This window comes from Schistosoma mansoni, chromosome 2, assembly GCF_000237925.1.
Source record: "Schistosoma mansoni strain Puerto Rico chromosome 2, complete genome".
NCBI classification, from domain to species: domain Eukaryota; kingdom Metazoa; phylum Platyhelminthes; class Trematoda; order Strigeidida; family Schistosomatidae; genus Schistosoma; species Schistosoma mansoni.
In genome coordinates this window covers 29,548,126-29,618,154 of record NC_031496.1, presented here as the reverse complement: position 1 = coordinate 29,618,154, position 70,029 = coordinate 29,548,126, and the positions used below count along the sequence as shown (strand labels likewise).

The 70,029-nt window shown below is 34.7% G+C and overlaps 2 protein-coding genes and 1 non-coding gene across 3 annotated transcripts; all 3 read right to left on the bottom strand.

Annotated features, from left to right (window-relative positions):
* Positions 1 to 9,476: 9,476 nt before the first annotated feature.
* Positions 9,477 to 15,572, bottom strand: Smp_021190 (putative histidine kinase; the record flags this gene model as incomplete). Its single annotated transcript, XM_018796325.1, has 2 exons — positions 9,477 to 9,641; positions 14,433 to 15,572. The coding sequence occupies 2 exons, from the start codon at positions 15,570 to 15,572 to the stop codon at positions 9,477 to 9,479; spliced, it is 1,305 nt and encodes a 434-aa protein (XP_018650549.1).
* A 735-nt stretch (positions 15,573 to 16,307) lies between these two features.
* Positions 16,308 to 24,599, bottom strand: Smp_133680 (hypothetical protein; the record flags this gene model as incomplete). The annotated part of the gene is made up of 5 exons (XM_018796324.1): positions 16,308 to 16,331; positions 16,663 to 16,962; positions 20,680 to 21,087; positions 23,680 to 23,945; positions 24,593 to 24,599. The coding sequence occupies 5 exons, from the start codon at positions 24,597 to 24,599 to the stop codon at positions 16,308 to 16,310; spliced, it is 1,005 nt and encodes a 334-aa protein (XP_018650548.1).
* A 17,427-nt stretch (positions 24,600 to 42,026) lies between these two features.
* Smp_tRNA_02250_Gln_TTG.1.1 lies at positions 42,027 to 42,093 on the bottom strand. Its single transcript has one exon. It is a non-coding gene (tRNA).
* Between the last annotated feature and the right edge of the window lie 27,936 nt (positions 42,094 to 70,029).

The following is a 70,029-nucleotide window of genomic DNA, read 5'->3' as shown; positions in this document are numbered from 1 at the left end:
ATCGCAAACACGAGAAAATCGGGCAGGCTTCATACCTGGTCGTGGCTGCATCGACAACATATTTACCATTTGTCCGGCTTTAGAAACAGGCATGTTTATCGGCGTCAGACAATGATAATTTTCCTTGACTTAAAAACAGCATTTGACTTTGTAGGCCGAGAGGTTCTGTGGTAGTGTCTGTCATTGAAATGTGTACGTCAGAAGCACATTAACCTTGCGAAGGCTCTTTACTCGAACACTACCAGTCGAGTCAGAGCTTACGGTGAACTGTCATCTGATTTCGCAACCTGAAGTGGTGTCCAGCAAGGCTGTCCATTATCTCCATTACTGTTTAAGTTCATTAAAGACCTATTGCCGGAAATAACGTTCTCGTCGGCTGAATTTTCGGATTTGATAATTCTCTTATTTTTATTTTCTATCAATTCTCCTTTGATTGGTATAGGATGATGGTATTCAAAGAAGGAGAATACTAGAATGGAACAATGAAGAAGAATGTGATTTTGGTTGTGTACAAATTTGATTTTACATTGTATAATATAATCTTAAAATAATGCACATTTGTGTTTTCGTTGTGTTAATCGGTAGATAGTGAATGTGGGCAGCTTAGAGCGTACTAGTTAAAGTCTGACCACTGTGTAAGTTCAGTGAAGTGTACGAGTTGCTCGGTTGTGTAGCTGTGGTAATTGTACTAATTGATGATTCCTTCGTACGTGATTGCGCTCTGATCACGAATTGCGAATATAATACGTTCATTTGTGCTCACCTAGTTCTGACTTCATGGTCGGTTGATTGCTAATGTGAATATTCTCAACTTACAAGCAAAATTAATTCACAAACATATACGTTCATTCCGAGAAATTAAAATAGTATGTAGTAACTATGGTGCAGTGAATGAGCTTGATTTCCAGTCAAGTCTATTTCCGGAAACGAGATGAGTTATCCACTACTCCCGATGGTATTTTGTGGTCAAGTGATGGCGTTGTTATTCTTCATCCATTATGTAAATCTGTCCTTCAAGATCTTCATAGTGGACATTTGTTGGTTGAGAATATGAAATTGCTAACAAGGCTCACGTGTTCGTGGTCGGAAATAAATCCAGATATATATGGTAGAGAAAACAATTGTGGAAGATGTCATAAGTCGGAGAGTCGTACTTCGAAGTGTACTCCATGACAAGTATCGTCTGAGTACTGGAGAAGAATTCATGCAGACTATTGTGGTTTATTTATTATTGTGGTTTAATTTGTAGGTGGATTACATGTATAATATAGTAGTGGTGTTCCAGTGTCTGCTAGGGATCCCACAAATTTCCAACATCAAGTGAGTTCAAATGTGATTTAATTGTATATGAGAAAACCAATGCTTTTCTGTGTGTTAATAACAGTAGTAATAACAATAACAATAATGATAGCATTCTCAAGTTAGGAAGCTCTGTTGAATACCTTGTCAAGACCACCGAAGTTGAGCATCAGGAGTGGGTAACAGACACAAACTGTCATGGCTTCTCCTTAGATATATTGTTCTGCAAAAAACAATCGTTCACCTGAATAAAACTCACATTCATGGTGTTCAACACAGCACGAACTGCAAAGTGTCAGTTCAGACAAATGGAAAACTGACCAATCCATATGGTTGAACCAGTAGGGAACACATTAAGCAATCAATAACGATGTTGTGTGTGAGTGGGACTAGGCAAGTGACTGTGACTGGTCGGTCACTTCTAGTTACTCGTAAGTAGTGTGTGTAGATGTCATACACAAATCTCTCAAATTGTAGTCCTTCATACAAATCGTTCACATTCACAAATAAATCATGCACAAACTAACTATACATTCGTACATCTGTCTTTCATTATTTTGACTCAGTTTACTATAGATACTCTCCATTGATTCTTCAATTTCATTCGAATTATTATTATTATTATTATTATTAGTAGTAGTAGTAGTATTATCATTTTTATAGCACTGGACATTTGGGGAAGTTAGTTTCGAGATCCTCAGGTTACCTTCCACTGATCGAATCATCCCGTGTCGATTGTAATGCGGTAGTATTTCGTTTGCAAAGTATTTATTTCACTGTGATATGTAGACATAGTTATTTATGCAAACGACTCAGTTGATAAATCGATCACGCGAATTCGATCAGTGTTATGGACTAGGACAAAGATAACAGTGGGCACTGCTATGTGACCAATCAATTGTTTGAATTTTCGTATGGCTAAGCCTTCAATAAACCTCAGTATACGCCCCTCTTTTACACTTTTAAACAACACAACAAAAGCCGAGTTAAGATCAATCTTATGACCTGTTTCGATTATATGTTTGGCAATAGAGGATGATGGATGTTTATCCTCTACTCTTTTTGGGTCATTCGACTCTATTTGTTTTTTCAACCATTATGGTACATGTTCACCCACACTAATTTTCAGATCACCATTGCTCCTCCCTATGTATGTGTGACCACACACACATTTAAATTGGTAAACGCAGTGGGATGTGACACAATCAATAGGCAGTTTATATTTTCCTTTCTTTCACCGATCACTAAGATATCATCCACATATCTCTTGTAAAGTGACATGTTTCCAATTAAGTCTTCAGACAAATTTTCCACATGTGCCATAAACACATCTGCTAGTAATGGTCCTAACGGACTAACCATAGCAACCCCATCAATCTGACCAAAGTATTCGCCTTCAAAACTCAACTCAATTGAACTTTATCAGTACATAAAAGTAATAAATCTTTAAGAATTTTTAAGGTGATAGGTAATTTAAGGTTGTTTGAAAATATATAGTCACATAAAATGTCAATGGTCTTTTTTAAAGGTACATTTGTGAATAAGGAATTCACGTCAAATGAGTACATAGGTTTTTCTTTGATATTAATGTCACCTAAATGATCGACCAATTCAAAAGAATCCTTTAGAGAGTACTTACATATACGTCTTCGAATAGGATCCAATAATTTTGTTAGCCATTTGGCTAGGTTATGCGTGGGTGATCGGCACATTGATAAAATTGGACGTAAAGGAATATTTGATTTGTGAATTTTAGGTTGTCCATATAAATGAGGATACTCTGAACCCATAGGTTTTAAGAGATTAAATTCCTCTTTATCAATAATATTCATGTGAAGCAATTTTTCCAGGTTTGAATTTACTCTTCCCTCTAGTTTGTTAATAACTCCAAATTCAACATCAGGCATGAATTTACTTTCATCACTGAGGATGGATAACATCTTACCCTTATATTCACATTTGTTCATAATAACCACGCCTGATCCTTTATCAGGCTTCAACAAGACAATATCCGTGTTTGTTCGTAGTTCTTTTAGTGATTTAAAATGTTGAGAAGTTAATATGCTTCTCTGCTTAGGTCCAACATTATGAAATTGGTGTGCTATATCCACCAGTTTAGCTTTACACCAGCTTTGATTACTTAAGGACGTAGGGGTTAGAGTACTCAGTTGGTCATATAGAACTTCAAATTGGGCATTTATTTCTAATTCAGACATTTGCGTTATAGGTACCGAGAAATTAAAACCGAGAGAAAGTGCTTCTCTTTCATTAGCAGATAACACAATGGAAGATAAATTAGTGACATACTTATCAGTATTAATTGGGAATAAATTGACATGATTAGTATTAATGCAAGATTTTTCGAGCTTTTTTCCGATCCTTTCCTTTGTCTTCAAAATGACCGTACTGCAAAAGTTGATGAATTGAATATGGCAGATTATAGATATTTCTGTTAATATAGGCAACGCTTGAGTGTGCAATTTGATTAAATTGATCAATTTATCTTGGCAATTATCTATACGTTTATTGGTCATCAGAACACAAATACGACGAAACTGATAGCAACGGATGTGCCCAAGAAACCAGTATACCTACAGTTACCTTTCAAGGGTGATCATTGCATGAAAATTACAACCAAACAGACTGCAGCTGCAATAAAAAAGACCTTCAATGCAGCTAATCTGAGGCTTATCACAACAACTCAATCGATCTCAGTTAACCCTATCAAGTCTCCAAGACCGATTCAGTCCAAATCCCACTGTATTTACCAATTCACATGTAACTGCGGAGAAAGTTACTTAGGTAGGACAGATCGCCGATTGGAGGACAGGATAGGGGAACATATTCCAAGATGGTTAATCAAATCCATGATTCATCCACCTAGCCCGTCATCTCAAGATCGATCAAGAAACCCAGCCTCGTCCACTGCAAAACATCTAATGATGAGTGGTCATCAAATGGACCCAAAATCAGCCTTTAGAGTTGTGACATGTCATCAAAACCCACACACACTCAAACTACTCGAAGCTATCTTGATTGGTCGGAAAAGTCCAACTTTGTGTGTTCAAAAACAACTGTACGTTGACCTTTGTTTACCATGGTTCTAGTGAATGTCATGCTAAATAAGAAATTTTGACCTTATCTTCAAAACTGTATTTACACGAATAACATGTTGCTTGTATGTAACTGACGAGAAAGCACGAAATGGTACTATCTCACAAAATTTGTCTTCTCATTTCTCTGTTCAAATATATCTATATATGATTTCGACAGTCAAACGAGATACATACATAGGGAGGAGCAATCGTGATCTGAAAATTAGGGTGGGTGAACATGTACCAAAATGGTTGCAAAAACAAATACAGTCGAATGACCCAATAAGAGTAGAGGATAAACATCCATCATCCTCTATTGCTAAACATTTGGTTGAAACTGGTCATAAGGTTGACAGCAAGTCAGCGTTTGTAGTGTTGTATAAAAGCCTTCAAGGACGTATACTAAGGTTTATTGAAGCCTAGGCTATGCGGAAATTGAAACCCCCTTTATGTGTTCAAAAACAATTTGTTCTTACCCTTAACCTACCCTGGTAATGCTGATTTATTATCCAGAGTAGTCATTACATTGTTTTTGTGTACTTTATTTACTTTCTTTCTTTGTTACGGCTTACCTTAACCTGTCTAGTTGACCTTTTAATTTTCATATAAAAATGTCTTAACAAGTATATGTGTGATCAGATTGTTCGAAATGTAATGCGCTTATATATCACATAATTCTGATAAACTTTGTCTTCTCATTGCATATGAAGTGTATTAGCGAGAACTGGGATCTGTATAGATTTTAGTTTGGAGGCGCTGAGTTTTCCGAAACTTCATGTGAAGAATGGTCATTGACGTTCGATGTATCATTTTGCTTATCCAATAATGCCCTGATTATCAAGATGCTTGAAAAACATGTCTGAATATGAAAATTGCCATTTGAAATTATACTACTCAAAAGATGAATAAGTAGTCTAGCATATCTCACTAAATTATTAGATGATCCGATGGTGATTTTCGGGTGGATTTAAACTAAACTTTTCCACGTTAACCTGTTGTATCACCCAGTGTAATAACAGTCACGTTTACGTTCATGTAGTCATTGATTTTTTTTTATATTACAATGTATTTTATTAAAAAACTATATTATGCTGTAAATTTTGCTCTGGTTGTAATTTTTATTTGCCACGTCTGACTACGTTACTCCGGCAGTTCACTGCATCCTGGAATTATTCCCAAGTCATAGTAAGTTTAATCACATCGTCGATTTTTTTCCAAGTAGACCACCAATGAATAACGTTACTGGAGAAAGGTTTGTTGTGCAGTAAACTATGTTTTTACAAGTAAGCGACTGTTATCTTCTGTTAGGTAAGTCTTACTGGCTTATAGTTTGTATTTTGGGTTTATATGCTTAATTATCTACACTTAACTACTTTGAGTAACATTTCTGTGCAAATGAAACAATAATTATGACACCTGCTTAGTTTAGTATTCTTGATTATCATATAATTAAGTTTAGTGGATATTATTATACTATACTTAAATATAGTTCTTGAAGCATGTAATGTAGCAGATCAGTTTAGTAAGTAGAGTTGCTCAGTCATTTCCGTTAGCATGCTTAATCGTCACAACTAGAAAACGATTAGTGTGGGATTTTTTATGAGTTACAGAGTAACACGCTGTATATATATGCCATATATATACTGCTCCAGGAAGCTGAAGTTGAGAGCTTAGAATTTATGCAGAACAGGAAGAATCAAGGATCAAGGAATCAAGGATATTATTTCGATGTGTCATATCTATCATACTCCTAGTAGACATAACATATAGCTAAATCATTTCGTCAATAAGTTACACGTAATATAGTAGTCACATGGACCCACTGTAATAACTTAGCTTTTGATAAAAGCCACAGAGAAACTGCAGTGACTCCGATATCAGCCTACTTTTTAATGAGTATACTGATTCAAATAAGTATGTTTGCAAATAGGAAAAAATGCCTTGGATGCTGTTGTCATCATTGTCTTATAAGATAGTGTTCATCTTGAAAAAAAGCGGTGTGTTTGGTGTTTATTTGTAGACTGTACATCTAGTTCTGACCATATTTCAAGATCACTGTCATTAAACAATTTCCCCAGCATAAACATTGATAGCAAGATAGCTAAGTGTCTGTGTTTTTACTTTTCTGCAAAATAGCATTATACAGTCAGTCTTGGATGAGGAGTTTTCTGAGTCTTAATTAAATGCAGCTGGCTGTGGACAAACCTTGAAATTTTTTTTGACAACTGGGAATTTTAGTTCATCAGACACTAACTCTAATCGTAAAATCAGACGCAGATGCATTGAAATACTTAAATGGAAGCAAAATAATGAAATCTGTACAATGCAGTACCAAGCACATACTACGCTTCGCACAACTTGTAGCAGCTGACCTGATCTTAAACTAATATTCATGAACTTGGGGTCAATCAAAGCTGCGTAAATGTTTTGCTTAAAAACATATAATTTGTTTATTTACCTATTCCATATTTTTGACTAAAGCCATTACTATTCTTTTTTCATTTAGAATGCAACAGGAGTGAGCCTTCACAGATCTTGCAAACTATTTCATCGTTAGAGCTGTGGCCCTCTGAAAATATTTACGGAAGACTCAACTAACAACAGCTTCTCCAAAGCTTATTAAAAGCAAGGTGGACGTCCACTTTAGTCTAACAACCACTTCCAATATGTATGAGTTACTTCTTTCACCCTTTAGTTTAAAGAAAAATAACAAGTACTACAGCTTAACATTACCAATGCGAGTTTTAAATGGAAACCTGGTGTAAATATTTGTTTGATATTTAGTTGTAAATCTAATACTATTTTATTTTATCAAGTTAACAGTCGTAAGTAATTTGTGAAACACAAGCATCTCAGCACCTAGTTAATATGTAATAAACTTAAGTGATATAGTACACATCTTCGTTATTTTCTTGGAAAACCTACAGACTCGGGCCTTCTTATCTATTCCAGCAACCATAACTTGTCACGGCAGTTGATAAATGCACGCGTGCTAAGCACATCCTAACCGTCCATGCGTCTAATCTCATAGTTGCTTACTCAAATACCCTATGATATGCAAGCAACGCTTTTACCCATACTAATGGAACGTATGGTACAATACGTCGGTCTACGAGCTCGCTTAGCTTTTTAGTGAAAATACTGTTAAACATGTCATGATCCCCTTACCTCCATCAAAGCAAATATGTTTCTGTTTACTGAATAAAACGATTTTGTTTTTCAAAGGTAAGACATAACAGCTGAAAATGGGAGTAAAATGGCAACATACAGAAGATGTACATAGCGCAACTTGTTTTCATCGATTACTTAAATATAGAATACGGATATTAGCTTAACAGGTGCATTTAGGAAGACTTTAATATCTATTTTGAAGGAACAATTGAACTTATTGTGTGAGAAAGCTACACTGGTACTATGAATCTTATCGAAATCGAGTTCCTTAGGGTGTTCGAAACACTCAAACTGGGAGATAATTGTCCAAAAATAATCCGAATAGGAGGGCGGAAATCTGCAGGTACTTCTCAGTGTAAAGGTGGTTGTAGAACATTTTAGATGAGGCTATTATGTACCGGTTGACATCATACCGCAAAAGAAACATGACTTTGCAACCGTTAAGCTTTGATCTATAAAAAAGTAAGCATAATAACAGTTAATTACCCTTTACTCCCGGACTATGGCCGTCTGGCTTCTTTCTATAATCAAAACAGCAAACATTCACTACATAATCCTAGCGGATTGCCGGGCTTTCAATGATAAGCTTGCTTTCACGCACGACATGGTAAGTCCAACTCAACTGTTACTGTTATATGACATATTTTTAATAACAAAGATAGCATCTCTGACTAGGTCCAGGGTTGTCAGGTGCCTGGGTCTCATAATCTTTTCGAAAACATTACTGGTATTCACTACTACCGGGCACTCAGTATTAGTTTGACTCGTTGATAGATTGGGTTGTCCATAGTAGTGAAAAAAATAACAAACCAGAGATCGTATTTTTTTATTGTTCCCGATAACATCATAAATGACAGTTATAACTGTTCCTATAGGAACGACCATGCGGACAGTTAGAGTCCCAGGCGACAGAAACACTTATTTTAGCCAAAAAACGAACTTTGGTTTTCAATATCTACAAAATAATACCCAAAACAAAACGGATTGCCTGAAGAAATACATTGACTTGAGTTGCAGCAGCAAAAACCCAAGAAAACAAAGTTGAATTAAAGAAAATTTGCGTCAACATTAAGAGTATTACATTAACTGCACCACTTAAGCACGTTGAAACATTAAATGATGCAGCTACACAAAAGAAATAGCGGGAAAAAACACTGAACGAAGAAAGCCGACCGCCATTAGTTACAAAGATGGAGGATACACAATAATTCCCACTTCATTCTGATTGATCGTTAAGTAGACTGCCACAATTACGAAATCGTGGCAACCTGATTCTCTCGTTACCATTCAAAAATAAATGTTCTGATTACCAAACAATAGTTAATCATTCTACAATTAATTAACACCTTTGTCATACTTTCATAGTCAACAAGCTTGTTAAAGAAATAATACATCAGAAACTCCACTTTCGCACACAGTCCTCAATTCGAACTGAGTGCTGGTGAGCGGCCTATGCTCCTCGACGAGGGGTAACAGGCGTAAGTAAGTATGTAAGTAAGTAAACTCCACTTGTTTTAAAACTAAATGTTTAATAAATCAAAAGTGAATTACATTTCTCAAAATAACTAACTATTGAGCAATCAATATACATATATATACTAAAAAAAGAAAATAGATGTCATTGTCTATAGTTTCCAGGTCAATACACTGAAGACAAATAACATGAACAAGAACAACAACAACAATAACAAACAAAATGAAGTAACCACAAGTCCATTCTTCAGGATTTAGTTGCTATCTAATGTAGAACACAAGATGAATTTAAGATGATTCTTTGTCCGATTCTTTGTCAATCTCATTATATTTTGTACACATCAAACAATGGTCATAATGATCAATTTATAGTAATCATCTTTACATATTATAAATAAGCCGAATGGTATATATATATATATAGAAGGAAGTTAGTGTTCAAGATAGATTCAATGGCATTGTTTTTGAATGGATCATTGAAGAAGATTTTAATTGATTTTCTACAATTTCAATTTTCTTCAAAATTAAATTGGATCTACAACGTGCTTGTTGAATTGCAACTTTAGTAATTTCAAAATTTTTTATAAAAAATTCTACATCATCCTAAGAGATAATATGGAAAAGAAAGAAGTTTATAAAGTAATTAGTTCCCATTTTTTTGGGATAAATTTCGATAATGTAATAGGAAGATGAAGATGATCAGAACTATGTGATTAATACACTTAGTATTGTTTGTTTGAATCTTCCTATTGATGTTTAGAACTGCAACTGGTTAGTCTCTAATTGGCCCCCAAATGCCCTGGTACGGCCGAGAGTGAGGAGAGTACGCTCTCCCTCTCCAAATGCTCTCACATGGCCATGTGTACATAGCCTCTACCGGGGAAGTCCCACTTACTGCCTTCTCGTGACCGGGGTGTTGTTTACGAAATTGAGAGGACGAAAAGCAAATGTCCAGAGCTTTAACCGGGTTAGTGGACACGGCGCATCCACCTAGGGAAGTTGGAAAACCCTAATTCCAAACTAATGGTGGACATAGGCTCCAGTATCCTGATGGAAAGAATGGCGTATGAATCAATCGTTGGTCACCGGCTACCATGTGACTGCATCTCCTTACGATGCTCCACTGCCTTATGAATCAGATCTTTAGGTCAAAGACTCGGGGTGTGGCCCCCTAAGAAAACCACCTGCTTCAGTTTAGGCACTTGGGCAGTATCATATCCCTCACACAAATCGAATGAGATTTGTGCGGCGCATATATATCTGGTGCCCGTTTGTACCAATATTTCTGTGTTTTAATAAATAAATACATTATAGACTAGACAATATTCTATTCAAAATTATTGCAGACAGTTTACATTAAATAAGTCTAGAACTCAAAAATAAGGAGAAAATCACATGTTATATCATCATTAAGCACAATGTCTGTCTGTCCAAATTCAGTGTCTAGTCAAATCTTACTTTCACTAGCTACATATTAGTCAATGAAAATGAAGGCTCAAAGCTAAACTTCAAAATTACTTTATCAATGCAAACTTGTTTCTTAACTAGTAATTTTTAGGTTCGAATTCCGCACTACTTAATTCAGTTAGGACATTCAGGTAATATCATCAGAAATCACTCAAGCAGTCGTATTGTGGCTAACGGTGGAACCAAGAACGCACGTCTTTTCCCTTTTAAAAACCTTCACTAATTTCTCAGTTTTCCTCTATTCATCTGAATCTAGTTTTTTGTGATGCTCTGTTTCATATTCCAGAAAGAGAGAGTAAGTCAAATGAAACCACTGAATTCAGAAAGCAAAAATCATCAATAAAAAAAAGTCCCAATATGTTATGAGACACTAGACATTTAAACTACTTAAAAAGTTTATCATATGCCAAAAAGTAAGTAAAAGGAAACCAAAACAAAAAAAAATTTATTACGCCTTTTCTATATAAAACGATTTAACTGGAAGTCCTTTATGAAAACCGCTTTCAAACATTAAATAATCTAGATCCGTTTTTGTATGCTTATAACTGTTGTATCCCGAAGAGAATTACGAATGGTAACTTTTGAGGACTATTTATTGGTCAATATAAGATGTATATTTCCTATTGTAATTAACCTAATCATATTCGTTTCCTCTTATCATTAACTTTATTTTGACCTTTGAACTATTATTATACGATCCTTGAGTTATCATCAGTTTATTGATTACTTTTCCCCCTATTCACAGCCACAATTGGCTAAATATTGTAGAAATGTTATTTTCCATTTGTTTGGTACGATGTGGTCAGTCTGTTTTGTATATAAACTCAGTATGTTTGAAATACAATGATTCATACCACTGAGGCTGTTATTGGTGTTTTGGGTTTAACTGGCTGGGCTAGGCAGATTGCAGGACCGGTTAGCACTCTAGTCTGCTCGTACGGATTTCATGTCACTGTTCCAATCGACAATTCGCTGCTTTCTAATTGACGGTCTCATCAAGTCACACATTAGCAAGGCATCCACTCGGCCACAAGATATAACAATAACTTTAAAATATGTAAGATTAATAACTTTGCTCGCTATCATTTGATGCTTAAAATCTATGCTGTAAACTTACTGCAAGCTATTCTCACTTACTATAGTCATAGTGTTTAAAAATATGCAAGTGTTTTGAACATGGATATCAATTTTGATACTTCTTAACAAGATAGGGTTTTACAGTGACTAATCACTAGATGGTAGATCATGTGTAGCAACTAAGTCTCATGGAATCCTATTGATCATACTAAAATTTGATTAATTATCTAAGTTGTTTGGAGAAGTTTATATTATATTTGACATCAGGATCCTAGAGGCAAGACTAGGAAGTTCAGATTGATCAAGATTTTGTGTTATTTGAAAATCCAACAGCAATGAATACCTGCAAACCTGAGGTGCCACTCGGCTGTTCAAACTGCTTGTGCAATTTTCATAACTACATATAATGAAATACTTTAAACTTAATCCAGAGTATGAGATTAGATTCAATCAAATAATGTTATCAGTTGCATTGGGCTTTCAAGCTCATTATTTGTTTGCTAAAATCAAACTACTAATAAGTAGTTTTTACTTGGTAAATGAAATACAAATTCATTCAGATTTTTATAAAATATTAAAATTAATAAATTGGACATCAATCTATTAGTTCTTGCTCATTTAACTAGAATCGGTAAATAGCTATGAAATGTTGGACGTATAGATTGTTAAATCTAATCAAACTAACTCCCCTAAAGAAAGTTTTATTTATTTGGATCTCGTCTGTAAGTGTTGGTATTTTTCGATTGTTGATACTAAAAACTGGTTGGATCACTTCTATTTCACAATTTAGTTACGATTTTTTAGTAAACCTGGATTTTAACCACTGAACAATTAATTAGCAAGCTGGAATCAGTAGTTCACTAGTAGTTCACTACTAAGGACCAAAGGTACTGGGTTTGAAACTCAATGTGAACAACCACACTGGTACATTCACTTGACGTGTTCTAAATATAATTAAATAACCATCATAATTACCGCTATAAGATGCAATCTAACTTTACTAAACTTTGTTAGATATGTTAGAGTTCTTACGTAATACAGTTAAAATAATCTGATCACCAGTATAATTTGTATAGAAGATAAAACGCTGTGAATAGCATCAAACATTTTGGTGAAAAGTTACAACCAACGAATTCCATCCATGTTGATTATGACTAACTGACTAACTATTGGAACTGTGACTGGTAAAATCAAGATTATTATGTGGTTTTCACGTTATATAATGAGTTGATTGCGGTTAAAAATGTAGTCATTGAATTAGAATTCGATAGCTAAATAGTATCTATCCTGTTTATCATGAAGCCTGAAGATCTCAGTTCAGATCAGTTATAGAGTAGTGAGTATACAAGTCCGAAGAATTTCTGTCAGATATCAATGATTCTCTAGCTCACATTTTTGATGACATCAATCTTCTAGAAACTGGTATGATTGTGTATGAAATGGTGTTAATTTTGTAAAGTCCAGATAAAATAGTATGTTTATGATCGTATGATATTTGATATATTATTGAATTAACATTTATCTATGGTTTCACAATTCAGTCAGTCAGTGAGCTACAAAGTAGGACCAGGCACATTTGTGCATCGGTCCAAGTTGCCATACCTCGTTAGCACAACAAGATGAACACCGAATTCATAGAAGTAGTTAATTTAATGGTGGTAGTATATAAAAGATAGGTTGTATATAAGGATATAGTATAGGAAGGAAGAAAGTTATGAATCAGTTTTAATCTCAAAGTTTAAGGGAAGATAAAGAGTGTATACACCTACGTCATTGTGATCGATTCTGAGCCATGTCACCTAGAGTCTCGAACCATTGGTTACAATAGTCTTGCGGACCCCAACCAAGTAATCTGAATTTGCCAACATGGCTCAGACTAGAAGTTTCACAAGTGGAAACAACTAGTTGCTTTGTGAGAATAAATGCATCTGAAAATATACACAAAATGTGACTTAGACTAAAACAATTACTTCCTGTAGTCTAATCATATGTATGCTATAAATGCATTCCTTGCTTACTAAAGTCCCTATAAACGAGACTACTGACAAATTTTATCAATCACTATCACAGCGTAAAATAGAAGGAGGCCTTGTATTCAGAAAAGTACGAAAGTTATTCATGGAATGCACTTAAATATTCAACATCAGTCTATAAGTGAAAGTCACCACCAGAGAGAAATAGTAATGGATTCCCAAATGAAATCCTTTCTGGTCGTAATATGTATGCTTAAAATGAAAGAGTTCACTGCATAATAAAATCAATAGACTGTTTGAATATTGTACACATATAGGCAACATATATGTTCTGTATATCAAAAATGAACCTTTCACTTCATAATCTTTTACTGTCAGCAGTAGCACTAACATTACACCAAAGAGTACTGACTAACTACTTTTGTTTCCTCTCTACCAGTATGAACCTGTAAGGATGGCTCATTGGCAAACTCAAAGAAGCCTCAAGAAACCCAGAAAGAGCCGAAGACATTCACCGTTAGAGGAACATTCTAGGATGTCAAGGTGTAGCTCTCCTATTGGTTGGATAAGAAGGACACCCTATATGCCTATTGGCTATCCGAAACGATGATTTACTTTAAGCCTAAAACTATAAATACATGAGATTTTTGTACTAAATTTGACACACTGTTTTGGGAATAACACTCCTACTTACTAGTATTCTGCCTTCTTCTCATTTTGCGACTTGGGAAGGTTCTAGCGTTCCAGTACTCAAGTATTACGTGACATACTAAGTATCTAAGTTCAACATATAACAGAACCTACGATTTGACCAGAAAATATAAATGAACTTATCCAGGATAACAATTAATTCTAAAAAATAAAACAATCAACTTACATGAGTTAACAATGATGAATCCGTTAATCTGTCTAATATTTGATTAATTATCGGACTATATTGAATTGAACTAATATGTGCAGGCGGTGGTGAACAGTAAGTTAAATCATTATTATAATGATTATTGTTATGACTTGGATCATTTGAGAAATATAAACGATACAAGTTCATTAAATTAGATTGTCTACTTATTTCGGATTCTATATTGAAATCTTTATCGGATAATGTAAATTTAGACTCATTCAATTTAGGACTTAAGGAGTTACCATGGATACCATTGTTAGTACTGGTCTGAAGCAGATGATCATCATCAAACCATGTCGTATTTGATAATAATTTATTTCGTTTAGAATATTTTCCCTGTATAGTTAGCTGATCATGTTTCACATCACAATCCATATTACTATTATTATTATTATTAGTAGTATTAGTAGTAGTAAGAATGATATTTTCACTATTATTCACATTATCATTATTCAATAATCTAGGCGAATTTGAAAATACTGATGATGATGACGATGATGTGAAAGGTGAAGTAGTTAAAGAATAGGAAGTAGTACTAGTAGTAGTAGTAGTACCAGTCGTAGTCGTAATAATATTAGTAGATGGATATGTGTTATTGTTTAATTGTATTGAAGCTGGTAATAATTTCAATAGATTAGCTGGATTAACAGCAGCCATCGCTGTAGCAGCAGCTGCTGCCGCTGCTGCAGTAGCTAAATAATTCCCATCTAAATTAGTATTTTGAATGAATGAATTCGACCAAAATAATGGATCAGTAAATGGAAATGATGTATTATTGATAATATCATTTAATAGATTATTGGATATATTCCAAAGATTTTTATTACCATGGTTATTATTATTATCATTATTATTAAATTTTAACTTATTACCACCGCCATAAGTTTCAAATGGATCATGTCTCTGTTTAGAAATCTCTGTGTAATCTAAACTGTTCCCTGTTGCTGCTGCTGCTGATGTTGTTGTTGTTGTTATGGTGGATAAATTCATTTTTGATGTATAACTTGCAGGAGATCGTTTACTAGTGGTGGATGTGGTTGAGTATGATTTCTCACTTGAATTGTCTAATTTTGAGGAGGAAAATAATGATTCATTTTTAACTTTCTCTGCTTGCATTGTCTAAATAAAAAAAAAGTAAATTCAATAGTTTACTTTCATGAAAGGTACAGGTGTTTATAAGGATTGTTAATTTCTTTTCATAGTTTACATAATGAACTAACCTTAGACTAACATTTGAAACCTGAAAGCACTGGACGGCCGTTTTGTCCTAGCAAAGGACTCCTCAGCAGTGTTCGCGCGCGAGGCCGAAGGTACTGGGTTCGAATCCCGCTTGTGGGATCATGGACGCGCATTGCTGAGGAGTCCCGTACTAGGACGAAACGATAATTCAGTGCTTCTAGGTTTTCAATGGTGGTCTAACATTGATCGATTCATGATCTCAATCAAAACTCAATAATCGCTACAACCCCATGTTGATAAACGCTGGAAAGTTGTGACCAGTGGAGTTCATTGATGTCTGGTATTAGAAAGTTCCCTGATGATAACGCAGAAACATAGTTTTTAAATATGATTGGAGTTATACACTTAAATCATTGGATCGTTGGTCAATGATCTAGTCTTCAAACTTCTACCGCGATACCTGAACTCTGACGGTGTGGTCCCCAGTGAGCTTGTGGATGCATACTGTTGAGGAGTTGAACGAAACTATTATATAGTGTTATCTAACTAGGGTTGATTACTGACTTAAACCACAAGACTTTGCTTGACTTAACTTTTTATCATGATTAAATAGAACATACCTTATTAGTCTTGTCACTATATAAATGAAATCGATAGACCCTACAAACCACCTTAATCGATTTCATAGTGATTGCACTGCAGAATTTTTCAAATCAATATCTAAAAATTTAAGTACCATATAAAAACTTTTTACAAGGGCCTTTGTCACGTTTATAAAGCTTACATATGGAACTATGAACAGTCCCTCAGCACTGATTTGTTGACCCTCTAGCAGGGTAAATTTTCGTCTGTTAATCTGACAGTCCTGTATAACTTAATTTTTGCACTGATAAACAAGTTGTCAGTGACTTTTAATTTTAAACTGAGCAATACACAATATCATAGTAAGGGGTGTGACCATAGAGTTTAATTCTAATCCATAAAATCACACCAGTATTAATTAACTTCCAATAAATCAACTACTTACTTGTCTTAAGTAGTCTAAATCCCCAGCTACCAAAGTTAACGCTTTTGATACAAGCTGTCGAGCTTCAATTGACAAGCCATTTGCAGGTGGTTCTTTCATATTGATTTGACCTTTATTCTTTTTTGAATTACGTCTACATGCCTTAAGATAAGCACGTATTCGAGTACGATGACGTTTCACTTCTAATTGGGGCCACGCTCTTGTACAGATATTTTCTAAAGCTGTTATAGCGTGTCGTGGTTGTTCACAAAATGTCACTGTACGATCCAATGTATCATCAACTACACGACGTACAAAATTCTGTTGTGGAAAAAGAGGTTATAAAGATTATTAAAGAGGAATTTTCACATTTGAAATGTACGTTTAGCGTCAAAAATTGGGTTGGTAGAATATTATTAATATCGAAAGTCTCAAAAATATGAACTGCAAGTTATGTATACTTACTTATTTACTTACGCCTGTTATCCCTCGTGGAGGAGCATAGGCTGCACACCAGCATTCTCCACCCAACTCTGTTTTGGGCAATCCTTTCCAGTTGCCATTTATCCTTTTCATATCTGCTTCTATTTCCTAGCGTAATGTGTTCTTTGGCCTTCCTTTTTTCCGCTTCCCTTCAGGATTCCAAGTTAGCGATTGCCTCGTGATGCAATTTGGTGATTTCCGTTATGTATATCCTATTCACTTCCAATATCTTTTCATAATTTCCTCTTCAGCTGGAATCTGGTTTGTCCTCTCCTACAGAAGGCTGTTGCTGATGGTATCCAGCTAACGGATATTGAGTATCTCGCGTAGACAACTGTTTATAAACACTTGTACCTTCTTCACGATGGATGTAGTAGTTCTCCACGTTTCAGCTCCGTACAGTGGGACTGTATTGACGTTCGTATTGAAGATTCTCACTTTGCGATTAGTTGAGAGTTGTGTTGAGTTCCATATGTTCTTCAATTGTAGGAATGTTGCCCTTGCTTTGCCAATCCTCGCCTTTACATCTGCATACAGTCCTCCTTGTTTATCAATGATGCTTCCCAGGTATGTGAATGTTTCCACATCTTCCAGAGTTTCTCCATCAAGTGTGACTGGCTTGGTGTTCACCGTGATGTATTTGAGAATCTTGCTTTTCCCTTTGTGTATATTGAGGCCCATTGATGCACAGGCTGCTGCTACATTAGTTGTCTTCGTCTGCATTTGTTCATGTGTATGGAATAGAAGGGCTAGGTTATCTGCGAAGTCCAAATCGTCTAATTGATTCTGAGCCGTTCATTGTATTCCGTGCTTCCCCTCAAATATCGAGGGCTACATAATCCAGTCAATCACCAGAAGAAAGAGGGAGGGGATAGTAGACAGCCTTGTCTGAATCCGGTCCTTACTTGGAATGCATCTGTCAGCTGTCCTTAATGCAAAACATTACACTGCAGTCCGTCGTATAAGTTCTGGATAATGTTGACAGTCTTCTCAGGAACTTCATAGTGTCGAGGAAGGTTTTATAATTATGCATACTTAGTAATTAAATAAAGCTCACTTTGTACAAAAAGTCAATAAAAATGAAATGTACATGATTAAACAAATACGATATTCAGTAAACTCTTTAAAAATACTACAGACTGTAAAACTTACTTGCATTTCTAAACATCCCTCCTATTTCAAATGAACCTCAACATCATACAGTACTTCAGTAGCGACAGTTTATAAGTTGATTGATGAACTCCGATAATTACTGAAACATGGAGCATTATATTAGGGACTGTCTGTTTGTCAGTTGTTACACAAAGTTACATTGAAACCGGGTATTTCAACAAGCGTCCAGCGAATCATCTTTTTTGTTACTATTTTAACTATTAATTACTATGACATAGAATATAAAACACTGAGGGTAAAGATGGAGATCACTTTGTACAAAATGTCCTCACGGTGCAGAGATATTGTAGTGTGGCATATGATCTTCTACATACACTTAGATGCTTGTCCAAAACTAATTAGCTCACTAGATCTGAGATTTAGCCTCATTGTCCGACGGACGTTTTCGATTATGAAAGCATCTTAGTCCTCTTTCCCAATGGGTTTGTGTCTGACGAAATCTCAGAACAGATCCAAAAAGCTCGTTTGGTCTTTGCCAAATTACGTCACCTATGGCGACTGTGAGATATCCGTCTATCAATAAAAGGAAGAGTAGACTGTGTGGCAGTTCGTTCTGTTCTACTTTATGGCTGCGAACCGGGTAAGTAATAGTGAGGTCAAATGCAAGTTATTAGTGAATGATGGTTAGTTAGTTGATAAGGTTTTGAATCTAGATCGACTGAAATTATTAGGCTACGTGTTAGGTATGCCTGTACACCGATTATCACGACGCGTAATGCTACGTTGTAGCTAACTGATTGTCTGATTTTAGTCCTCCGTAATATGTCATACAATTTCTTACATGAAGTACATAAAAGCATAATCAAAAGTAAAAGCTCATCATATAAATGAAGAATAATATGCAAACAAGTTAATGCTGAGCTACATACGTAAACAGCTCGTTAATCAAGAATGTTTTCGTGTGATTGAATTAAAGCTTTATTTTAACGTGAAACCTTATGATACTGTTCGGAAGCCAATACCGAATTAGGTGAATAGTGATTCAAAACTGATTTATTCAGATAAAGATAAGTAATCATGTCTATTTATTAGTCTAGGATGGAGTGTTCGAATTAGTCATTCATAACCAGTTAAGAACCGCGAAGTATTGTTCAAATTTTTAGCATCAGAAGGATGATTAAATCGATCACATGAAGTTGGTTTCCATCACATAATGAAGTTAGCTACAAATAACCCTTAACACAAAAGATGTACTGGGTATAATTACTCGATAGCATGAATCAAATGAAATCGATATGTAAATCTTTAAACTCCAGCTTGAAAGTTGAAACGCATCAAATTTTATATAAAATATGAGTTTCTTCCGTTCTATATCACTGACGCTCAATGGTTATTATTATTAGTTTTATTCAATAGCATATAAAATCCTCAGCACAAAGTATTTCAACAAGTTTCTATTTCTTATTTCTTGGTCAATCCTGACAACAAATATTGAGTGATTGCCAGTTAGAAGTTAGCAGTTCAGTCAGTCGACATCTAAATAATGTACATTCTTTTCGCTGCATACTGTCAGCAACCACGATATCTCTGACTAGGCTTCCTGTAACCTTTACAGAGAAAGGTTGTACACTTTTCAAAAAAGCACCTGAATAGGTTGTGCGATTATTAGCCATAATGATGTATTATAACAAACAAAATTAGATAACTTGTTGAAATATCTAAATGACAGGAACAAGTAGCCCAGATGTTTAAGCAGGCCACCAACTGATCTTCATACCAGTTCAATCAAAGAGAATCTAAGAACAGTGTTAGTCGTCTAAGTGTTCCAATATTTCCGAACCGACTGATCAAATTTCACTTGACTTGATTAGCAATAATTACACTAGAATTTTTGAAAATAACAGTTGAGTTGTGTGAGATAACAAGATCACTTAACTTCCATAACTATATACATGTGTTATCAGAATGGATTTCGGTGGAGATTGTAGTTATTTTAATAGTTGAATTAATGGGTAAATCTAAATTAGAACACCATTAAAAACTTGGAAGCCCTAGACTGCCGTTTCTTCCTAGTATGCCAATCCTCAGAAGTGCATATCCACGATCCTGTATGAAGAGGTCGTCCAGTGCTTTCAGGATTTCACTGGTGGTCTATTTTAGATCGACTTATGAATTCCACTATTATAATAAGTGTGTTAACTGAAAAAGCCGATAATTTCCGTTCTTTAAGGATCGACATATTTTTTGAAATCATTATGACCAGTCCAAACTTGAATATATCCATTTTATCCATGTTTAAGATCTATTACCCTACGAGACACTTGCTTACTTTAAACATAACATCAACCCTCAAGATTTTCAAGGCTACACAGTAAACCTAGTACTATGTCCCTTTCAAATAATATAATAGAATAATCTTCATTAATCAATTCACTAACTAACATTATACGCAGCAGTTGTAAGCTCCGACGCAGATGATAATTCATTATCCATTTCATCTTGATGATGATTAACATTCATTGTATCATTGAAAGTATTCCAATTACCATGATTATTATTATCATAATTAGTCAATGTTTTTGTTATACTATCACGTGTAGAGCCCTTTTTCATTGATTGTTTTAATGGTATACGATTAGTAGTTAGTTCATTTGTCAATTCTTCTTTATTACTGTCAAGTTGTTCATATGAATTCATCCAATGTGATGAATAGGTTCTACTCATATTTAATTGTTGATTAAAAGATTTAAATTTTGGATAATCATGAATTGATTCTTCATATTCATATGCTTTATTAGTAGTATAATTATAAACTGATGATTCAGGAATCATTGTATCAACTTGAAGCATCTAAGGAATGAATGAAAAGAAAGGAGGATCAGAATACTTATCAACGATGATTCAAAGTTGTATTAATGATGAATTCAATTTCTAAATCTCAGTCGATATGGTTACTAAGTAATAACAAATATCATATTCTTTAGTCCTGGTCAAATCCTATTTATTAAGTTGTAATATGGCTACTAGACTAAGCGATCGGCATTGCTAAGTTGATCAGTAGAATTCAATGAACATCAAGAAGTAGGCAATATTGTAGTGAACAAGAACACTTGTGGGGACAATCGAATGTATTTAAGCACAAATTACAGACTATCTCACTAAATTCTTATAACCATACAGTAAAACAGTTAATTTGCAAAATAACAATTAATTGTCTCAATCTTCATTGTTCCTTTTGTAAATATCAGTCCGTCTTCTCTAATTTCATTGTTCATGCATTTTCCTAACAATCGCGCTTCATTTCAGTTCTCTCCTTATCGATCTTCTGCCAAAATACATTCTATGTCTGACCATCTCCATATACTACTTATATGAGTATAAGTAGACCACACTACAATATGACACTGTTTTACTATGATGAAATTATACTTCACTGACGACCTTGACTAGCTTTTGAAATAACTTTGAGAAAATGAAGTTAAACTTTAGTCAATTAGAGTGCAAGTGACATGGACCAATAATTTATTATATAAAAACCCCCCAAAAAAAGAATAGTTAGGGTTAGATTTTGGAGTTAGAATTCGGAATTTTGATTCAGATTTAGGTTTACAGTTAGAAATGTCGGCTAGAAAATATACTTTTACTCTGTACTATCAAATGATCAATTAGTTAGAATACACCTCAGTGCTATAAGGGGTTAGTTACCGCATGAAGTGTCAGAGATATTTGGTGACAAGAGTTTGAAACCTATGTGAAACATCTATTTCCTCAAGATTGTAGATATAACTTTCTGTTGAATACCAACTAGTGTGAAACCTATACCAAACATGGCTTCCTGACAAGAATCTTTAATCAAACTGTACTATCAATATTTAGGGTAAAAATTAATGTGAATTAACAGCATCCTCCATTTATAAAAAAGACTAAAAGACGTATCTATCTGGTTCTTGTGATTAATTCTCCAAATCTATTAAAATGATCATCTTTTTCTTCACATAAGTGATGTCCGTAAAAAAGGAATACTCAGAGTTAAGTTAATAATATATTTTAACAGTTGAGATCATGAATCAGTTGAAGCTAGACCACCATGAAAAACCTGGAAGCACTGGACGGTCGTTTCGTCCTATTGTAGGACTCCTTAGCAGTGCGCATCCACGATCCAGCCTCGCGAGATTCGATTCATGATCTCAACTATTAAAATTACTATAATATCCACAAAACCCTTTCTGATATTAATAATATATATATAATTAGTTAATCTGAAAAAGCGATACCAAATTTAACTAATCTACTTTGTAGAATACTTCTTGACTGAATTTTCGCAAGATAACTGAAGTAATTATCTACATGGTTTTGTTGAAAATCAAAGTTACAAGTATATTCCAATTGAAGTAACAAGACAACGTATTGTCGGTCACCAACGTAGATGATCTCTGTTAAGTGATTTGGGGCCTACTCGAGTCGGGAATGGTTCGACCAACAGCTAACGTTGAAGTTATACTTCGTGATCAGCACCCAACGTGGATTACCCCTTTGTTGTATCAATGTACTATGAATGCTTTGAAGACCGTACAATACAGAGGAAGTTATTACAGAAATATATCAGTTAAAGTAGATGCAAGCAAAAGCGTGACCACCAACATATGGGCCAGTCCATGATGTACGATTAACTGATGAGCGTTGGTTGAACTTTACCTAGACGAGGATTGATAAGCTATTCGATATTCAGTGACCCAAATGCATGATGATTCGGTTAGGGCTCAGTGACTTTTTACTGGCCTTACAGTATCTACTCATTTTTGAAAACTTATGAATCACTCAAATTTCAATTTTATTTTGACCAAAAACTATCATCCAAATGAAAACTATTTAACTAACTCTACTAGGTGACATTAGTCTTTCAACAAGATCCAGTTAAATTATATCAAAGAATTAAGATAAAACTAGGTACAATTTGTAAATTGATTTCTTTCACTGTAAATCCTATGGAAATGGAGTTTTCCATTAGATTGTAAACACCATTTGTGTATATACACATGATCCTTTTGATCAAAGTCAGATCAAATAGCTTACTTATTATAAACTAATATATGTCGATTAAGCTTTTCAGGTAGAGTCTGATAAAAACAAATCTATAATTGTACCACCATTGAAATGTTCCGATTTCCTTACATCTTTTCTAAATTAAAGAACTAACTTATCTGATCTGCGTTATATTATTGATCATAATCAACTCTGTTCACCATAATAATATCACAAAGGGGTTTTCGTGGAGATTTTAGTAATTAATATCACGAGTCAATTGAAGCTAGACCACGGCCGTCCAGTGCTTCCAGATTTTCTACGGTGGTCTAGCTTCAACAATTGACTCATGATCTTAGCCATATAAAATAATCACAATAATAATAGTAAGATCATATTAATCAGATCATAACTACTTACATTATCATCCATAGTTTTACGTTTCTTTACATCGATCATACATTCTTCTTGATGTTTTTGTTCATCATTCAATGGTAAACATAAATTAGTTTTTGTATGATGATATTTTAAATTTAATAAAGTATTCATTGAATTAGAACGATTCCATTGATTATCAACCGTACTTCGATGACGTTTCTTTGATATAGAAGATTTTTCAGTTGATTTTATTTCTAATGATTTACATCGTATAGGTAAATTAGCGTTTTCATGAATTATACTACTTTCTAAATCATTTGTAGTAGTACTAGTAGTAGTAATAGTAGTAGTAATAGGATCTATAATATTAGATGATGATGTAATTGTATTCGTAGAAGTAGTAGTAGGAGGAGTAGTATTTAAGTCAATTGGAGTCAATTCAGAATATGGAATATCTGAATTGAATGATTTACAAATTACAGAAGATGAAGTCTGTAATGAATAAAACCAAACAAAATTGGTTAGTAATATGAAATGATCAAATACTATTTAATTATTTTATAGATGAGATCATGAGTCAATTGAAGCTAGACCAACATGGAAAACCTGGAAGCACTGGACGGCCGTTTCGTCCTATTGTGGGACTCCTCAGTAGTGCGCACCCACAATCCCGCATCGTAAGATTAGAACCTAGGATCTACCAGCCTCTCGCCAGAGCACTTAACCGATAGACCACTGAGCCGGCCGGCATCCAATGGTGTTAATGTCTAACTTCAACCAATCCACGAAATTGTTCAACCATCTCCCATTGTACTGAGGTAGATATCTGTCTCTACCTGACATGGATTAGCTCCATTGGTCACGACTTCTCACTAGAACTCCAGCAATTACCTCATGGAGTCAGTCACTAGTGAGCATATAATCAACATTATTATTATATATAAACATTACAAACTTACCATTGATGATAACCGATATAATAATAAATCATTACAATTATTATAATAATTCATTATATATGAAATAATCTCAGCAATTGAAATTTAAATAATAATTCCAATGTTTCGTCCCGCAAACTTGTTTGATCTTCTTCAGGATAATCATGAAACAGTTTAATCTTTAAATAAACTACTATTAATCTTGTAAGTAGATATAATCTACTAATGACTTATTCAATATTCAATCCATTCATGATTATTTAAAATAGAATACTCATCAAATTGTTTGGACAAACAAAATCTTATGACCTAGGAATAATAGTACTAATCGATATATCAATTATAGTTTCCTATCTATTTATCTATCTATATATAGTGGAGTTTCACTCAGTAACATAATTTATCACATGTATTATGATCGGTATTAACTCATCTATCATGTACATTGGTCAATCTATCTTATATTGGTACTACTACTACCACTAATACTAATCCTACTCCTACTACCACTTCTACTACTACTACTACTACTACTAATAATAATAATAATATGACTTATTCAAGTATTGTTAAGAAAAATGAAAAAAAAAAAGATTGATCGATTAATTTTTTTTTTGGTGGAATCCATTACATTGTACCCCCATTTGAGAACTACTTAATAAACTGATTCATAGAGAACCTTTTTTGTACATGTATGATTTTTAACCTCAGAAAGTATAAAAATTCAATTAAATGAAGGCATAGTACTAAGAAAATCAAGAAAAAAACAAAAAAACGAAATGGTTATATTGAATTGGTAACATCAATGTTGTAACCTACTTAATTGACAAAATAATAATAATATTTCTTAGATAATGAATGTATGTATGTATATATCTCTTTTATAGGTGTAAAGGTTGTTAACAGATTGTTATTTATAATAGAGTAGTTGCGTAACATTATATATATATATAAGCATTAATTTCAGAGGTATTTTAGTGTGTACTACTGATGTTGACAAATATAAGTAGTATGTATTATTAATTGAGTGAAATGTCTAGCGGCAGATGGTTAAGAAGATCGAAGGAAAGAGAACGAGAACAAAGAATGATTGGTGTGGAAATGAAGGAACAATGAAGTTTGAGATGATTGATTGATATTGTGTAAATGAAGTAGTTACTGTATAGTTCTCACATTTTACTAAGAGATTCTGTAAATATGTATTCAAATACATTCGGTTGTTATTATTATTATCAGAAGGGGTTTTGTGGAGATTTAGCATTTTTTATATTTGAAAGCGTGAGTCAATTGAAGCAAGAACACCAAGGAAAACCTGGATGCATACTGCTGAGAAGTCGCACAATAGGACGAAACGGCCGTCCAGTGCTTGCAGGTTTTCCATGGTAGTCTAGCTTCAATTGACTCACGCTTTCAACATTCGGTTGTCCCCATTTGTGCGATCTCGTTCACCATAGTACTACATAAATCTACCTGAATCAAATAAATAATATATTTGTAATATCTCAGTGACATGACATTGGTTTATTCAGACCTGTTTTTTGATTGATCGCACCTAATATTCGTATTGTACCGTTGTACTATTTAAACTTGGATTAATGTTAATTTGGTTATTTATCCCCTGAAGATGTGGCTTACACTGAGTCACGTAACATTAAAAAATCCAATTTTTCTACTTATCGGGATATTACAAATATTATCAGAAAGGGGTTTTGTGGAGATTTTAGTAATTTTATATAGTTGAGATCATGAGTCAATTGTAGCTAGACCATTATGGAAAACCTGGAAGCACTGGGCGACCGTTTCGTTCCATTATGAGACTCCTCAGTAGTGCGCATCCACGATCCCACCTTTATTTATAACAATCTACCCAATGCTCAATTTATTCGAAATTATCAAATGAAAACTTGGTAATGATACCTACCTGAATCAAGTTGATGATATTACTTAAGTTAATTGTCAATTTATCGATATCCAGATCTATTTCTATAGTAGTAACTTATTTTGATCAATTCACTTTAAGGATACTACCGGCAAGCAACAAACAACAATTTCAATTGCTTATATCAGAAGAGGTTTTTCTGGATATCATAGTAATTTTAATGGTTGAAATCATGAATCAATTAAAGCTAGACGACCATGGAAATTCTGGAAGCACTGGACGGCTGTTCGAATCTCGCGAGGCGGGATTGTGAATGCTCACTGCCGAGAAGTCCCACAATAGGACAAAAGGGCCGTCCAGTGCTTTCAGGTTTTTCATGGTAGTCTAGCTTCAATTGATTCATGATCTCAACTATTAAAATCTCAATTGTGTTTAAAATTCTTCAACTATGTGGATTTGTAATCCTATATTCAATTGAATTCCTTGGTATCATACTTGTTATGAAGTCTGAAGATGATAGGTTTGACCCTACTTTTAATTATGTTTAAGTTGATATAATTTCAAAATCGTTCGATGTTCAGTAAACCATTTTAACTACTATAGTCTTTACTGAAAAACACTTAGTAATCAAATAAAAATGATCTTAGATTACGACAATAGAATATGACTATTATCACTGAATACTTCCTTAAGTCTCGCTGACTAATTAGCATATATATGTAGTGTTCATTCTTGGCGCTGTCCATCAGTTCATTGAAAAATTATTAGCTTACAGTAAATTAACAGAAGGGGTTGATTTGGTATGTTCCATAGTTGAAAGCATGAGTCAATTGAAGCTAGACCACCATGGAAAACCTGGAATCACTGGACGGCCGTTTCGTCCTATCATGAGACTCCTCAGCAGTGCGCATCCACGAACCCGCATTCGCGAGAATCGAGCCCAGGACCTACCAGTCTCGAGCCAAAGCCCACAAAACCCCTTCTGATAATTAATATAATCATATGCTCACTGATGACTTCGGGAAGTACATCCAGGAGCTCTAATGAGAAGCAGTGACCAGTGGAATTCAAAACCACGTCTGTTGTGAGATACGAACTCACTGAAGACAATTGGTGAATGGTTGCTCAACTTCGTGGATCAGTTGAAGTTAGACATTAACACCGTTGGATGCCGGCTCAGTGGTCTGTCGGTTAAGGGCTTCGGCTCGAGACTGTTAGGTCCTGGGTTCGGATCTCGCGAGTGTGGGTTCGTGGACGCGCACTGCTGAGGAGTCCCGTAATGGGACGAGACATCCGTCCAGTGATTCCAGGTTTTCGATAGTGGTCTAGCTTCAATTGACTCATGCATTCAACTAGTAAATTAACAGTTGTTATATCTGGCATGAAACGTTTAAATTGAAACTACTTAAATCTTAGAAAATAAAACTTTCATTTATTTACCATAAGTTGAATATATTCATATAAACTGGACTATTTCCATTGGAGATATATTGATGATGATTAGTGATTGATCTTCATATAACCTAATAAAGTGAAACATGAAACAATTAGGTTACTGAGTAAATTATACTACTTATTAAGAAAAAAAGTAGTAAATGCTGAAAACATGAATAAATACAAATGTGAAAGTTGTAACTAGCTATCCTGAGTAGTTATGAAAAATTGATAATGAAATATCCAATTCCATTTTTACCAACTGAAGTTTTTAATTCATTTAGTATTGTTTGTTTGAATCTTCCCATTGATGTTTAGGACTGCAGCTGATTTGTCTCTTATTGACATATGTGCATACTGTGAGTATTGCCTCGATATTGCCTTAAGTCATAAGCATTGTAAGCAAAGATGGATGGTGGCTAGTAATAGAACCCAAGATACATGTTTCGTCCCATTTGCGACTCGTCAACCGAATGCATCTGCACTCTAGAGTTGATGTCCATTCCAGGACTCGAACCCATTATCATTTGCTTTAAACGCCATCACGTTATCTACTTAGCTATTGAGTCCTGATAGCCACTAGCTTGTGCAATAGAGCGAAGCTTTAATCCATTTTGTATCGTTTGTTTGAATCTCCCCATCGATGTTTAGGACTGAATTTGATTAGCCTCTAGCGATTATCAGGACTCAGTAACTAATGATAACTAATGATGATAGCGTTTGAAGCGAACGGTACTGGGTTCGAGTCCTGGAGTCAACATCAACTCTGGGATGCGTTTACACACCGTGTTGAGTCACAAATAGGACGAAACATGAGTTCTGGATTCCACTGCAAGCGGTCATCCATCTTTGTTTATAATAAGTGAAATTTGTTTAATGAGTAAATACCCTTCGCCACAGCCACAATTATAAAATTCCTCATTAACAAAACGGCAAGCATTAAAAATGATATTTGGTGTTAAGAACTGGGTTATAGTGATAGGTGTGAACTTCTTGATACAGAACATCGAGTTATTCAAAATAATCTATGGTCAGAAACTGGATAACATAGCTCATAAGAAGTGATAGTAGCACAGATGTATTAATTCTATATGTTCCCATAAATAATGAATTTAAATGTTAGTCTATGCATTTGATTCCTTGATTACATCTGTTTCCATCAAACTGTAAGTTAAACTTAATTGATAAATACAAACACAAATGATTGTTAAGATAACACAGGGAAAGTCTAGCCTCATTACTACTCAGTTAAAAACAGATCAAAAGACTGAACAAGTTGTAACTGGTAACGAATAAAATTAAGCATCATATACACTTTTTACAAGATAAATAGGGCTTTCGTGGTTCATTGTGGATTCTTGCATTTTAAAACGTAATTGTTTCCTGGATGGGAACTTATTTATGCTAATTCAAATCATATAGAGTTGAGATCATGAGTCAATTGAAGATAGACCAACATAGAAATCCTGGAAGCACTGGATGGCCTTTTCGTCCTATTGTGGGGCTCCTCAGCAGTGCGCATCCACGATGCCGCCTCATGAGATTCGAACTCAGGACCTATCAGTTTCGCGCGCGTGAGCTCAACCACCAGAACACTGAGCCGGCATCCAACGGTGTTAATGTCTAACTTCAACCAATTCACAAAGTTGTGCAACCATTCACCAATGTCTTCAGTCAGTTGATATCTCCCAACAGACCCGGTTGAACTTCACTGGTTACTGCTTCTCACTAGAACTCCAGGAAATACCTCATGGAGCCAGTCACTAGTGATCACATGATCATTATCATTATTTCAAATCATTCTCTCCTGGAAGCCATTACGTGAGTGTAGTTGAATCTAGTTACTATGCAATGAAATCTGCAAGCAACCATTTCATGAACATATTTAATAATTAATTTTGATATCAACAATGAAACTGATAAGATTCTGACAAGTAATAACCATGTTTTGTTTTGTTTTTACTGGTGCGTCACATTCTCCAGTCCGACTAGTTCAACCTTATAGCATCGGTTCAGTAATTCTATATATGTTTAGTTTTCACCTACTGATATTCTTTTTTGATTTTTATCCTGTTAATCTTCTTCCCTACTGTGTTGATGTAAATCTTGATAACATGAACAGATGTATAGTTATTCACATTTTACTGAATTACTGATTGATCGATTAGAAAAAGTGAATTCATATACTGAACAAACATAGTAAATATGGTCTATTTCAACACTATTTGGTTACAGCATAATCTATATACATATGTTCATATGTATTTGTATTGTTCATAGGTTTAGATAACGGCTTTTATGTACTACTAATTATCGATAATGAAATGTATATACTATCAAGTGATTTGTAACAATTTAGTTGATTGGAAAAGATTATTAACTACAAACTAAGATTAATCTTAGAACTACTACAAATTAAGCAAAAATAAACAGAAGGGGTTTTGTGGAGGTTTCAGTATTTTCATAGTTGAAATCATGAGTCAATTGAAGCTAAACCACCATGGAAAATCTGGAATCACTGGACGGCCGTTTCGTCTCCTTCTGATTATAATCATATGCTCATTAGTGACTGACTTCAATATATATGTCCTGGAGTTCTAGCGGGAAGCAGTGACCAGTGGAGTTCAACCATGTCTATTGTGAGATAACAACTCACTGAAGACATTGGTGAATGGCTGCTCGATTTCGTGGATTGGTTGAAGTTAGACGATAACACCGTTGGATGCCGGCTCAGTGGTCTGGTGGTTAAGCGTTCTGAGGAGAGACTGGTAGGTCTTGGGTTCGAATCTGGCGAGGCGGGATTGTGGATGCGCACTGCTGAGGAGTCCCAAAATAAGACCAAATGGCCGTCCAGTGCTTCCAGGTCTTCCATGGTGGTCTATCTTCAACTGACTCATGATTTCAACTACAAAAATAAACAATAGTTTCATCACAAAACGGAAGTTCCTGTGTTGCATGTATGATTGAAAAAAGGACATTCAATTTTTTGCGCTTAGGATTTAGTTATTTAACCGTTCAATAAACATCTACTAATGTAACTCTTAGATTGAAATTTGTTATAACTTGTGGCCGAGTGGATGCCCTGTTAGCGTATGACGTGATAAGACCGCCAATTAGAGAGTAGCGAATTATCGATCGGACCAGTGATACACGAAAACCGGACGAGCAGCCTAGAACATTTGTCGGTCCTGCTTCTGCCTAACCCAGCCAGTTAAGTCCAGAACAGCCTCTGTGGTATGAATCATTATATTTCAAACATACTGAGTTTATATACCAATCAAACTGACCACATCGTACTATAAAATAGAAAATAACATATGTACAAGATTTGGCCAAATATGGCTGTGAATAGGGGAAACAGTAATTAGTAGACTGGATGTAATTCATGTACGACTGAATATTTGCATTGTGAATAGTTCATTAAACTTTAAAACATCATTCAGTGAGTGTAAAAATTCAATACGGAATATTTCCTTTACGTAAGAACTTTCGTCTAAATTCGAGCGAATAGTTTCACAGTATTTGGGTGCCTATTTAATGTAAGGCATTAAATAGGAATAATATATTTGTAAAATCTCAGTGAATCAATTTGAAGTAAATCCAAGGAAATATTTCCTTGAAAAAGGTTGGATCAGATTGTCGGGCGAAACGTTGGATTTACTTCAAATTGATTCGCTGAGATTTTACAAATATATTATTCCTATTTAATATTTCCTTTACAGCTTAGTGACTTTTCTACAAGCATCGATTTTGTGTTAGATTTATTTATATTATAATAGTTAACACAACTCCGCCTTTAGCTCCTCCGGAGGCTACTGCCGGTCCCAAGCCCGGGTAAAGGAGGAGGGTTGGACATGGGGTTGTGACCCCATCCCGTAGAAAACCAACTCGCTAAAAAAACGCTAATCAGAAAAAAATTATTCAAACCAGTGAACACACCAATAGCTAAGAATAAGAGAATAAGTACATTTTTTAACATAGTCTTGAGGATACTTCTAATTGCTTCAAACAAACTTCAGTGGGAAAAACGAGTAAAACTCAGATATAAAGAGAGGAAGAAAAATATCTAACACTTCAGAGCCCTTTGTAGTTCTACTTAAAATCTTAGCTCACTTAATCCTTTTCTATTTTCAGAATGTTCAAATTAGGAAATTCAAGTCATCAATGATCTGATAACATTAAACGTTAGAAGTGACTTTGACTTCAGAATCTTGTTAACATTATCACTCTAATATGAAACAGTTAAATAAACTTTTTTTAAATGGACATTTTAATCAAGTGTAATGACTTAATTCCATTATATCAGAATATAAACAAATAGAGGTTAAGTGCTCGCGCGCGAGAATGATAGGTCCTGGGTTGGAATCTCGCGAGGCGGGATCGTGGATGCGCACTGCTGAGGAGTCCCACAATAGGACGAAATTGATGTCCAGTGCTTCCAGGTTTTCCATGTTGGTCTAGCTTCAATTGATTCATGATCTCAACTATTGAAATTATTATGGTATCCACAAAACCCCCTTTGAAAATAAATATACATACAGTGATGAATGCAAACGTACAAGATAGGTTTGACAACTTTTCATGTAAATATATACATACTGAATGGAATATCTCTGATAGGACCTATCTAAAAGTTGTAAGTTCTACATGTTGTCCAACACTAATCACTGGGACTGATTGCACATTATTTAAAAAATAAATAAATAACTAGATACAAAAATCATTTGACTAGAATTGACTACTAAAAATTTAAACTATTGAATACTTAAACGCTTAAACGCTCACTGTGAGACCTGTAGGTCCTCGATGAATCTCTGGTCTAAACAAGATTGTACATTTCTGACAAGTCCTATACAAGAATAAAACAGTTTTTTCATTCTTTATTGATAATCACTTGTTGTTGAACTAAGGTAGCTTTGAGACGTGAACTATGAAATACGACAATCATCATAAACCGCTTATATATTTTCCTAGAATTATTAGAAATTTCCTCTAAAACTATAAAGCTGAAAAGGAATAAAATGTAACAAGTGAATACCTCACAACTTGAATTTGTGCATCAAAAACATTCTTACACTTAACTACATATTGGTACATTAGTATCTTGTTGAAAAATAGCATTTTCATGAACTAGAACATCGAGTATTGTTGTCTTGCTTGGAGATTAATGAAATAAGTTATCTATAGTTTAGTGATTTATTTAGTGTTCCAAGTTAACACTTTCGAAGAATCCCACATCAGGAGGAACCTATTGTTGATTGCTTCGTGGTTTCAAATGATATCATAACTAAGCCACGATATTTTAATTTTAAACATCATATAACACGAATAGATAATTTAATCAAGGAATCAAATATCACTTAAAGTCCTTCCTAGTGCAGATCGAATACTATCGATCAAATTGCAATGCGGCCCGGATAGTTCAGTGGTAACGTCTCTGACTGTGAAGCTGAGTGGCACGGGATCTAATCCGTCGGGGAGCACCAGTTCCCTCAAGATTACAAGTACACCTTGCTGATGAATGCCAAGTAGCACGAAACCCAGGTTCAGGGTTTCCTGTTGACCACCTTCTTATCTCAACATAGTGCACGCAGTGTCGAGCCACCTAGACTACTGACCACATTGCAACTTGATCAATAGCATTCGATCTGCATTAAGAAAGACTTAACACACATGACATTAATTACCATCCAATGATCAATCAATTGTGAGAACATCATAATAACATTAAAAGATAATAAATCCTCATTGATTGCATATACTTATCAATAATGTGATTACGTAACATCTTAATTCGAATGGTCTAATGAAAAATCACATTTTAAATCACCTTTCTTTTCCATTATTCTATACAGTTAGTTGGGGGAAAAAAAGAAAGGGAAACAATAACATTTACCAATGAATTCTTATTTTAATCCTATGGATGTAGATCCTTAAAGTAGATGGTAACCAAAAAAAACGAAAGAGACATATATTATAGAATATGTTTGTATTCTTTTATATATTAGTATGGTAAACATGTTTACATTATGGAATGTCTACATGTCAATCACTCTTAGATCCCTCTTAGCTAGTAAGTTATACAAATTACATATACATATAAGCGTTTTGGGCATCAAAGTTGTTCAGAGTATACTAGAACAATCAGAGTAATGCATAACTATATCTAAAAGGAAACATATTTGAATACATATATAAAGAAATTTCATGCATATTTGTACAGAACTACATAGTCATTCACTAGCTGTGCTATTTTTTGTTCAGTTTTTGATTAATTCTCTTCTTGTACTACTATTTCTATGTCTAGTTTTGACGTAATCACAGCATGTGTTTGTCGGACACATTTATCATTACATAAATGAATCTGAATTAACTTATATATATGCATATATAATGTATTTTCATAGTAGAAATCATGAGTCAATTGAAGATAGATTACCTTAGAAAACCTGGAAGCACTGCTTGATGGCCGTTTCGTCCTATTATGGGACTCTTCAGCAGTGTGCATCCACGATCCCGCCCTGCAAGATTCGAACGCAGGACCTACCAGTAAACGGTTGTTCAGACTTCGTGCATTGCTTGAAGTTAGACAATAACATCGTTGGATACCGGCTGGCTCAGTGGTCTATCGTTTAAGTGCTCTGGCACGAGACTGTTAGGTCTTGGGTTCGAATCTCGCGAGTGCGGGATCGTGGATGAACACTGCTGCGGAGTCCCATAATAGGACCCAATGACCGTCCAGTGCTTACAGGTTTTCCATGGTGGTCTAGCTTCAATTGACTCATGATTTTTAATATGAAAATACTGAAATCTCTACAAAACCCCTTCTTATCCATATATAATGTATCAGAAAATCAGTGAAAATATTGTTACTATTCTATGAAATAAAATTTAACATGAGTAGCAACAAAATGAGGAATGTGTGTTTCGTCCTTTTTGAGACTCATCAACTGAATAAACTTGAATTCTAGAATTGATATTCACTCTGAGATTTTAACTTCGTGTCTTCCATTATAAAAGCTCAAACAGGATAATCCAATCTATTAAATCTATTCTATTATTTCTTTTTTCAGTAATGAAAAAATTACATACTCTTACGTTCATATCCATATTTATCATAATAGTACTACTACTATTAATGATAATAAGATTTGACAAAATCTGACGAAACCAATGAGTTGAATGAATGAATAAATAGTTAAAGAAGAGACTAATGAATGGAATCTTTCAATAAAGTACTAATGTTGAATAATTTTACGTCATATAATCATAATAACAATCTATTAATCAATAAATATTATTGTATCTGGGTTATAGAGAAACTAAAACACTTTTATGTCATAAATTTAGGTTGAAATATGTTACCCTTTTCTTTTTTTTCTAAATATGAACGGAATGTGTATAGGTTTTTCACTTAGTTACAAAGTATATATGATGTATACAAAGTCTATGACAACTTAATACTTAAAAACTTTTTGTGTTACTATGATTGTATGTTTTCAGTTGATAAAATTATAAAAATGGATTATATATATATATATATCGTATACATCACTGGGTGAACAGCTTGACGACATATTAACTACATTTACTCAAGTAATGAACTCTTATAGGTATCATTATCAAGTTTTGATATGATAATTTTGAATAAATTGAGCATTGGGTTGATTGTTATAAATAAATACTATATTTGTAATATTATAAAATTGAGATCATCAGCCAATTCAAGTTAGATCATCATGAAAAACCTAGAAGCACTGCTTGACGGCCGTTTCGTCCCGTTGTGATACTCCTCAGCAGTGTGCATCCACGATCCTACCTCTCGAGATTCGGACCAAAGACCTATTAGTCTCGCGCGCGAACTCCTAGCCACTAGACCACTGAGCCGACCGGTATCCAACGGTGCTAATGGCTAACTTCAACCAATCCACGAAATCGAGCAGCCATTCACCAATGTCTTTAGCGAGTTATTACCTCCCAACAGATCTGGTTGAACTCCACTGGTTACTGCTTCTCACTAAAACTTCATGAAATACCTCATGGAGCCAGTCACTGGTGAGCAGTGGTCTAGTGGTTAAGCGTTTGCATGTGAGACTGATAGGTCCTAGATTCGAATCTCATGAGGCGGGATCGTGGATGCGCACTGCTGAGGAGTATCACAATAGAACGAAACGGCCGTCAAGCAGTGCTTCTAGGTTTTTCATGGTGATCTAGCTTCAATTGACTCATGATCTCAACTACATAAAATTACTGAAATCTCCACATAACCCCTTTCTGATAATATTTGTAATATCCCAATAAGTAGAAAAATTAGATTTTCTGACGTTTCGTGACTTGGTGCAAACCACTACTTTGTTATCTGAACCTGTTTATTCTAGTTAGAATTTTGTTAGCGAGGTTGTTTTCTACGGTAGAACTACTACAACCACCACCAAAAAAGTACAGGTATTTATAATCAGTAGTCTATGCAAGATACTCAATGTCCGTCAATCGTATACCATCAGCAACAGACTACTGTGGAAAAGAACAAACTAGCATCGAACTGAAGAGAAAATTATGACAGGCTGGAGGTGCATAGGACATTCATTACGAAAATCATCAGACTGTATAACGAGGCAAATACTCACTTTGAATAATGAAGGCGAAAGGAAAAGAGGAAGACTAAGAAACATATTGCGTCAGGAATTGGAAGCAAACGTCGAAAGAATGAAAAGCAAGTTGAAAGGATTGCCCAGTACAGAGTTGGATGGAGAATGCTGGTGAGTGATCTATGCTCTTCGGCGAGACGTAACAGCTGCAAGTATGCAAGTAATCTCAACCTGTAAACCAAACGAACGTATGGTATACATTGGATTAATAAACATAGTACAATTAACCTAAGGGTTAACTATAAACAAAATTACTTACTAGACAATTGATAGTTGACATTATTAGAAGGCACTATTTGAAAATGACTATTCCCTTAGTTCTATTAACTGAAGCATCAGATGACATTTGAAACGTTTTGAATGATACCTCACATTGATTATTGCCATAAGTTATGATTATGGAAAAGTTTCCAGCAAAAACTAATGGATTTTTTTTTTACATTCTATGAAACGGCCATAAAATTCATTAACGAATTTAGCTAATATTCCTCATTTGTCAACCTAAACTATTGATGTGTTGGGGATGTCAAATCCCCAGCACATACTTGGTAAATAGCTTAATTTTTATAATTTATTTTGAAAATTTGAATTTCCTTGTTTTCGTGCCAAAGGTGCTTTTTTCCCCTTCAAGTCGTATTTCCCACTTGTAAAATATCTTAAATGCTATTGGTCCGTTGTAGCTTTGAGTGTGTTATTTTTGCAATGCTGCCCAAGGACTAATTATCGCTGTATATATACGTTTGAGTTTTTCCCCTTATGACTTGCTTGTACTCGGCTGCTTACGGAATATATATTCCCCTACTTTGTCTTGGACTTCTTCATCTAGTTCGCGGGGCCTGCGACAACAGATTAGATTAGCTTATCGTGTCAGTGTGTCATTGACCTTCATTCGTTACCTCGAAATCGACTTAGTTCAAGCATATCATGATGACTGAATGATAATTCCTTGGATAAATTATTTTCCTAAATAATAAGCAGTGGGATCTAGTGATTAGATTTTCATTCCCTATACAACCTATCAGTTGAGTATACTAAATTCTTGTGTTGACTTTCAGTTTGAAGCCAAAATACCATTGCTCATCATCTAAAATCATAGACTTATATCTGAGACACATGATGGACTGATAGTTACAGACAATCATGAGATATCCACCTAAGGATTCCATTTATTGACATATACCGATCTAATGCAATCAACAGCCATCTCAGATAATTTAATCAATGATTGATCAATTTAATTTTTAAATAAAACCAGAAACTCTAATTGGAAATCTAATAGAATACATTCCAAACTATTGTGTGTATTGTAAGCAAAGATGGATAATGGCTAGCAGTGGAATCCAGGACGCGCGCCACTTCGTCCTATTTGGGACTCGTCATCTGGATGTACCTGAATCTCAGAATTGATGTTCACTCTGAGACTCGAACCCAGTACCTTTCGCTTCAAACGCCGTCAATTCAAACGTCGATTCAAACAAACAATACTAAATGAATTTATTGTATGTATATTTCTGATTCACACGATAACTAAATATATCCATAAATACTACCAAAAAAAGCGACATTATTTTTCCATCACCTTGAATCATTAATCCTAATCATTAGCTAAGATTATCAGTCATAGTTATCTAAGATGACAGTCAGTCTGTTACCCTAATTATATTATGTTAACCTAATTTTTTTGTTCTTAATGATAAATGTGGAAACAGAATTTCTTCTTCAACTAATTCATTCATTCCTTCTTCTCCTTCTTCTTCTCTTTCCCTTTAATTTGTTATCATATCTATAAATTACTACGAATCTTTTTTCAATATATGAATTCACATCTGTTTTCCAAATAATAAAGTCGTTTTTGACTACTACTACTTATTATTATTATTAGTAATAGTAGTAGTAGTAGTAGCAGTGGTAGTAGTATTAGTATCGTTGGTATAATCAGTGATAAATAGATTATATCACGTTATGTTGTTCATTTGATTCACTAAGCAAACTTAATCGCCATATATATATATATATATATATATATACGTGTATAAGCTATTTCCCATTATATGTAATACGTTTATACACGATAGTGTTACCCTTAGAATCTTGAGCAAAACCCAAATTTATTCTTTCATCCAAGTTAATATAATCTCAAGTCATTTTATATGTTATTATTGTCTATGGTATTAATAACACTACAGATGTGACCTAACTGTAAGATAATAAAATAGGCTTCATTTATCATATTGAAAATAAAACAGTAGCCTTTATAATTTCATACTGTGAGATAAGATGTATAAAATCATTTTTCATAGTTGAAATCATGAGTCAATTGAAGATAGACCGCCATGAAAAACCTGGAAGCACTGCTTGACGGCCGTTTCGTCCTATTGTGGGACTCCTCGGCAGTGCGTACCCACGATCCCGCATCGTGAGATTCGAATCCAGGACTTATCAGTCTCGCGCCAGAGCGCCTATCCTCTAGACCATTGAGCCAGCATCCAGTCCTGTTAATGTCTAATTTCAACTAATCCACGAAGTTGAGCAACACATCCACCATTGTTTTCAGTCTCACAACAGACATAGTTGAACTCCAGTGGTCGCTGCTTCTCACTAGAACTCCAGGAAATATCTCTAGAAGTCAGTCACAATAGGACGAAACGGCCCTCCAGTGCTTCCAGGTTTTCCATGGTGGTCTAGCTTCAATTGACTCATGATCTCAACTATTAAAATTACTATAATATCCATAAAAACCCCTTCTGATAAATAATAACAATTTCTAACCACAATTCCCATAAGTCTAGACTAGATAATCCGTTATTCTATCCATAAAAACTGAATTACTCTTTATCGATTTCTATTACAAATAAATAAATAAATAAAGAGAAAAGAATTAATTCAAGATGACATTTTTATTTCTCGTTTTTTTTACCTATTTGTCGGCTTATCTGAAACCATAAGATGGTAACCAACGAAGAATATAGATCCTTGCTTAATATCGTAGTTAATATCGCACTAGTGACTGACTTCGAGAGGTAAATCCTGGAGTTCTAGTGGGAAACAGTGACCAGTGGAGTTCAAACCACGTCTGTTGTGAGATAAGAACTCACTGAAGACAATTGGTGAACGGTTGCTCAACTTCGTGGATTGGTTGGAGTTAGACATAAACACCATCGGATGCCGGCTCAGTGGTCTATCGGTTAAGTGCTCTGGCGCGAGAATGGTAGGTCCTGGGTTCGAATCTCGCGAGTGCGGGATCGTGTACGCGCACCGCTGAGGAGTACCACAATAGGGCATAACGACCATCCAGTACTTCCAGGTTTCCTTGGTGGTCTAGCTTCAATTGACTCATGCTTTCAACTATGATAATATCGTATATATTCATTGAATAACTTTCATTAGTGCTAACGGAACAAGTTGAATATGTAAATGTTTTGGGAACACAGGTTTCATACATACGTTAAAGTAGACAGACGATAGGAAATAAATGCTGATAGGAAAGGTTTTTCCAAGCACTTGACTAAAAGAAATTTATGTTCCAACTTCTATATAACTAACATAGGGCAATGAGTAATATCTATAAACGAATAGAGACAACTACACACATATATATGTATGAAATGTATATAGAAGAAAGGTCATGTTTAGTTATATATGAATCTATGATAAGTAATCAATAACGTTATCGTTACATATCCAAAGGTCGCATAAGTTCACATAACCGTTTGTATCAACTTATAACATCCATTTACCATGCAACTGTAAACTTGTTTATTATATGTATGACGCACCGTTACATCCTGTGCTATTTGTTTACATGGCAATTTAATCGTCTAAAAAAGCTTTTAAAAATTAACATAACATTTCGCTTCTAATTACATCATCATATTAAGGTTTAACTTTAGGGTAAATATGAGATAGATGGAATATGGTTGGTAGTGGGATCTATGATGTGCATTTAGTCGTATTTTGAACTCATCAGCTGGATGTACCTGCATCTGAGTTGATATTCACCCAGAGATTTGAACCAGTACCTTTCTTTTCAAACATCCAATGAATAAACCAACATCAAAAAACGGGGTAATTCAAATCGTTACAAATTAAGTTGAAATTCACACCTACTGTACAATTGAGTAGCTAATATCTCGTTGGGTATCTAAAGAGAAAGTTACTGAATTCGAATCCCAAGAGTGAATATTAACTATGAGATACAGGTATCTAATGAGTCTCGAATAGGATGAAGCATGAATTATGAACTCTAATACAAACCACGTCTCACCTATTCTATAAAAAGCTTATTATGATTTTATCGAGATAACCCACCATGGATGCACCTATCCCAACTAAGACTGATCTAAATTCTGTCAAAATATCAACAACGGAATAATCCAAACCATTATAAATTTAGGTAAATACTTAGCATCGTCATAGATTAAAATAATTGAATGACTTTACCAGGGGAACAACTGAACGAATACTGTGGATATGATGCAACCTAGTTTGTAACATCTCAGAATTCATGAATTAAAAGGAACATAAAACATAATTTCCTTCCTTGTTACACTTTTCAGTACGTTCACTGCCTACGACGTATGAATAACTGTAAATGAACTTTATGTAATTACATGGTGCGAAGAAATAGGGCTCGAGTTTGCCGTCTACACCACTTTGAATCGGTTCTTCGCCTCTGAACTCAACGATCTGTAATTTAAACGTTTCAAGACTATTCACGAGACAAAATTCTTGATAAAAGTTAAACAAGCCTAGAGGTTTGATTACTTAAACACCTGGTGATACATAGTGAACACTCTGTACGCTTTTCTTTCAGAAAGTAACACATGTGAAGTTAGTTATAATAACAGACACAGCTCCATAATGGGTGCTTCTTATTTATCCTTTCGTCAAACGACAGAACCATGGGCTACTCTCATTAATTATTTAAAATCTGTACATACATTTTCAGCCTCCTGATCTGAAATAGACTGGGTTAATGTGAAAAGTGACCATTTCATGATCCGAAACTAGACTTTCAATTGAACATATGAAACTACGTTCCTGTTTTGTGTAGATGTAAGGGACTAAATGATAAAGTGAAATACGATCTCGTACCCTTGAAAATATAATTTCCGGAAAACGCACATCATTCTGGATCTTTCAACCAATAACTTGAACCTACTTTAAGTAGCTAAGTCAAAACCTCATAAGATTAACATTTGTAACTAATTAATTTATTAAATAACGTGATCTAATCATTCAAAAGTCAACCATACGATCCCTTACTATTACTGTAAGTAATTTTTAAAATATTCCTTCGAATAAATCATTTACTTTTGAATACATTACATGGTTATCTCCCCTTTATTTCTATTCTTATCATTCCTAGCAAACTATATTAAGTTACGTGGTAAGCAAAGATGGATGGTGGCTAACAGTGGGATCCAGGACGCGCGTTTCGTCTTATTTGGGACTTGTCAGCTGGATGTAACTCCATCTCAGAGTTGATGTTCACTCTGGGACTCGAACCCAATACCTTTTACTTCAAACGCCATCGCGTTATCCACTCGGCCACTGAGTCCTGATAGCCACATAAAAATAATGGTTTGAGTTTCGCCCTATTGGGATTAACCACTAAATCTGATGTAAATACCTTCATCTGACGAGTCATAAACAGGATAAAATGTGCTTTTTGGATCTCGTTGCCAAACACAATTCATCTTTACCATCTCGACAAGTATTAACATTAACTGACACGTAACCTTAAATCAATCGAAATATGCTAAATCTTTTTAATTCCTTTCATAATTAAATGTAACATTGTTAATCAGTTGATAAAAACCCAACGAAATTAAATCAGTTTCATACTACACTACTCAAATAGTTATTCTTCTTGTGTGTTCGGGAGTTAATATTTGGAGTTCTAGTGAGAATCCGTGACCAGTGAAGCTAATCCGTGTCGGGTGTGAAGTAGTTACCCACCGAAGAAAGTGGAAGATGGTCGCGCAATATCGTGGATTGTTTGAAGTTAGACATTAACACAATCGAATCCCGAATCAGTGGTCTAGAGGTAAAATTTTCGCGCTCGAGACCAAAGGTCTTGGGTTCGATTCTTACATGCGGAGTAGTGGATGAATACTGCTAAGGAATCCCATACTTGGATGAAACAGCCATTAACTGCTTCGAGGTTTCCAACGGTGGTCTTACACTGATCGATTCATAATCTCAATCAAAACTTCTTGTATGTATTACATTTTTCGAAATGAAAAGTTGATAAAAGGAACCATGTGTACAAAGAAAAAAACTATTTTCTTCTTCTCCGCTAAAAGTTATTTCATCTGATATAATTAACGTTCAGTGTGTTAGAAACTAATCAAGTACCTTATCAACCAAACTTAATAGAAAAAAATAAAACCAATATCGTTTTTCGTGGATCGGTTGAGGTTAGACTTTAACACAGTTGGATACTGGCCGGCTCGGTGGTCTAGTGGTTAAGCGCTCGTGCGCAAGACTGATAAGTCCTAGGTTCGAAACTCGTGGAGCGGGATTATGGATGCTTACTACTGAGGAGTCCCATAATAGGACGAAATGGCCGTCCAATACTACCAGGTTTACCATGGTGGTCTAGCTTCAATTAACTCATGATCTCACCTATATAAAATATCATTTAGTTCTTTAGTTTACAAGAAGAATTTCTCTACTCAAATGAATTGATTACTTGTAAGTATTATCATTTCCAATTTCTTATCAACTATCTATCTAACTTCTGTATTATATTATTTATTATTATTATTATTTAAACCAGGTATGACATACTACTAAGGAATATAAATAGTGATATTTAAATAATACGCCAAGAAGTTAGCTAAGTTACACAAGATTGGCTTAGTTTGTTCGCCAAAAAAACCCCAGATTAACTAAATTCAAAATAGAGTATTAACTATTCAGCTTTTATTTATCAACTAGATTTCATCTGAACTATCTTAGATTCTTTCTTTAATCCTTAATTTATTTGAGTAGATTGTTTAAAAAATTTATACATTCATTGTCAACAGTATTAAATTTTATAGAGTTGAGATCATGAGTTAATTGAAGCTAGATCAACATAGAAAACCTGGAAGTACTGGACGGCCGTTTCGTCCTAGTATGGGACTCCTCAGCAGTGCGAAATTCGAACTCAGGACCTACCAGTCTCGCGCCAGAGCACTTAACCGATAGACCACTGAGCCAGCTGGCATCCAACGGTGTTAATGCCTAACTTTAATCAATCCACTAAATTGAGACATGGTGGTCTAGCTTCAATTGACTCATGATCTCAACTCTATAAAATCTTCACAAAACCCCTTCTAATAAGTAGTAAATTTTGTTAAATATGAGTTCCTGTAAAGATGGTCTTCTGTAGTGTAGTATGGGTTACTTATATCTACATAAGTAATATATCGTGATGGTCAGGCATAGAATGTATTTTGGCAGGAGATCGATAAGGAAAGAACAAGAACAAAGCATAATCGATACGAAAATGCATAAACAATGAAATCACAGAAGATGGACTGATATTTACAGAAAGAACGGTCAAGATTAAGTCAATTGGTTGTTATTTTGCAAATTAACTGCTTACTGTATGGTTAACAGATTTTAGTGAGATTGCCCCCACTAGTGTCCTGTTCATTGCAATAGAACGACAAAAATTTCAGTCTCATCAGATATTTCTTGTTTAAGTCATTATTCAGATATAAATTATCGAGTACATATATATAAATAATGGTCAGTTATTAAGGTATTATTTTGCCAAAATGTTTATTGAGTCAAACTTCTGCATCATATTAATTTACCAAGATAAAGAATGAATGAATCTATTCCAATCCGAGAAATTTTGAGTCATTTCATCTATGAATTCCAACTGCCTCAGCTCCTCAGAACAAGACAAGATAAGTTCCCGAGCACCTATTAGTGCTGTAGACGCCACTGAAACCCACTGATTTTTCCTAATCTTTTAGTTTAAGTTACTAGTAGATATTACTGCTGTTTTCACAGCTAACTTCTTTCATTCAAATAATATTTCACAAAAAGCATTAAACATATAAGGTTTATCATCGAAACAACCCAGTAAATCTTATTTTCTCCCAGTACATTTTATAGTTGCAGTTTAATTTTGAATAATTCTTGTTAAATTTTCAGACATCGACAAATTATGGAACTGAGGACATGAGTTTTATCTAGTTTATTGTTATAGCTTGTGGTCTTGTGCCCTATTAATATATAACGTGATGATACCGCCAATTAAAGAACAATAACTTATCAACCGGACTGACGACGCATAAACCCGTACGAGCACTCTAAAGTCCTTATCGGTCATTCTCCCTGCCTAGCCCTGACTGTTAGAGTCTAGAACACCAACCTCAGCTTCTGTGATATGAATCATGTATTTCAAACATACTGGGTTTATATACAAACCAAAAAGACCATATCGAACCACAAGATAGAAAACAACATTTGTACAAGGCCTAGCCAAAGTCGATGTGAATATAGGAGACTGGGCACAACTCAAGAACGGTTTTTCCTATAATAACAGTCCATCGGTCAAAATTAAGCTTTCGTTTAAAGGAAAATGAATATGCATAGTTTAGTTACTTAACAATTATACAGCAGAAATATATGTATAGTGTTAGTCCATAAATGGATCCCAACAGTTACCATTCATATGACATTTATGATTTTTCAGAATTGGGTATTTACAGTTCAAACTCGAACCAAATAAAATATTGATTTACACACCAGTTCAATATCTACTAAGGTAGCGAGTCGCGATAACCACTAACAAGTATGATGTATTATTACTATTATTATTTGAAATGGTATACATTTCACAATCGTTGATATTTACTGTTCTTAATACATTGATACTACATTATTTATTTTGTTAGATAGAACATACATTGAGGAAATCGCCAAACTGCATCATGAGGCAATCCCTAACTTGGAATACGGAAGGGAAGCAGAAAAGGGGAAGACCAAAGAACACATTACGTCGGGAAATAGAAGCAGATATGAAAACGATGAATAACAATTAGAAAGAAATTGAATTGATTGCCCAGGACAGGGTTGGATGAAGAATGCTGATGGGCAGCCTATGCTCCTCGACGAGGGGTAACAGGCGTAAGCAAGTAACTAAGTGAGTCTAATATCATGTATGATTATATGATAAACAAAGTATAAGATGGATTATCTTTATTACTGAAAAACAATCATTTATAATATGTGTTCACAATGGGTATAATAAAATGTACTTAAAGATGAATGCACTTAGTATTGTTTGTGTTGAATCTTCCCATTGATGTTTAAGACTGCAACTGGTCAGTCTCTAATTGGCATATGTGCATACTGTGCGTATTGCCTCGATATAGCCTAAATTCACAAACATGGTAAGCAAAGATGTATAACAGCTAGCAGTGGAATCCAGGACGTGAATTTAAACTTCACTCCATTGCACAAGCAAGTGGCTATCAGGACTCAGTGGCCGAGTGGATAACGCAATGGCGTTTGAAGCGAAAGCTATTGAGTTCGAGTCCCAGAGTGAAAACCAACTCTGAGATGAAGTTACATCCAGCTGACGAGTCCCAAATAGGACGAAGTGGCGCGTCCTGGATTTCACTGCTAGCCACTATCCATCTTTACTTACCATGCTTAAAGATGAATGATTTTATACTTGAAATCATGAGTCAATTAAAGCTAGACCACCATGGAGAACCTGGAAGCACTGGACGGCCATTTCGTCCTATTATGGGACTCATCTGATTTTTGTAATTTGTTTCTACCTTATTAAATATTCAAAATAAGATATTTCGTATAGCAACATTAATAATAATAATAATAATTGTAGACAGTAAAAATAAGAAAAAAGAAACGTTTCATTACTAGAGAAGAACAAAATGATTTATGTCTATATCCTAACGTATTGATTAATGCTTTTTGAATATTTCAATAAATTATGGTTCATATCAAATAGATGATCAGTTAACCAGTCTATACTGAACCATATCGATCTTTATCCAGTATGATAATATGAAAATCTGATTTTGAAATAGTCTGTTGGTAAAACAACGACGAAAATTCTACTATCATTGTTGAAATCATGAACCAATTGAAGCTAGATCACCATGGAAAACCTGGAAGCAGTGGACGGCCGTTTCGTCCCGATATGAAACTCATCAGACCATCATGGTCTAGCTTCAATTGACTCATAATTTCAACTATGAAAATACTGAAATCTTCACAAAACTCCCTTTTACTTTCATTTTTTTAAACTTATGAAATGGTTAAATTTGACAAATTTTCATCAGCAAGTTCGTTGATAATAACTTTTAGGATAAGTGAGATAATACTGAACCCTAGACCAAATTATATATCATGTTGATGATGACTGATGTTGATTAATTCGGTAGATTATGTGAAGCCGACAAGTGTGATAACCTAGTTGCACATTGTTTATTTTACCATATCCTTCTTTTTACATCCACATATAAGTCTATCTTGTCAAGTGTTACCTAATCTCTAAATTTACTATGGAAACAAAATATGCTGACTACCAGGTGGAGTGAGCCGGGTTAAGCAGTCATTTGATGATGACTTAGCTTCAGTTTAAGGCTACGTAAGTTATGAAGTTGTACATTTCCCGTTAACTTTAGTGGATTGAGACTATTAGATGTAAAATATAAGTGGGCTCATTATATTGATGATAGTCCAAAATCTACATTATTACTTACGCTTATAACTACTTGTGGAAGAGCATAGGCCGTCCACCAGCATTCTCTATTCAACTCTGTCCTTAACAATCTTTTCCAGTTGTTTCCAATTGCTATTCATTATTCCCATGTCTGCTTCCGATTCCCGACACAGTATATTCCTTGGTCTCCCTCGTTTCTGTTTCCCTTCAGGATTCCAAGTTATTGCTTGCTACGTGATATGGTCTGATGACTTCTGCAGTGTACTTCCTATCCTTATTCAACATCTAATTTCCTCTTCAGCTGGTAGTTGGTTTGTCCTCTCCTACAGTAGGCTGTTGCTGATGCTATCCAATCAACGGACATTGACTATCTCGCGTAGACAATTGTTGATCAATAGTTGTACTTTTTTGATAATGTTTGTAGTAGTTCTCCACCTGTAGCTTTTCTAGATTTACTTCCGGTCCCCAGAAAGAGTAAAAGAGAAAGATTAGGCATGGGGTCAGCAACCCCATCTTGTAAAAGACAACCTTGCCAAAAAACTGCTACCGAGAATAATCTTACGTTCTTATAGAACATAAAACAGGTAACCTTATTTTCAGTAACGCTAGAAATACTAATAATATATATGGTCTAATATAGACAGTTAGTCATCAATATTGTACAACTTAGTACATATAGAATCGGCTAAATTGACACATCACATCGGAAGGAAGATAGAATTTCTCTAATCTACTATTATACTCCCTCGCCAAGTACCTAATCCATAGATGATATCATAACTTTAGAACATCAATCTTATTTATGCAAGTATTAAAACAAACATGTAAGTTCATTTTTTGAAATTATCCCCTACCTTTTCATATTCAAATGATGCGCAAAAATAACCTTCATTCAGTAAGCAACAAAATACACTAATCTCAGTCAGTCACAACGTAGAACTTCGTACGTACGTACATCAGTTTGAGTTGCCATACCACATTAGCACAGAGATACAAATGTCGATTCAAATCCCATAGTGGTAGAAGTAGTAAGAGTATAAGCATTATGTGAAAGATTAGGGTTTGAAGATGTTATTCAAGGAGTATAATACAGTGAAATAAATTTGAAAAGAGAAGAAAGATAGAGATATGAAGAATTCAGAAGATTAGAATTTGGGAGAACACAAAGAGTGGATGCACCTTCGCCATTGCAAACGATTTTGAGCCATGTCATTCAAGGTCTCTAACCATCGATTGCTATCATCTCACGAATCCCAACCAGGTAGTGTGCACCTACCAACATGGTTCAGTCCAATTGTCAGTGAATTCATCGATTTGTGCCACGTTTTGGTCTGGCCACCCCTAGCTTTCTTTCAACCTACTCCTACTCAGAATAATACATTACACCTAACTTGAATAATATACACATTATAATTTTAATTTAGAATCATTTAAACAAATTTAGTGTTCATGTATTTTTTTCTTAAAAACCCCTTCTGATATTAATCGACATATACTCACTAGTGACTGGCTTCAAGAGGTATTTCCTGGTTATCTAGTGAGAAGTAGTAAGTAGTAGAGTTCAACCGGATCTGTTGTGAGATAGTAACTTATTGAAGACAATGGTGGACGGTGGGGAGATATCGTGAATTATTTGAAGTTAGACATTAACACCATTGGATACAGACCGGCTAAGTAGTCTAGAGTTTAAGCGTTCGCGCGTAAAACCGACTGGTCTTGATTTCGAGTCCCACCAGGCAGGATCGTGGATACGAACTCCTGAGAAGTCCCATACTAGGAAGAAATGGCCGTCCAATGCTTCCAGGTTTCCCATGGTGGTCTATCTTCAATTGACTCATAATCTCAACTATTAAAATAATTTATTAACTAAAATAAGAACGAACAAATATTCAACTAACCATTTCAATAGCACTAGTAGTAGTTGTTGTAAAAGACTGTCAATTACTTTCAAAGAAGAAAAAAGAAATCGACTGCTGATATGAAATATTCCTCCCTCCCCCCCCTCCGTTACCCTCCATGAAATCTGTCATTCTGACAAATGTTAAGTGTAACAAAGTATCTTACATGTCATATTGAAATATATCAACAATCTACAATAACAATTTCAACTAGACAAAATAAAAATATATATCTAATATACAAATGTAAAGTTCATCGGGTAAACGACTGTCATCTAATTGATGTACATTTATACATCATTAGAAAAAAATAGTTTTCATCAGTTTACTAATTAATATTTTCACCTATATAAGAAAAATCTGTATTTATCATTCGTTCCTTATTCTCCCTTTCTCCCTCCCTCTCCCTCCCTCTCTCCCTCCCTCTCTCTCCCTTCAAATGAACACTCAGAGAGAAAGAAAAAAGAAACAATCTTTCATTTTATTCATATTACCGTACTACATATATATCTTACATCATTACTTAAGGCATAAATATATTCACTTCAATATATACAAAGAAAATCTATCATTAGAAAACAAGAAGTTATAGAATATCTCTTAGATTGGTTTATTCATTGAATTCATTCACGAAACAGTTGATCAAACGATTGAACATTGAAGAAGAAGAAGAAGACAAAGAAAAGACAGTTTTGAAAACACCCCATGGGGTTTTTTATTTTTATTTCTATTTCGACTTACTTCTTTCTGCAAGTATTGTAACATGTTCTCGTTCGTTTCTAATTCGTTTCTATTTCATTTCTTTGTATAAACTATCTCATGGATTCAAAGCATTCCTCCCAATGCACATTATGTATATATATATATATATATATATATATATATATATATATATATACATAAGTGGATAAGGGTGTAAGTATGTAGGTGTTCTGAAGATCTGTCATGCATAGATTAATGTATAAAAGAACTTAATAACAACACTAATCATAATAAGTATAATCTCATTATGTATTTCGAATTCTATTACCCCTTATTCATTTATTTTATTTCTTGTCTAGTTTCATTTTACCCAGTAGGTCATTACGATTAAATCAGCAAACAAAACAAAACAAAAACAAAATTTCCGTGTAGCATCATCCAACACCCCCATCACCACCACCACCATCACCACCTACAACACTTATATCATCACTTTATTCTTTTCTTTTATCATTCTTTCTTTTTTACGTGATTTCTTTCAATATTCATTACTGTCTCTTTCATTTTAGCATGAAATAGAAAAATCTAAAAAAAAATGGATCATTTTGAAATAGAAAAGAACTTTGACATATACATGTCTTCAAAAGGGTTATTCATTTATTCACTCAGTTAGTCAGTCAGTCAGTTAATACGGCATCAAGTCTAAAATTTCATCAGAATCAGTAAACGTTAGAATATATACAAATTGTATATTGGAGAGAGAGAGAAAGAGAGATGTACCAATGTGGGGTATGATAGTTTTCTTAAAAGATGCCAAAAAGAATTTCCCCCCCCAAAAAAAGAAAGGAAAAAAGAAAAATAGACAGCTGACATTCTATAAGTAATTTAACATATTTTGACATGTTTTTACCATTCACTATGTAAAATGTTATTTACCATGACAGTTACCTATCTACCTAATGTGACTAAAAATATGTCAATTTTCTTTCGTAAATTTTTCTTCATCTCATTTATAATGTATATACCTTTTTTCTTTTTATTGTTGTTTAGGTATACACCATACACCATAAGTTCTATGTTATTTTGGGTGCGGGGGAGGGGGCGGGACAAATACAGAACTCATTAATGAATACATGTATATACCATTTTATTCCTTTTTCTTTTTATTGTTGTTAAGGTATACACCATAAGTTCTATATTATTTGGGGGGGGCGGCGGGACAAATACAGAACTCATTAATGAATACATGTCTATACTTAAAATAAATAGGAATAGATTAAATGAATGAATGAATGAATAAATGAATGAATAGATGAATAAAAACGATAAATAGAAATATACTACTAATAAGGATTCAAACTGAGACCAATTGAATATCAGTCAATCAAATAGAGTTTCAGTAAATTATTCAATTCAAATAAAACTAACTACTAAGTTGAATAGACTAATTTTTTGTTTGTTTTTTTTGCTTGAAAAATGGACTTGGATGATTTTCTCAAAGAAAAAAAGAGAAAAGAAAAACGAAAAAAAAAAGAAAAAAACGGATGCTAATCATAATGACATTTAATTAGATGATAAAGAAGAGAAAAAAAAAGGAAAATCCAGGATAGTAACTTCAATTGAATGTTTCTTTTAGGGTTTAATATTTTAAACGATTATTCAATTCGTGTTTTGGGCAGTGATATGCTGTTGTTGAATGTTTAGTATTGGAAGTTTATGGGATTCCCCCTCACAATAGGATGAATGGGCCATCCAATGCTTCTAGGTTTTCCATGATGGTCTAGCTTCAATTGATTCATGATTTCAATTATATAAAATTATTAAAATCTCCACAAAACCCCCTTCTGATAATTTAAAGTTTATATTGATGGTTTTATCCACTGATATATTTGAAAGTACTTTACTAATAAGGTTAAATACTAAACACTTTTTAATGTTGTTATTTATGATTAGATGTTTAGAGCAGAACTACAAAGATGACCTTGAATACAGATTGAAATGATGGTAAATGATAGGTAGTTATTATTTTTATAATCATTATTACTGATATTATTATTACTATTAGTAGTAGTAGTATTAGTAAAAGTAGACAATTTTCTTGAATAAAAGCTGATTTTATAGTTGATATCATGAGTTAATTGAAGCTAGACCAACATGGAAAACCTGGAAGCACTGGACTGCCAGTTCGTCCTAGTATAGGACTCCTCAGCAGTGTGCACCCACAGTCCCGCCTAGCGGGACTCGAAACCAGAACCTATCGGTCTCATGTGCGAACGCTTAACCTTTAGACTACTGAGCTGACCGGTATCCAACGGTGTTAATGTCTAACTTCAACCAATCCACTAAATTGAGCAACACATCCACCAATGTCTTCAGTGAGTTGATATCGCTCAGCAGACCTAGTTGAACTCCACTGGCCACTATTTCTCACTAGAATTCCAGGAAATACCTCTTGAAACCAGTCACTGGTGAGCATATGATCATTATCAGAAAGAGGATTAAATAAAACTAAATGACTACTCGAATTATCGGAACAAAAAAACATTACTGTACAACTGTTTAAGATTACATCTTATCATAAAATTGAGTTCATAAGACAATTCTAGATAGTGCGTACTAACTAATGTCAGTTGGAAATTAGAAAATATCAAATAGCCAGTTGCCTCGTTCTAGTTTTGTTGCCAATTTTTGAAAGAATGACCAATGACCTTGAATTTTGATTTTGGCAAACATTTATAATTCACCGTATCATGATTCAATTTTTATTAAAGTAAATAATGAAAATGTGACTTTATAATAAATTCATCCGTTCTTAAGAAATCATCATCCATTAGATGCAAAGATAGATGGTGGTTAGCAGTGGAATCCGGGACCCGCATTTCGTCCTATTTTTTGGCTCGTCATTTGGATGTACCTGCATCCTAGAGTTGATGTTCACTCGGAGACTCGAATCCAATACAGTTCGCTTCAAATAACATTACGTTTTACACTTAGCTACTGAAACCTGATAGCCACTAGCTTGTGCAATGGGGTAAAGTGTAAATTCATTTCGTATCGTTTGTTTGAATCTTCCCATTGATATTTGGGACTTCACATCAGGATTCAATAGCTAAGTGGATAATGTAGTGATGTTTGAAGCGAACGGTATTTGCGCCCGAGTCTCTGAGTGGACATCAATTCTGAGATGCAGGCACAACCGACTGACGAGTTCCAGATAGGACGAAACGCGTGTTCTGGATTCCACTACTAGCCACCATCCATATTTGCTTATAATACTTGTGAATTAAGGCAATATCGAGGCAACTCTCACAGGATGGACATATGCCAATAATAGACTGATCAATTTTCGTTCTAAATATCAATCGGAAGATGTAAACAAAAACACAAAATGGATTGAAATCCATTAGATCATCCGTTTTGGTCATTCTTTTGTCATTCATCAATTCTGAGAGTTTAACTAAAGTTTTCTTAATAACATTTTACACTATACTACAAAGTGACTATAACCAGAGTGGTATTAGATTTTGAAACTTTAATTAAAGAATAAATATCTAATTCTTTTAAGAGATTAACCTTTTTGTGATTTTTTACTGAAGCTGACTAGCTAAACTACTGAAATGTGACAACTGTTCTCCATTAAAAAACAAGATATTCTTTGATGTCAGTTAGTTGGACAGGATCGGTAGAAAGCCCAGCTTAACCTAGAATTCTTGTTACTTTGTATGTCTTAAGAAGACATTCGAGTGTTTCTTAATTGATTGGAATAACCCGTAGTTTTCGAACCAGTACAACCATGTTTCACAGTTAGGGACTGTTATATCTAGAGCTTTGATTCTTACTATGCCGCGTACTACTAAACTACTTGAACGATCGAACCCGCAACGTCGCAAGAGATAAGACAGAAGACTATTAAGTAGGAATTTTATTCCCCAAATCAGTGTCAAAATATAGTACAGAAATCTCATGTATTTATAGTTTTTTTGGCTGAAAGTAAATCATCATTGCGGACAGCCAATGGGCGCATAGGGGTCATTCTTATCCATCCAATAGGGAAGCTACACGTCGACATTCTAGAATATTCCCATAGCAGTGATTGGATGGAATGTCTTCGGCTCTTTCTGGGCTTCTTGAGGCTTCCTAGAGTTTACCAGCGAGCCATCCTTATAGGGACTTGATCACAGAATTATCTAGGCTGTGATTAACCGACCATGCAACTGAGTTGTTTACAAGTAAATTGATCGTTTCACAATAACCAGTTATATAGTTTAGTTATAACAATTTAAATACCAAGTTTTCGTTTACTTCTCAACCTTGAAAAAAACATTGTTTTCCATCCGTCAAATACTAATCCAAATGACAATTCAGTTGTTTTCAGAATAGTTTATATCATTAATTATTTAGAAATTTAGAAAAAAAAGATTCAGTAGGAGAGATTAGCTTATGATCTTCAATTTTCACTATAAGCATATTGTCTTTAGACCAGTGAACTAGAATTTAAGGATTCACGACCTTAATATCAGTCAGCTGGTGATGCACAAATACGATTATCAAAAAAATTCTCATATTTTATACAGTTGAATTCATGAGTTGATTGAAGCTAGACCACCGTGGAAAGCCTGTAAGCACCGGATGGCCATTTCATCCAATGTTGGGACTCCTCAACAGTGTGTATCCAAGATCCCGCACCGCGAGATTCGAACCCAGGAGCTATCAGTCTCAATTTTGTGGATTGGTTGAAGTTAGACATTAACACCGTTGGATGCCGGCTGGCTCAGTGGTCTAGTGGTTAAGCGCTCGCGCGCGAGACTGATAGGTCCTGGGTTGGAATCTCGCGAGGCGGGATTGTGGATGCGCATTGCTGGGGAGTCCCACAATAGGACGAAACAACAGTTCAATGCTTCCAGGTTTTCGATGGTGGTCTAGCTTTAATTGATTCATGATTTCAACTATATAAAATTACTAAAATCTCCACAAAACCCCCTTCTAAAAATTCTCATATATCAAATGTTTCCTTCTTTTTCAATAAATTATACACAACGCGTGAAACAATAATTTTTTTATTTCAGTTTTCTCTATTCATGATAAACTCTTCAAGAGATTATTTTGTCAGTAGCTCTATGAATAATAGGGAAGTTGCCGGAGTAGGAATATTAAAATAGAAAATAACTTCCACGTATCATTTCCCTGTATCGTTGTTTTATGACTTCATTTCACTAACTCATTCGGATTTTATTATCAGGATTTTGTAGATGATAAATTTTGTGAACAACGTTTTAGGACGAATTAACCGGTGTATCAGATGCAGATGTGAGGGCGTGGATCGGCAAAGCAAGAGCAGCATATTTAAAACTGAAGAACATCTGGAACTGAAAACAATTCTCAACCAACGCCAAGATCGGAATTTTCAATACAAATGTCAATACAGTTCTACTGTATGGGGCGGGGACGTGGAAAACTACGAAAGCCATCATCCAGAAGATACAGGTGTTTATTAACAGTTGTCTACGCAAGATACTTCGGATCTGTTGACCAGACACTATCAGCGATAACCTATTATGGGAGAGAACAAACCAGATTCCAGTGGAGGAAGAAATGAGGAAGAAGCGCTGGGAGTGGATAGGGCACACATTGAGGAAATCACCCAACTGCGTCACAAGACAAGCCCTCACATGGAATCCTGAAGGCCAAAGGAGAAGAGGAAGACCAAAGAACACAATACGTCGAGAAATGGAGACAGACATGAGAAGAATGAACAAAAACTGGATAGTACTAGCAAGGAAGGCCCAGGACAGAGTGGGTGGGTTGGAGAATGCTGGTCGGCGGCTTATGCTCGATTGGGAGTAACAGGCGTAAGTAAGTAAGTAAGTAAGTAACCCTTTAGTGTGAATATATTTAAACTCAGATATATGAGGTTACATGGGAATATGACTATAATATTAAAACGGGAAACCTGATGATAGGCTTTGGAAAGCTAATCAAGTTTCCAAAATTACTAAGCTCTGAAAGGTTGGGTAAAATTGGCATCAAAATCATAAGGTTATTTGAATATTTCCATTGTTTTATCCCCTTACTATAGTTACAACGTAATAAATCAATGTTAAGATCTTCAGATCTTGTTGAATAAACATTAACTATCGACTAATGAACTCGAAAATCCATTCATTCTCATTTCTGATTTCATTAAGTTTGTGAAGTAACTTAATAATCATCCAATGCTATCGATGGATATTTACTTGACTCTTTACATGATTAAGAATTTAATTAGGTTTATAATGATATAAGAAATTAATGATGAATGATTGGAGAAGTGATTTGAAGGTTTAGTCAATTAGAGTAAATATAATTAGTTATTCTTAATTATAAAATCGATTGCTTATTGGTAACTTTCTTCTAGATGGTGAGTAAAGATGGATAGTGGCTAGCAGTGGAATCCAGGAAGCGCGTTTCGTCCTATTTGTGACTCGTCAGCCGGATGTACCTGCATCTCACAGTTGATGTTCACTCTGGGACTCACTCGAATCCAGTACCTTTCGCTTCAAACGCCATCGTGTTATCCACTCAGCTACTGAGTCCTGATAGTCACTTGTTTGTGCAATGGGGTGAATTTTAAATTTACTTAGTATTGTTTTTTTGAATCTACCCATTGAAGTTTTAGGACTGCAACTGGTCACTCTCTAATTGGCATGTGTGCATACTGTGCGTATTGCCTCGATATAGCCTAGATAGTCAAAAATGTTTACTGGAACTTGTTTTGTTTTTTTTTTGGTATAGAATAGGGTTTGTGGAAATTTTTAAATGTTTTAGCTCCATATCACTGACTGAATTTGATTAGACAACCATCGAAAATCAAAAAAGGAACTGAACAACTGTTTAATCCTAACAGTTATGTAAATGTTAAGTGTTCAGCAAGTGACCTAAACATTGTTGGTTCACGTTCCTGATGGGTTGGTGAATGTACTCTGCTAAGGAGTTTCTTACTAGGTTTAAATAACTATCTAATATTTTCTACTCTCCAACAGTTGTCTAACTAAGGTCAATATAATGTTTCTAAACCAATATCAGGTATGCAATGCAGTGCAAAACGAAACCAAAATTTCTTTAAACCATTTTTTAGTGTATCTGTTTGAAACCAGTTTAGTATTGGCTTTCAATTTTAATTTTACAACTGTAAAGAATACAAAAGCTCTCATTTTATAAAATTTTCTAAACTAGAAAGATAGCCATCTCAATTTCTCTTCTGATTGACTTGAAACTGATTCGTGATAAACGTAAGATGGTGGTCTAGCTTACATCGACTCATGAATCCAACTATTGAAATTAATACAATCTCTACAAATCCACATTTTGATCATAATCATCATATGCTCACTAATGACTAGCTTCAAGATAATTTCCTGGAGTTCTAGTGAAAAGCCATGACCATTGGAGTCCAAACCATGTCATGTAGAAACAGGTGTCTACCTCAGACGATGAATGAATGGTTGCGCAATCATTAGATGCCGGATTAGTGGTCTAGAGTTTAAGTGTTCACGTACAAGACCGAAGGTCCTGGGTTGGAATCCTACGGCGGGATCATGGATGCGTACTGCTGAGGGATCCCATACTAGGAAGAAACGACCTTCCAATGCTTTCAGGTTTCCAATGATGGTCTGGTTTACCTAAAAGCATGAATTCAGCGATTAAAAGTTACTTTAATCTTCACAAATCCCAATTCTGATCATAAAAATAAAAAAAACTTAATTCAAATTAAATTCATTTAGTATTGTTTGTTTGAATCCTTTCATTGATGTGTTAGGACTGCAACTGATCAGTCTCTAGTTGGCATATGTGCATACTGTGCGTATTGTCTCGATATAGCCTTAATCAGGACTCAATGGCCGAGTGGATAACGCGATGGTGTTTGAAGCAAAAGGTACTGGGTTCGAGTCCCAAAGTGAACATCAACTCTGAGATGCAGGTACATCTGGCTGACGAGTCACAAATAGGACGAAACGCGCTTCCTGGATTCCACTGCTAGCCACTATCCATCTCTGCTTACCATAATTCAAATTAACTACTTTAGATGCATCACAAAATTCATTGCATTTTTTGTGTAGAGAGAAATTTGAAACGTAACTTTAAATTTCTTTGTCTCATTCATTTTCTTCTATTCATTGTGTTGTGGAAATGTCTTTTTTTATCATCATCATTCAATGACAGTTTTATCTGATGAAACTTGAGAAACCGTAGCAACTTGATAATGAAATAAAACTCACTTCATTATTTTACATGTGATTGATTATTCGGAGTGACCTTGAATCAACCAATACTTCATTATTTATTAGTTGAATTGAAGCTAGATCATCATGAAAAACCTGGAAGCACTGGACGGCGGTCATTTAATTAATTAAATTCGCTTAATGTATGATGTTCTCAATTCCATTTAGATTCTGATCACTTGAATCCATGAATCGACTGAAGTTAGATATTAACATTGTTGGATGCCGGCTTAGTGGTCTGAAGGTTAAGTGTTCACGTGCGAAACTGAAGGTCCTGGATTCGAATCCCACAGTGGGATCGTGGATGCGTACTGCTGAGGAATCTCATACTAGGAAGAAATGACGTTCCAGTGCTTTCAGGCTTCGAATGATGGTCTAGCTTACATAGACTTGAATCTTCATCAAGTTCTTTAAAGAAAGAGGTTTTTCCTCACATTCTGGAATGTTTTATCTATTAATGTGAACATCAGGAGTAGATGGAGTTATAAGAATGATATCAAGATGTTTTTCTAGCTTATAATATATCCTTTAATACCTTTCTAATAAATGAGACAAATGGACAACTACTGATTAATTATCGTCTTTTAAGTTTATTATTATAAACCCTTATGTTCAGTCAGAGTATTTGCAATCATAAGGCTATGCAATCATAAGGGTCCTATCCTCTCAACATCTCTCTTTTGAGGGAGTTTGTAAGATATATGGAGGGAGTTCACTTCTCTCGACTCGACTAGGCTGTTTACAACCTGTTCACCTTCCTCATAGTAAAAAACATGGCTCCTTTTTCCTATTGATATTGTATGATAGTGTATTTTAGTTTGCATAAATTAGTGAATTATACTTCAGGCTGTAAACTAATGATATTACTATTGAACTTCAGATCAATGATCTAAATTTCTTTGAACTCTTGGAAAGCTTGAAAAATTTCGAGCCTTACCCTATATGGTTACATAACTAAAGTAAGACAACTCTATTCAATGATCTGTTATTTTCAGCAGTCCTCCAGTTAATGAGTCAATTCTTGATAAAGAAAAAAAACCTTCCCTGAAATCAAATCAAATACACACATACAATTATCTTATTAAATAAAACAAACATATTTTGATAGTTGAGATCATGAATCAGTCGAAGCTAGACCACCATGGAAAACCTGGAAGCACTGGATGGCCATTTCGTCCTATTGTCGGACTCATCAGCAGTGCGCATCCACGATCCTGTCTCGCAAGATTCCAACCCAGGACATATCAGTCTCACGCGAGCGCTCTACCACTAGACCACTGAGCCGTCCGGTATCCAACGGTATTAATGTCTAACTTCAACCAATCCACAAAGTTGAACAACCATTCACCAATGTCTTCAGTGAGTTGATATCCCCCAACAGACGTGGTTTGAACTCCTCTGGTTACTGCTTCTCACTAGAACTCCAGGAAATACCTCATGGAGTCAGTCACTAATGAGCATATGATCATTGTCAGAAGGGGAGTTTTGTGGAGATTTTAGTAATTTTATATAGTTGAAATCTAATAATGTTTTCTAAATGTTTTCTCCATACACAGTTCTTCTTATGTTAACGGAATAACACGAATTCATTTTATACATACAGAAATCAATTTGTTGTTATGCTAATATAATAATGACAGTATTATTTATGGTTATCTCACTGACTAGTTGAAAATTGATGTAAACACGTATAAGTAGTAATGTAGGGAAGATTGAAATAGAGTTAAATGCAATCGAATACACACATTCCAACTACATACCATAACAAGGACCACCTTCCAAGATATTGATATTAGCAAAATAGACAGTTATACAGTGAAGAAAAAGGTAATGATAATCAATAAGAAAGTGAGTGAACCATAGTTGATCAAAAGTTATGGATTAAAAGAAAACTTAAAAAAATTGCATAGCAACATAATCAAATGATGAGAAAAAGAATTGAAAAATATAATTGTTGTATCCCGAAGAGAATTATGAATGGTAACTTCTGAGAACTATTTATGGACCAATATGATGCATATATTTTTTTTGTCGTATAATCGTTAAAGTATTCATATTCGTATCCCCCCTTATTATAAGTTTTATTGTGACCCATAGACTATTATGTTACGACTTACCATTCATGAATTACACCCAGTCTATTGATTGCTGTTCCCCCTATTCACAGCCATATTTGTCTAAATCTTGTATATATGTTATTTTCTATTTTATGGTACGATTTGGTCAGTTTGATTAGTATATAAACTCAGTATGTTTGAGATATACTGATTCATATGGCAGAGGCTGTTCTGGACTTAACTGGCTGGGTTAGGCAGAAGCAGGACTGACAAGTACTCTAGACTGCTCTTACGGTTTTCATGTATCACTGTTCCAATCGATAATTCGCTGCTCTCTAATTGGTGGTATTATTACGTCATACGTTAACAAGGCATACACTTGGCCACAAGTTATGACAATAATGTAATCAAAATCAGAGTTATGTTAACAGGATGAAAGAGAACAAATAATGGTTTCTTTCTAGATGAGTAAATTCGGTTTTGAGCACTTGATAGCAATAGGCTTAAAAATTTCAGAAAACTATAACTTGATTATTAAACAATCACTTTGAAACGATTCATGGTGTTTGGGTTACTTATAGCCACATAAGTAATATATAACGATGGTCGGGTATTGAATGTATTTCAGTAGAAGATCGATAAAGCAAAAACGGGAATGAAACGCATTACAGAATATCTCATTAAAATATGAGAACCATATAGTGAACAGTTAATTTGCAAAATAACAATCAATTGTCTTAATTTGACTGTTCCTTTTGCAAATATCCGTCCATAGTCTCCGACTATAATTGTTCATACATTTTCTTACCAATTGCTTGCCGTTCCCGTTCTCTCCTTATTGATCTTCTACTGAAATACATTCAATGCCCGACTATCACCATATACTACTTATGTGGATATCAGTAACCCTCACCACACTGATATTGGCAGGAGGAGCGGTCAAGATTGAGACAATTGATTGATAAATTGCAGATTAACTATTTACTATATGGTTCTCAGATTTTAGTGGAACATTCTGTAATTGTGTACTTAAGTGTAATCCATTGTCTCTACTCGTGTTTTTGTTCACTACATACCTATTGTCCTATCCTATGTAAAACGTGTGTTTAGAAATTTCCCTACTGAACTTCTTCATTCTTCTTGAACAAAAACCTTTTGGAATATGTTTAAGAAATGTAAGATGGTGATCCCTTCCTTCTCTATCACAATATAAATAATTTGGCAAGTATATGTAAATTTATTTAAATATTTAGAGGTAATATGAAAGTCGAACATTTTGACCGTTAAATTATTTTTATTAGTTTGACTATCGTGAATTCTCAGCCACCAGAGTTTACAAACTTTTTTAAAACATTAAACTCAATTATTACCGTTAGAAAATGACTACAATTGCAAGACTGGTAGGTCCTGGGTTTGAATCTCGCGAGGCAAGATAGTGGATGCGCACTGCTGAGGAGTCCTACAATAGGATGAAACAGCCGTCCAGTGCTTCCAGGTTTTCCATGGTGGTCTAGTTTCAATTGACTCATGATTTCAACTATATATAAAAAAATTACTAAAAATCTCCACAAAAAACCCCCTAATAATTTAATAGTGAAATTTATAAGTCAGTTAAAGCTAAACCGCCATGGAAAACCTGGAAGCACTGAAATTTTATAAAAGGGGGACTGTGAGATCTCCCCACTGACAAAACCTACACGCCCGAGCTTACCCGACTAAGGTTCGTCGTGACTTTCAACCCACCAAGGTGCAATGGTGAACATACACTTGGGGTCAGAGCATCCTGATCACCCTGAACCTGACGCCAGGTGGTCTAGCCTTAATTGACTCATGAATTCAACCGTTATATTGCTAAAATCTTCACAAAACCTCCTTCTGATAATTATTAATTATTCAGTATCAAGAAGAGCCATCTGTATTTTATAATTACAGTTTTCTACTAGTTCAGACATCATAACTTTTTCGATCCATCATATGTATGATATATGTCCTTCATTATATTCGTCTGTATTCTTAACCAAAAGATAAACAAGCAATAAAACTCGCTAACCGTTTCAGTGTTTCAATTTGCGTTTTCCACTATTCCTTTTTTAACACCTCAATAATTTGTAAACCTTTTAAAATAGCATATAAGCACGTATGATTTACATTCATAATTATTTAGTTCAAACAATTTTAAAACGGATATAGTAACTGGAAGCTTTACACAATTAAAAAAATAAGTAACCTAAACATCTGATAAAGTTGCTGTGAAACGATTTTGGGAACATTTAACATATAATAAATAGAAGGGGGTTTCGTGGAGATTTTCGTACTTCTATATCGTTGAAACCACGCGTCACTCGACGTCAGACCACCATGTAAAACCTGGAAGCATTGGACTGCCGCTTCGTCTTATTTTAGGACTCCTCAGCAGTGTGCATCCACGATCCCGCCTCGCGAGATTAGAACCCAGGACCTATCAGTTTCGCGCGCGAGCGCTTAACCACCAGGTCACTGAGCCGGTATCCAACGGTGTTAATGTCCAACTTCAACCAATCCACTATGATCATATGCTCACTGATGACTGACTCAAGAGGTATTTCCTAGAGTTCTAGTGAGAAGCAGTGACCAGTGGAGTTCAATCGGGTCTGTTGTAAGATAGTAACTCACTGAAGACAATAGTGGATGTGTTGCTCAACTTCGTGAATTAGTTAAAATTAGACATTAATATCGTTGGATACCGGCCAGCTTAGTGTTCTAGTGGTTAAGCGTTCGCGCGCGAGACGAATAGGTCCTGGGTTCGAATCTAGTTAGGTGGGATCGTGGATGCGCACTCTTGAGGAGTCCCATAATAGGACGAAACGGCCGTAAAACAGTGGTTCCAGGTTTTCCATGATGGTCTAGCTACAATTGACTCATGATTTCAACTATAAATAAAAATTACTGAAAATCTCCACAGAAAACCCCCTCATATTAGAATTGTTAAAGCATCTTGTTTATGGTCTGTAAGATGATCTAAATTGATATGAATAGTCAATTGATTGATATATCGTAAATGTATTTACTATCTACATTCTGCTAGATCTCGAGTTATAACATTATTCAATAACTTTCGTTTACTAACTCCTTTCTATTCCATTTTAAATATACTTTCCATTGTTAAGTTTACCACATTAATGCCAGGGTGATATAATGGGATCAAAAGGTAACATTAGATTCTTTTACTCATTGTAGTTTTTGTTCAACATTACTTCCGATTGAATTCCTGTACGATATTTTATTCTGTATAACATACGATATTCTTTGTCTGAAATTATTATGAACTATGCCCAGCATGACAAGCAGTATTTGATTTGTTATAACTTTGGGTATTTTTAATTATTGATCAAAAGGGGTTTATAATCAATGTATCAGTCAGCTACAACGTAGGACCAGGCACATTTATGTATCGGTCCAAGTTTCTATACCTCATTAGCACAAAAAGATGAATACCAGATTCATAGAAGTAGTTAATTTAGTGGTGGTAATATATAAAAGAGAGGTTGTAGACAAGGATATAGTATAGGAAGGAAGAAAGTTATGAAGCAATTTTAATCTCAAGGTTTAAGGGAAGATAAAGAGTGTATACACCTACGCCATTGTGATCGATTCTCAGCCATGTCACCTAGATTCTCCAACCACTGGTTACAATAGTCACGCGGACCCCAACCAAGTAGTAGGCATCTACCAACATGATTCAGACTAGAAGTTAGTGACTTCATGCTCTGATGTCACGTTTTGATTTGGCCGCCCCTAACTCTCTTCCAATCACTGCCGATACTAGTCAGCATAGCGCGTCGTGGTAATCGGTGTTCAGGCATACATAACACATGGCCCAGCCATCTCAGTCGATGAAGATTCATGACCTCATCAACTGATTTACCATCAATGTATAAACTATTGTATTTTCTACTAGGGTCGTCGTCGTGTTTTTGGGGTGAATAAATCTCCATTTGTATTGGTCTTTGTGTCCCTACTTCGCGTTGTGGAAATTTTAGTGGTTTTATAAGTAAAGTGATATGTGATTCCGACATAATAGTTAGCGACGACCAGATATAACAATTGGTGACACAACCATAACCGTCAACCACCAGTGGTTGACGACGTAACATAATACAAGATTTTTACCTTCTTAATTTTATTTTTCATCATATTAATTTGATATTTATAATTTTCATCATCACATATGATCCACATTGGATATTTTTCTTATAACTCACCGAGTGATTGAATATACCCATTGAACATAATGCTTTCTATTCTTGTGAAATTGTCACTTGTATCTTATTGATGGTCTATATTCCAAATAAGAATACATTTCCCTATGTATACACAAAAGTTCTAGTTTTCAATCTCATAACGAAAAAGTAGTTAAATTCATTTAGTATTGTTTGTTTGAATCTTCCACTGCTAGCGACTATCCATCTTTGCTTATAATGCTTGTGAATTAAGGCTATATCGAGACGCACAGCATGCACATATGCCATACCTCATTGCACAAGCAAGTGGCTATCAGGACTCAGTAGCTGAGTGGATAACAAGATGGCGTTTGAAGCGAAAGGTATTGGGTTCGATCCCAGAGTGAACATCAAATCTGAGATGCAGGTACATTCAGCTGACGAAACCCAAATAGGACGAAACGTACATCCTGGATTCCACTGCTAGCCACTATTCATCTTCGCTTATAAGTTTTAAAAAAGACCAGAGTTCATGAGTTCGAATTCTTTTGCAATACAGTTTTTTTTCAACTTTGCTCATCATCAAGGTAGACGTAAACTAACTTTTTTTAACAAAAAAATATCACAAATAATTTAGTTATTAACTCCGCCTGTAGCTCTTCTAGAGTTACTGCCGGTCCGAAGCCCGGGTAAAGGAGGAGGGTTGGGCATGGGGTTAGTGACCCCATCCCGTAGAAAAACTAACTCGCTAAAAAAACGCAATTTAATTATTATTAACCAATTACTTGACTTATTTTCTTATGTTTTTCCTTACATGAGAATGTAATGAAAATAATTGATCAGATAACTGCTTGGATAAAGTTGTAGCTGTTACACAATTACTATTCACAAAACAGATATTCATAATAGTTAAATATGGTAATATATTGATTACACCAATGAAGAATTGGACATACGTTAAGGAAATCAACTATGTGCATCACAAGGCAATCCCTAACTTGGAATCCGAAAGGGAAGCAGAAAAGAGGAAGGCCAAAGAACATATTACGTCGGGAAATAGAAACAGATATGAAAAGGATGAATGTTGACTGGAAAGAACTGGAAAGGATTGTCCATGACAGAGTTGGGTGGAGAATACTGGTGCGCGGCCTATACTCCTCCATGAGGGGTAACAGGCGTAAGTAAGTAATAAAGAATTGACATAGAGGTCTTATTCCAAAGATAGTGGTCTCACAAGTATGCTAATTAAAATTATTGTCTTATTAATCGGTTTAGGATATTAATATATACCATAAATAAAATGAAACTGGAAATGTGAAACTTTATAAATCATTTATCAGGATTCACCGTACTCTCAGTGGTTCCTACGGATCACCAGCTCGACACCATGTGACTTAATGGGTAAACTCTAATGAAGAATCTCAGTATTACGGACGGAGCATCTATCTAGTGCTCCCTGGTTTTCATTGGTTTCCCAGATGTTTTAAGTTTGTGAAATAATAACTAACGTCGAACAATACAAAACACGCAACGTTATATGCATACATACTTCAAGAAAACCTAATATTAGTGTAATGGACTCCAATAAAATCAATTTAGTTCCTGGAAAATAATGTATGATTTTACTCAAGATTGTTGATATGTATCAATATACGCGCGATCCAGTCATGAGACGGGATTTTAACTGTTGTTAACTTCTATAAATACAATTTTCCTACGGTTGGTGGATCCCGTAAGGTAACATTTACTATTCATCCTCAGAATAAACGAATTTCCATAATTCATAGACCGATTCAAGACTTACTTACTTACTTACTTACGTCTGTTGCCCCTCGTGGAGGAGCATAGGCCGCCTACCAGCATTCTGCATCCAACCCTGTCAAGAGTATGACAGTTATTCAGAAAGAGAGAATTAGTTCGTAGAAAGAAATATATAGAACAATTGTAATCTCACGGTATAAGAGAAGACAACGAGTGTATACAATTAACTCAGTAAGCGAAACCCTTATAAATTAAAGTTCAATAAACTGATTTTCGACGTCTAAATTGTGTCACAGGAGCTTGATTAGTACTGTCATGATATTTAAATATGGCCTTTCAAGATAAAAAAAAAGCCTTCCAGTTCTTCCAGGTTTCCCATGGTGGTCTAGTTTCAATTGATTCATGAATTCAATCATAAAATAATCTCTTATTTGATTTCCTTTTATCTGATGGAGATTAATATCTGAAAAAAATAACAATCTTCATGAAACACTAGGAAGTCATTCGTTTTCACTATGAGATATACTACTTATTATATCTTATTTTATTTGTGATATTAAACACATGAAACTCCACCTGTAGCTCCTCCGGGGGCTACTGCCGGTCCCAAGCCCGGGTAAAGGAGGAGGTTGGGCATGGGGTTAGCGACCTCATCCCGTAGAAAATCAACTCGCTAAAGAAATGCTAACCAGAAAAAAAAAATGCTGGTCGGCGGCCTATGCTCCATTGGGAGTAACAGGCACATCATCATCATCATCATCATTAAACAAATGAGGTTCTTCAAAACTGTATACTGAAAACGTTCATGTTAGTCAATAAAAGATTTAATGCCGTACATAGTACTGAGAAGAAATTCATATGTAGAATTATTTCAATGCAGTAAAATCTACCGACTTAGTTTGTTAGTCATTCACATGCAACATAGAACCTTAAAGCATCTATGCGTCGCTTTAAGTTACCATACCATACCAAAAGAACGAAATAAAATTATCATGACAAATCCTAGAGTAGTAATAGTTGCAACGACATCAGTGATAATAGAAAACACTCGGTGGAATAATATCTATAAGGTCATTTTAAAACTTGAAATCAAAGAGAAGATAAAGAATAAATGCATCTGCACCATCGTGACCGATCCTAACCCATGTCCTCCAACGTCTTCAATACACTTGGTTAAACATCATCTGAACAATACAAATCCGAATAGCATATCTTTCAAGTGGCATGATAGATGTAGTTGAGAAATATGAAACATGTAGAGAATGAACTTCAACCATATTAAATGTCAGGGTGTTGCCTACTAAAATCATACACCGATTGAAGTTTGATTATGTAAACTACCGACTCAGTGATCTAAAGGTGAGGCATTCACTTAAAGAGACCTAAAGGATTTGGATTCCATCCCAGGTGGAATTTCCAATTTTTTTACTGATAAAGAATTCCATACTAGGATTAAACAGCTATCCAGTAATTCCTGATTTTTAATAATTGGAATTTCGACAACATTCAACAATCTCCACAAATCTCCATAATTGACTGACTATCAAAAATAAAACTGTTCTGTTTATAGATCAAAAGGGGTTTTGTGGAGAATTTAGTATTTTCATGAAATCATGAGTCAATTGAAGCTAGACCAACATGGAAAACCTGGAAGTACTGCTTGACGGCTGTTTCGTCCCATTGTGGGACTCCTCAGCAGTGCTCATCCAAACTCCCGCACTCGCGAGATCTTTTGTTTATGTTTAAAAAAAAAAAGAAAAACAAAACAACTTTGACTTACCGAATATTCATTTGATTAATCCAATAATGTTTCTTTCTTTCATTAAAGCACTACTTATAAGTTATTAGTAGTACACAAAAACATGTTCATTGTTCGTGATAATGAAATTGATCAGACCATTATGTTATACATCTCATCAGATAAATGGTAATATTGAAATGTAATTTCTATGATAATCATCCAAATAACAATCAGTTGAATCAGGAGAACAGTTTTGGCGGGAAAATTTTTGTTTATACACGTTTATTCATCATTGATTCACACATCATATGAATATAGGACAATGAGAAATGGTGACAATGAACCATATCCTTTATATATATTTATTTATTATCATTATGTATTTGTTTATTTGTTTGTTTGTTTTGTTCTTCTCTATTCATTTGAATCTTTTTTTTTTACTTTCGGTCAAACGTAAAATTTGGGAGAAACACACTATCGATAGGGCGATATGTAAAACCAGCTTCACGTCTCTTTCTCTCATTTTTACTATCATTCTTGTTCCCATACACTTACACACACACACATATACACACACACGCACGCAAACACTCTAAGTTTCATTTTTATCATTCATAGCTTTTGGTGGTAGTGTAGTCTTTTTTTATTCTTGTTTTAGTGTATTGATAATTGGAACAGTAGCAATGGTAATAATAATGATGATGATGATGTGGTTAGTGGTGGTGGTCAATTTAGTAAATGTCGTGACTTTATTCATATCTGTCTTACCTCTTACCTTTTTGGTGCTTGTTCCTCATATTTTTAAGCACGTGCAAATCTTTTCTGTCTAATGTCTAATCCTATTTAGGTTTTCAAATGTTTAGATGCTTTTTTTTATCTTTCTCTCCTTCTCTCTTTCTCTCTCTCTCTGTGTCTTGGATACATGTAGTGCCACACTCTACTATTTTACACTAACCTAACCACATTCATTATAAACTCGCCACCCATATAACTAATTTTACCGTGTCTTAATTTTTCAATCCACCCTGAATTTATGTTGAACAGATTTTCAAAGACAGCATGAGACTATTCTCTTTTGGTTAAAAAAGGATTAACAACAACATCAACAATATTCACTTCGACTAATACTAATACTCATACTAATACTACTATTCATCTTATTTTCATCATAAATCCACTTTTAAAGACATTAAACAAGTCACCATCACCACCGCCACCGCCACCACCACTAATATTGTCGTTATCAATATAGCTAATAGAAAAGAACCTGATCTCCAGTTAAAACTTCAAGGTGGTGGAATTACATTTCACAACATCAACTGGTTCAACTTTACAAAAAAGGAACAGGCGGCAAGACTGGAAAACACACTCAGTCTATTTTGTAAGTAATTAGGTTAGTGGGATAGACAGATAAGATAAAAATTTAGGATTGGGTTTCACTGTTAGTCTTTAAAAAAAAAAGGAGAAAATTTGAGATAGAATTTGTTGTCTACTTTGTCCAGGTAGGATGATATATACACAACTAGTTTTATAAGTGGTAACAGAGTAATAGTCGCCTATTTTCACCTTGTCCCTATTTTCTTTAGATCAACCAAAAAATGTTTAGACATAAGAATAATTGTCTAACAATTTCATCTGTGAAAACATATTCACACACACACACACAACAATGATGAAATCTTGAAGGTGAAAAGACAAAACAAAAGAAAAGATGATGTAATGACATTAGTCCCTAATCTTACATATATACGTATATATATATGTATACATATAGATATATATATATATATAGAATACATGTCCCGGTTTGTAGATGTTTAGCCATTTTATACTTCTTCTTACAAAACTTGATACTTAGACGACCATAAAGAAGAAGACCAAAAGGGAATCAGAACACGATAATCATTCTATTGGGGCGTCAACAATTATTCATGCGAACACTTGAACATGCATATGCCTTCTAATGAAAGAATAAATTCTCGAATATCTAAATAGGTGAATAGTGAGAGTGAGAGAGTGTGTGTGTGTGGTAGAAACATAGATAAGTATTTCCTCCCCCCCCCAAAAAAAATAATGTTGAACATGTGAGTAAGGTCATTTTCACACTTAACTGAATTTATTCGCTTTAAAATACGATATGAGAGGAAAGTAAGTAGGAGATAATGAAAGAAGAAA